We start from the raw sequence: 67,519 nt of genomic DNA on the forward strand, positions 1-67,519 counted from the left end.
ATTGCCACACCCTGCCCCGGTAGCTGATTGGTGCTGGCGTTTTGCGATATTTGGAAAAGGCTTTCAAAGGGCCGAGGCTCGAACTCGCGAGATCAGGATGAACTCATAATAATTTAGTATTGCAGCATCAGCATCAAATATAATAAGTGACATCTGCAAGGTGTTTTTAGCCATTACAGGAAAACTGTCACCAATGTGTTGGAAGCAGGCACATCGCACAGCATGGAAGCATACAAAATAGCAGTAGCCATAGCCTTTATATCTGTAGGAAAGAGAGACAAGGAGCCAGAAGGAAAGAGAGAACGAGACATGGAGAGAGAGTCAGAGAGAGCACACATCATTCTGCATGGCTGAAACAGTGTTGTTTTGTCTTTGCATTGAATAAAAGAGTTATATTGTTACAGACAAGCCATTACAGGTCACCACTTTATTCAACCCTAAGGATAGGTGATCTCGGGCATTAGTTATTTTGTTATTTTAGACATCCAAGAAACCATGTTTCTTGGATGTCTAAAATAACAAAATAACTCTCCGGCTTACTTGATGGGCAATGAAATGGGATGTGACAATCCTGGGGGGAAGTGGATGGGGCAAATAAGGTTGACCCCGATGTGACCCGGGTGGAAGTTTGGGGAAGATTCCTATTCATCTATCGGGAGAGAACGGAGAGGACAAATTGCTTGCTCCGACATCAGGGATCGCGATGGCACAACCAACCGCCAGTCACTAACCGGAGGACACATAGAACTTTTTAGAAAAACAACTTGAAACCAACGATGCTGGACGCATCTAATGCCGACGACCACCCTCTCCCGCAACCAACGAACACCGCCGTTCCCGTCGCCGATGCGGTGGGCGTCAGAGCAATCGAAACTGTGCCAGGGGGGCGGTATCGTCTTCCGTAACTGCTTCCATTTTGTGGTTCAAGCCGTGTTATATTTAGTCGTCCACTATACTGGGTCGTCAGGCTAGAGGGGGGTTTGTGACAGACAACGAAGCCTGTGATGTAGGAGGCTGGTGATCTCTCTGCCCAGTATATAGTGACAATATATAGCTAGACTGTTCTTGCCCTAGTGACACCGGTCGATTCCATCCCTATGGAAACCTGGCGAACATCTGGTTGATAGGCCAAGGAAAAGTGAATGGTTTTCATATCTGTATGAGAATGTACGGGAATAACTATTCATTACTAAACTTCCATAGTTCCACTTCATTGTCACATACGGTTGCTTTGTTGCAGTTTTGTTTTTTATTTTTAAGGGTTCACTAAACCTTTGAAAACCAGTATGTCCAGGATATTGGCGTCCCGGAAAGTGTGCCCTTGCTGTGGTCCCTCTCTGTCTGCAGTGTCGACTGAACATCCACAGAACGGCATCAATCAAATGCAATCTATTCATTGTATGTGTCTGCCAACGGAATCATCCCAATTACTAACGCAAAAAATTAAGTGCTTCTTACCGACAAAATTCGAGGAAAAATTTAGGAAATTTCCCATTTAGAGCGCCTAATGTTCGAGAGCACATAGTGGGCGTTTTAGAGGCTACCACAGTGTGCCTCTGTAAAGTGTTTACTTATTTCACCTGAATGCCCAAGGCGGCCATTAAAGCTCTGTAGAACGGCTTTACTGCTGCAGTTTTCCCCACGCTGACCTCCCCTCCGCAGCTACTAGACCCCCACTGGCCGGCTGACCGGCATGTCAGCCGCTGTGCTTCCCAGCAATCACACGCACACAGATTTATTTTTTATTTATTATGTTTATTTATTTATTTTTTCCACAATGTCTTGTTTTTTTAAACGATTTATGATGACTATATGCTCTGTAAGGTGACCTTGGGTGTCTTGAAAGGCGCCTCTAAATTAAATGTATTATTATTATTATTATTATTATTATGTACTGTATATGAGTGTTGAGGTGTCCCAAAACACCTAACCCTCACTGCTCCTGACGAATCGCCTGGTCGAATGGTCGACACCGCCATCGGTGTATGTTTAACAATGGTTGTAAGTCGCTTTGTTGGTAATACAAATAAAAGCGGTATGCGGTATGCAGTATACTTTTACCCAAAGGGTCTTATAATATCTTGAGGACGTTTGAGGGTTTGTAGCATGGGAAGGCCCAGGTGGACGATGACATATCAAACAAACTGCAAATTAAGAAAACACAATTGACGGAAAACACAAACCCACACAGCCCCCAACAGCCAACACAACGCACAACGCAAAAGTCACAACACAATCACAAAAGTCAAATAACAAATACAAGAGCCACACACACACACACACACACACACACACACACACTGAGGGCCTATAGAGAAATGCATCCATTCTTAAAATCACAAATTTATGTATGCACACAAAGCCACACACACAAACACACACCCACACGTACAAGAACAAAGATACACAGACATAAACAGACAATGCTCATGAATAAAAACAAACAACAATTCATACAGACTGACACATGGACGTATGCGAGTAATGAACACAATCTCATACACACACACCGCAATCAGTATATGACACACACATGACCTTGTGGACTTATTGAAACATAACATAGAGAACCACTTTTGTTGAGGTTGACCCTTTGTGAGCAACACGGCATGATTTAAACGATATGCTTAAAGTAAAAGATGAGTGAAAGACAGCCTCCATACTAAGGCATACAGGGATGAGGAGTTGGATCCAGACATCTAGAGGTTTCTCTTCATCAGTCTGCCATTGATGAGTCCTGGGCTGCAGGCAGTTTGACACATGTATTCTTCACAGTAATCATTTGTTTAAGGGCTCCTGTATTGGTCATATGGGGCTTGGTGAAAATAAAGGAGGCTTCATAGTGCACACATGCCTTTAAATGGGCAACAACAATACCTCCACCCTGTTAAACGTGTTTAATGATGTAAGAACGGTATTACTGCGAGCCATCTGAGGGGCCAGATCTGCATAACCAGAGAGTCTCTGTAGAGGCTAGAGTGGCCCAGACTGGCACAAACGGCTTTTAATTCTCTGCCAAAGACTGCTTTAGGCATGTGCTTACTAGTTAAAGAGGAGAGGAGGCGAGGACAGAGTTCTTAGCTCCTGACCCCCTCTTACAGCCGTCAGGAGGACAGAAGGAGAAGGGAGTCAGGAAGAAGGAGGTGACTCATGTGGACAACATCTCACCTATCACCCATCACTGATCGTAATACATGGACCCAACACACAGATCCAATATATTGACCCAACACACAGACCCAATACAAAGACCTACTAAATAGACCCAATTCCTAGACCCAATACAAAGACCCAAAACATAGAACCAATACATAGAACCACTACAAAGACGCTAAAATATAATCGCAAATACATCATCCAAAATACATAGAAGCAAATGCATAGTTATGTAAATGAGCGGATGGATAGATGGGTGAATGGATAATAGTTATGCTGCAGTATAATTATTTTAGTTGTTTCCAGACTTTCTTGTTAGTCACCTTAGATAAACGCATCTGCTAATTGACTTAATGCAATGTAAACATAATGTTATGGTTGGATAAACATATAATGGTAGAGAGGTTGGACTTACCGGAGAAGAATGTTTGTGGATGCAATGATGATGGGATGGACAGATTATGGATAAGTGAATAGACAAAAATGGGTAAACAGTCGATGGGCACTTAAGAATAAACTAAATGGATGAGTGAGTTTATGGTAGGCTGAGACAGGAATACCCAGATGGAAGTCCCAGACCAGGGCAGATGCTCCGTGGAAAATCCCTGTGCACAGTTCACCAATTTTATGGCAAAGCCTTCTGGACCATCTCTAAAAGATCTCATTTGAATTTGGAGGTGAACACTACAGGAAATGTTCCTTAAGTTTAAAGCATTCGTTCTCATCCTGGGGTCCCTGGACCCCTGGGGGTTCCTTGCTATGCTTTAAACAACTACAAATCACAATCACCATGGATGAATGTGAGCATAGCACTGTTTTTTCGTTAAAGGGAGTGCTAAACGTGACCACAGGGCAGAACCGCGAGTCCCAGAGTTCAGCCAGTAAGAAGACTCTGGAAGAGTTCAATCCGATCTCATGGTTAGCGATGATTTATAAGCAGTAAGGAAGCAGGAATGTGAGGAAGACCCTCAGGAAAAAACAGAATAAAAGGAGAAGGACGAAAGAAAGGCGAAGGGAAGGAACAGAGGGAACACACTGAATTTCAAAACAATGATAAGTGTCCTTCTTTATAGCCATCTTGGGAGCCCCTTGGCGGGAGGAGGGGGGAGGAACACACACATATACACCATGACCTACTCTCCCAGGAAACTCACGGTAAATACAGAAACAACAACAAAATAAAAATAAGTGATCTTGAGTTACGATTGCTTCTCCTCCTCGCTAAGTGACTCAGGGGCCATTACTACAATACACACCCGGGAGATGGATGAAAATCAAATGACAAACACACCCACACAAGCACTCAGTACCACACACACTCTAGGCACAAATCAATGCACGATCAATGCACAAAAATACTGAAATAATATTTAAGTTGCTAAAATGTACCACCTGTGTGTGTGTGTGTGTGTGTGTGTGTGTGTGTGTGTGTGTGGGGGGGGGGGGCTCCTGTCTCAGCCCACCCTAAACTCACCAATCCATTTAGTTCATCACAGAAACCACTTCCTTTGGAAGGGCGCTGTGTCTTATATGGATGACATCAATATAAATGCAGCCGATGGGTAGTATAACTGCTACCCATGCGTGCTATTCGTGCATTAAGGTAAATTATTCAATCCTAGTCCCTTGAATGAGTTTATAATTTTAGATTTTTATGGCAACAGTTACAACAACTTTCAAATCATGCCATCAGTGTCAACTACAGCTCCAGTGTTCTATATTAAACATTCCTTTTTCGTACATATTCGTACATATTTCCCCATAAGTTAAGAGGAACCATCGGGCTCCCAAGACTAGGAAGTCTCACCATGGCTTGAAATATGCACCATGGCTGCATATTTATTCATTTTTACACAAATCTCTTCTTTTAAACACACACACACAAGGTAAACATACTCAAACACACACACACACATACAAACAGAACCTGTGGCATGGTTTGAACAGAAGTGCGTACAGGGAGAGAAAGACATCACACACACACACACACACACACACACACACACACACACACACACACACACACACACACACACACACACACACACACACACACACACACACACACACACACACACACACACACACACACAAACACACACAGAGACAAGGGGACGGTGCATACTAGTATAGCAAGAGGTGCACCAAGAGAGATAGAAAGTTATTCACACGTACACAAACACACAAACACACACACATTCTCCACAGACAGGAGGATTGCCTCCAGAAATATCACCACAAAAGTCTGATTACTTCCTCACAGAAAAAAATTGTCAGCCAGCCAGTCTTCTCCCCAGCTCAACACCAGCCAGCTCAACAGTTCCACACCCTGCAACGCTGGAGTCATTTAGGGCTTTCATGCATCTAAAGATGATAAGTATTTTCATGAGGTTAAATTTAGCTCATGAAAGAAATAAAAACAGTCCCTTAAAGATTTTTTTTATGAAAAGCTTTTAGGAAATAATGAAATCAAAGATATCCGGAATAGAAAATTGGCCTGTTTTAGTCGTCATCGCCACGAAAACATAATTTGCTAAATTTCAAGGGTAATTTCCTTGACCAGTGACCAGGTTCTATTGTACAACCGATAAGACAGACTTGTTCTGAATTTACTAAATGCTATTAGGTAACATACTCACCATACTTCTCTTTTACAATCTCCTCTCCTCAGAGAGAAACTAATGCTTGTTGATTCATTTCAACATTGTATTGTTCACCACAACAGACAGACATCCCTCGACAAAGCAAGGTGACCTCTACTTTTAATATAACGGTTTTCCTCCTCCATCAGGATTCATGTTTCTCCCCACACGTCAACAATATATATTTATGAACATGAAGACATTGCTATTCAAAAGTGGTCGCCATGGTGAAAACAGAAGATTACCATTGTGCCTCCATCGACATCTTAAGAGTCGAGATTGTCATGTATAATTCAGCCGGATGAAGGTGTGTCTGTGTGTGTGTGTGTGTTTGAGCGAGTGAGAGAGAGAAATGGGTGGGAAAGAGAAATAGAGAGAGAGAATGTGTGTGTGTGTGTGTGTGTGTGTGTGTGTGTGTGTGTGTGTGTGTGTGTGTGTGTGTGTGTGTGTGTGTGTGTGTGTGTGTGTGTGTGTGTGTGTGTGTGTGTGTGATAGAGCGAGATAGAGAGAGAAAAAGGGTGACAGTGTGTGTGCTCTGTGCATGTGTGCATGTGTGGATGTGTGAAGTGTAGAGGTGCTTCTGTGAGGATCATTGTCTAACTAGTTGTGAGGTGTACAATGGAAGCAGCGGGTATGTTCATGGACGCGTGTTTCCTCATCCAAAGACCCCATGTGGCCCCTCCCCCTCTACCTACAGCTAACCATGGTAAGTCAACACCTTGTCAACGTCAAAGTGCTCATTCATTAGGGATGGCATCAGAAGAAGAACCCTTTTGGCTTTGTGGCGTCGTTAAAATGGCAGGCCGTTATTTATATTGTGTGAGATAACCTTCACCAGACTAGCATGTCATCAGCGCGATGCTAGTCACGTAGCATGGGGCAACATGTGTTGCTCTTTTGATATCAGGGATTGCTCGCATGGTTTTACAAAAATAAAATTGAAAAAATCCAAACCATAAAGCATAGATAATAATTTTCTGGGGAAACATTCCAGTTATGGTTGATGAGTTATGGTTGATAGACATCAGCAGACAGCACAATGTTCCCCCAGCTGGAACAACAGGTTTTAGTCATCAACCAAAAAGTGTGTTTCAGTATCTTGTCTCCTACAAAACACTTCCCCCATGGTAAGGACATGAAAGGTACAGCAACACACACACACAAACACACACACAGTACACGCACAGTCAGACAAACAGAGATACACATACACAAACACACACACATGTACACACACACACACACACACACACACACACACACACACACACACACACACACACACACACACACACACACACACACACACACACACACACACACACACACACACACACACACACACACAATTTGTGATGTCTATGACCTCAAAAAGGCAGAGCCAGTCACCGGGGACAAAGCACCTCACACAACAAGACTGAAAGGTGCGAGCTGAAGGGCTGTGGGTGAATGCACCATGAGGCGGCAGTGTGCCGTGAACAACAGAAAAAGGTCAGCAGGAGGACATGTGCAGAGTAGCGCAGGGCTCCATAGCTCTGGGCAGTGCTACACCTGTCCAAGATGCTGACAGAGACATATGGCTCTAGTCTAGCTTCCGGGACAGAAGACCACAACATGAAGTATTGTCAGTGTATTTTCTCCCTTTGGTATCATGCCCTTGAACTCTGGTTGTTGTGACCCATGGCGGCGGTATTGGGCTGGTGAAGCGAGCTGGGAGAGATGCAAATGAAAGTGGTTCCTGGCCTCCATTTCCTCTGGGCCTCAATTTGTTTCTATCAAGCTGAGGCTTTGAAGCCCTCGGAGACCATGCGGGCCAATCTGCTGAACGCTGCACTGCTTCAACAGGTCTTCGTATACCGACAACAAGGTGCAAACGTGGAATAATGGTTTCAGTTTCACGATCCATTATACATGCTGCACTCTGTCCAGCTGCCTTTGTTAATTTTTTTGGTATACTTTTTGTCGTTGTTGGCCTTGAATGCTCTCAGTCTAACATTTGAGTGGCTTTGCATAAAAGCATGTGCTTGATACATGTAAATGTCAATATGCTGCTTGAATTACATGCATAACGATGTGTATGTCCGTCTGTCTGTCTCTCTCTCTGTCTTTCTCTCTGTCTTTCTCTCTGTCTGTCTCTCTCTCTGTCTCGATAGATAGATAGATAGATAGATAGATAGATAGATAGATAGATAGATAGATAGATAGATAGATAGATAGATAGATAGATAGATAGAGAGAGTAGAAAACTGCACAGAGCCATTGCTGTTTAATTGGGTCCACGGCCATCATTCAGATAGTCAGAAGGTAACCGGGAGGGTAACCTAGGTGACTTGAGGTGATAGTACTTGTGTATCGGTCCTCGGCTAAGCATCCCTTGGACGATGAGATGACCCTGTGTGACTTTATACTGCCAGGATGTTGAAAACATAACAAAGGCAGTCTGTGAAGTAAATTCATGTTCTCAGCAATAGCACATGGGTTTGTTTTCCTAGCTTAACCAGCTGACGAGGACACTACCTACGTCACTAAATAGTGTGTCTATCTTAACCTGAACGGAACTTTGTTCACCATAGTGATGCTACATTATGATGTGATTTGAGTGGCAGGAAGATAAATGGGGTTTAGATAGTCACCCTCTAGCGCATTGGCTCTCAAAGTGAGGCCCGCGGGCCAATGGCGGCCCGCAGAAACATTCCTGGCGGCCTGCAATGACATACAGGTGTACGTTTTTATTTTTATTATATCAATATTAATTTAAACAAAATAAATAAATATAAGGAGGAAAGTCGACTCTCTCTAGCTTTCATTAAATCCTGTTACATTTGTTAGTTTTATTCCAACTGTAAGGATGAACCTCAGTTTCGTGATTTAGACCTCACTTGACCTCACTCCCAGAGGTCCACGGTGCAATGTTTTTTTTCACCACTGGGATGATGACGGCGTTTCCCGCCAACATTTTTTCCCTCAGTCAAATTCTGGGTTCCTAAATTGGCCCTCAGCTGTCAAAACTTTGAGAACCCCTGCTCTAGCGTAATGTCGGAAACGAGACCAAAGGCTTGTGTGTGAGTCTAGGTCTAGCTTTGCTTCGTGAAGAGGCTACATTGTAAACGACTGCATTTATAACACACACTCTCACCAATAAACACGTGCATGTGCTAGAAACCTAACCAAGCAGCTCAAATGTCCTCAATTTGGGGTTAAGCATCGCTAACTGCTCAGGATGACTTCAACACACGTCGCCTTGAGGAGCAAAAGATTAAAACAGCAACCATCTCACCATCAAGCATCAATAAATTATTGAAACACATGCACAATACATGCCTGTATGATTCATGACACTCTTCTGATACGTTTGCATTGTCTCTATTCCAGTAGAATTAGGGAAATGGAGTTAAATAAAGGGGAGCCAACCCATCTCAGCTAAAAGGAATTGTTTGCTCAGAGCACTAGCGGCCCTGTTCACCCCAACAAGGAGCAGTTGAGCAAAGCGCACACAGATGGCCACTTGGAACGTGTCCCAGATAAAGTAATGATGACCAAACATCTATGTTACCGTTCCAGTGATTTCCGCCAATTATGTTTTTACTAAAAGATTTAACAAGGTACAAGGAAATGGATTAAAGAATCCCCTGGTTTTGTAAGCGATACCATTGTGCATAATACCTTTGTGGCCTTAGTGCAAAATCGAAATATCCCATGATACATTTGACATGTATGACTTTTTGACAAAGATACCACGCATAGATTTGAATTGAGCTCTGTGTTTTATATAACGGGGGGTAAAAAGGATTGCGCTGGACGATGTATATGTACTCAGTATTAAATCAATACATGAATAAATAGGCAAGGCAAGGCAAGGCAACTTTATTTATATAGCACTTTTCATACACAAGGCAGACTCAAAGTGCTTCAAATAAATGAATAAGCCTATGAAATAAATACGGTTCTGAAATAATTCTTCAAGTAAACCAAAGAGGGAATCGATAAATAAACAAATGTAAGATACAAATGAGTCAATATAGTTTGATATAAATACACTTTTGTAGAATGTTGCAGACATTGGTGGGCGTGGGCAGCGGGTGAGGCTGTTCACAAGGTTAAATCCCATGTGGGCGCGCATATTTATATCTCACTTCTGTCACGCAGGAACATTGTCTCCTTGGGGCGACTCAGGCTGACAGGGAGCGGGTGAAGTACCGTAGTCTTGTCACTAGATTAGACTCACACATCCGCCAAGAGCAGAACCAGGGCCTAGTCAGGCTCTTCTTGGACCGTGTCAGCATGTCACACAGATAATGCCGAACAGATACAGAGATTAGCAGTTCTGTTGCGTGCGCGCATGCGCACACACACACACACACACACACACACACACACACACACACACACACACACACACACACACACACACACACACACACGCACACACACGGTTGGATATCCATCCTCTTTTGGAATGAAACACATCATTTTCTACATGGGTCCATCACTCTTGCATAGGTTTGAGAAACATATGCTGCAAAAGGGGCAGCAGAACTGTTAAGAGGTGTGTGATTTGTCGTCTCCTGAGGCCATCTTGACCTCTGGCCTGGAGTCTGTTGAAAGCCTTTCCCGTTTGGGAAAGGTTGTAGCACCCATCAATGCCAGGGGAGGGAATTTAACTTCATGAGGAAGCAAGTGGCACGGCTGTCTGCAGAGTTTCAAAACAATGGTGACGCCTAGGGAAGGTGTAGCAATAATAGATCAAGTGTCATATGTCTATAGTTTTCATATGTATTTCAGCAAGATCAAGTTTCCTAGACTGTGTTTGTGTGTGTTGAAACCCGTACAATGGTGTGCAGTCTGTTCTACTCTCTCCCATCTTTAACTATATTCAATTCAACAATGTGTGTGTGTGTGTGTGTGTGTGTGTGTGTGTGTGTCTGTGTCTGTGTTTGTGTGTGTGCGTAAGGGAACGAGAGACAGAGCGAGCATGTGCATCAGTGTGTGTATCGGGGACCGTGTGTGTCTGTGTGCAGGTGTGAGTGAGTGTGTGAGAGAGAATGAGGGCACGTGCAACAGTTTGTGTGTCAGTAAGTGACAGTGTGTGCATGCGCGTGTGCGTGTGCAAACACACACGCACATGCACACAGGTTTTAGATGTTGGCAGGATGCCATGGTCTCCCGTGGGCCCTGCATGGGGTTCCAAACTGCTGGCTCACTTAACAAGGTGCTGATGCTTGATGAGAATGAGAAGGCTCCGGTCCCAGAAGAGCAGTGGGGGGGGGTGGGAAAGCAAGGCTCCCCCATACGAACTGTGACAGACCGTTGTCCCGACCGAGACGGGATATAGCCCGGGGATGCATCAGCCTCTAATTGGTCCGCCCTCTAGACAAACGAAATGCATGGACGTGTTGACTCACAAAGTTGTCGTGTGTGACCGAACGGATGTGGATGCTGTTCCTGAGAACTTGTTGCAGGAGACAGACTTGCAAGCGGTGTCCCTGCCGTGGTGGTAGCACCGTTGTTATTACCACTCGCTATGTCGGAGACATAACATGGAGAAGCAGTGGCCAAACTTAGTTGCCAGCGGCCCGGGTTGCAAGATTTAGTTATTACTAATCGTAAGCATATTCTGTGAACACATATATGTGTATAAGCACATACACACGCATAAGCACGTCCTAAGCAATGAAACTCTCAGCATTTACAAATTGCACTGCATTAAATATTGTGAATACACTACACGGACAAGATCGAATATAACACAGCATGGATTGATTCAAGCCTTATGTTCAGGAGTGCAGACCGTGTCAAAATAAACAAAGCAATTCAACCGAGCTATTCAGCCGAGCAAGAAACACGTTTATTCATTACATCCTGAAAGTGTTTATGGTGCACAGGCCTACCGTTAGTGATATATTATGTTCTGATATATAACACAACCATGGGGAGGAGTGGTCTGGATAGTCCTCCCCTCCCCCATAGAAGAATCCACCACAATAGAGAAATTTTTAATTGATGGTTTGAATCTCCCATCCATGGATGATAAGTGAGTTTCAATAAACTTCAAGATTTTAAAGAAAATCTAAAAACTAACCTTACCGTCAAACGTTATGATCATCTGCATAACACATCAGTAGAAGCCGATTCCAGATATAATACAGGAGCCAGATATACAGAGCGACGGAATATTATGGTTCATAATAATGATAGGTCAAATGGTGCAGAGATTATGAACAATGAATGAGGAATATTGGCCACATAATTAACTTAAATCCAATAAGCTTTTCAGAACAGGAATCTGACCTTTGTGTAACAATCCACAAAGCTGGTTGCATAAGGTCCATGTTATTGAAACTAATGTTTCATCGCTGCTGAGGAGACAAGAGTATTAGAATATGCAGATGTTCAACCTTTTTCTCCACAGTTCCCCTGCCCTCCCCATGCATGAAGCCTTGGTTTTAATGCCACTGGCCATGTGTTGAAGTAATTACTTATCAATTTGGCTGATGTGTATTCCTATCACTACACTCTCTTGCCAGTGTTATCTGCCATCTCACTAAACAATGCTCTCTTGTGGTCCCATGGCAATTTGGAATATTGTTTTTTGGCCAAACTATCAGGAGCACATTTAATCTGTTTAAAATGTTCGAAGAACGGCTGCACAAATGACAAGGTAACACTTTATAATAAGGGTATGTTTATCACTTTAGAATAACTGCAACTTTGAAGCATTAATAAAATATTAAATAGTGAATTCCTCCGTTGTATGCATTATCATATCAATACTCAGTAGAAAGCAAATCACAAGTCAGATAAATCACATCATATATTAATGAGAAAATTATCTGTCTATATTTGCCTTACTACTTCTGACATATTGCTTGCTACTGGCACAATGATGCTTAAGGCATTTCCAGATTTTAAAGGTTATCTATAAATGCCTAGTAGGGCTTGACGTTTACTTATGATAAGACCCTTAGTTCACTGTTAATTAACTGTCATTGTAAAGTATTACCGATACAAATATAAAATAATCCATGGAGGTTTCCCTTTTTTTCTGGGGGGCAGGGCAACTATACAAAGAATATTTGTTCTTCTTTTCATTCAGTGCTAATTATATGAAGAGCTTCAGAATCAATGTCTCCAAGCCAGAATAAACAAGTCTTGCAGGATTCCTAATTAACAGCAGACAGATCACTCGATCTGACCTCTCCTCTCCTTCATATTCACATCCTCTATCCCAGTCTCCAAAGCCCTCATTGGCTGTGTGGCTCTTCCAGCTCAACAGGCTGCCTCGTTCGGATTGGCTGCTTCCACAGGAGGCAGAACTACTCGGCTGGTGAAAACAGCAATAAAAAGGAGCGCGTGTCTGTGTTTGTGTATGCGTGAGAGATCTCCCAACCAGATGAGCAGACGCTAGGCAACCTTGGGAACACAAGACGAGCGCCGTGAATGAACTGCAAGTAAGCTGCAGCCAAGCAAGCTGAAACTACCTGGAAGCCCATCCTTCAACCATCTGAACCAATCGGCAGTTCTTCATCTGACCAACGGAGCCAAGTGGGTCAACTCCCCAGCTTCTTCCAGTTGAAGAGAAGCCATTTGATTCAGTTTTGCAACACCTACACAGAGGACATCTCCGAGACTCTCTGCAACTCATTTTGACGCGACAGGTATTTCCGGGGAAAGCATCAATAATCAGGACCTCTTCCACCGCTCACCTAGCCAGCCAGCCAGCCATGTCTCTTACTGTGAAGGACAAGACCCGGGTCAGGCTGGTGTTCCTGGGGGCAGCCGGCGTGGGCAAGACGGCCCTGATCCACCGCTTCCTGCAGGACACCTTCGAGGTCAAGCACCGGCGCACGGTGGAGGAGCTGCACAGCAGAGAGTACGAGGTAGACACCGGCGTCAAGATCATCGTGGAGATCCTGGACACCAGCGGCAGCTACTCCTTCCCGGCCATGCGCAAGCTCTCCATCCAGAGCGGCGACGCCTTCGCGCTGGTCTACGCCGTGGACGACCCCCCGTCGCTGGAGGCCGTCAAGAGCCTGCGCGACGAGATCCTGGAGGTGAAGGGCGACAAAGAGGCAGCCATCGTGGTGGTGGGCAACAAGACGGACCGCGAAGCAGAGCGTAGCGTGTCTCACAAAGAGACGTTGGCCACGGTGGAGCTGGACTGGAACCATAGCTACGTGGAGGCGTCGGCCAAGCAGAACGCCAACGTGTTGGAGGTGTTCCGGGAGCTGCTGCAGCAGGCGCACCTGCCCAGCCGGCTGAGCCCCGCCCTGCGCCGCCGCAGGGAGACCATCCCCAAAGACGGCAGCTTCAGACCCCCCATGAACAAGACCAACAGCTGTGTGGTGTCCTGATGTTGACGAGGGGGAGAAAGTAGTGGGGCATAGCATGGGAAAGGGAAAGGTGTAGTTAGTGAGGCGCGAGAGGGTTGGAGGAAGCGAGGGCTGTTGCACAGGATTGGAGAGGAGGGGTAATACGGACTTGAACTCCTTTTGGTACTGATGAATATCTGATCGATTGATGGAGAGAATCGAAACCGGGGGTTCCCTGACACTCGAATGCAGTTTTTGAAATCATCGATTCAAAAATAGGGAACAGTTTATTAAAATTAGCTAAAAGTTAAGGCGCATATCAGTTTGCAGGTCATGATGTAGAAGGAGATACACCGAAGTGAATACGTCTTATTTGTATGTTGCTGCTTATTGGGAAACAGAGCGACGATGGTCGCATCAGGACGTATACTTTTCACTTTACAAATGGTATTTGCCAAGGCATTGCGACTGTTGCAAAATTAATTGTTTCCTCTTTGCAATTTAGAAATTGTATATAAATGTGTTGGCTAATTGCCAAACCTTATTTGTGATATTGGAAATTCATGATTTTACAAAAAGTTTATATTTCAATTTTCTGTCAGTTTTTATTTACTTTAAGTATTTTTTTATTGAATTAAATGTTAAGTGTATAATAAACGTTTGTCATAATGAGTGTTTTTGTCCATCACGTTTTTACCCAATGTTGATTACTGATTACTTAATGTTGGTGAATGCATCACGCACGAGCCTGAATATAACATTCTCTTCTACAAAGATTTCCCCAATAAATATAGGGAACTCAATTCAAACTTAATGGTGAAAGAAATTGTGAACCAAGTTCAAAATGTTTTCATCTCTAAGGGCAATTAGCAGTGAACTCACGATTGTATTTAACCTCTTCTTCACAACACCATTTTCTCAGGCTTTTGCAGAAAATAACCCACCAAGAGTGTATTGTCTACTACAAGGGAAACAGTATGTTACTATGAAGAGAAAAAAAAATCAATGAGGTACAACAAAGAAGGTAGATTTCAGTTCCACCCGAAAATAGAGAGGATGTATTGGTTTAAGCAGTCTCCAAATAAAATCAATAAAACAAATGCACACCAATGCAAAAATGACATTAAAAGATGGATACGATACAGAGAGGTGAATATTTCTAGGAATTATTGTTGAGGTTTGACATTTGACCCCTAGTTTGAAAGGTCGGGGCAGAATGACGACACCAAGCCAAACAATCACAATAGCACCATACTGCCACCAGATGGCTAAAGAGTCTGATGAATAAAGGATATTGACCTGTCTATCGAATTCCATCCATTTCTTCATGCCAATTGAATGGGTAGAGTATTTACTGTTCACTGATACATCATGCTTATTTTAGGTATAGATTTATTCTATGTTTTAGGTCTTGTCCAACACTTTATGTAATCTGAGGCGCTCACTCATCACAAAGCTTGAATATAACATACAACATCTTTAAGTCATTCTTTAGGATGAACAAATGGTGAACTTAAGTCCTATCCGAGAGTTATAAAATAGTGAATTCTAAGGGTAGACTGAGTTAGAGGTGTAACCAATGAGTAAACCTGCTAACCAAGATGAAAAGGTAATGGCTGTTGTTTCCGTTGCCATGGTGATAGTCAGTGAAGCCTCAAATAAACTGCTGACGGATCCTAAGTTGAGGACTCATTGAAGTTCATTGAAGTTCACATTCTAGAAGGTATACTTCAGTTTGAATGTCAGGGGCCTTGCATATCTACAGGTAAGTAGTTTATCCGTTTCATACTGAGGAATCAAATCTGGAATCCTCTTGTAAAAGGGGCATCCTTCTTTTAGCAGGACAGGGAGCCCATAATGCATCATTTGACGTACAAAATTAGACATATTTCAATGTTCACTTTTCAAAATGATTAAGGGTATTATACTTAAATGAATTGCTTCGACCGTATATCCGTTTTTGTATCAGCAAATGTAAATCAGGAAATTCAGAAACCTTAGAGCTCAAGAGTTGTGCCGCCCTCTTGTGTTCATACTTTCACTGCACATTTAAGCGCAAATATATGATGGCCTATTCCCAATTAAGTCAAATTCATTGATCAAGAAAATGTCAGGCCAGTTCCTCCTTGAAGGCTCTTTAATACTGGACCCTTGTGGTATGCCAGAACCACTGCATTCTGCCACATGCAACATTCTTCAGTCAAAAGTCCTTTCAAAACCAGGCGCACTAATTGAAGAATGAAACAATTACTCAGACACTTTTGTAGATCATGTCACAGAAATCCTTTTAAAAATGAGGTAAAGTGACTTAGTCTGTGTTTCTTCCAATTAATAACCAGACAATGGCAGAGAAATTAAAGCCAGTGGCTGCTGCACACAGAACCACACACTCTTACATAAAAAGTGAATTAGCCTTACCACTGAGAGACACACGCACAAGCAGTCACACACCTGACCACCCCCAGTATCCTACGCTCCACCACCAGATTGGAATCCACCAGGTTTCCTGTTCCAACTTTGAGGAAGTAGTCGCGCAGTGGCTGTTAACCGTTTGCTCGCTAGTTCCTCATTTAATGGCCATTTTATACCAGTCTTCCGCACTCGGCTCACAGTCAGCAACAACGGCAGGCATCACAGTCAGGCAAGTGTGCAAAGGCTCGTCTTTCTCACACGGAGAAACTAAATCCCATTGTTTGTCTTATTTAATTGATCATTTAACGATACATTTTGTGTATCGTTAGCTGTCGCCAAGTCTGGCTGTCTCTGCCCCTGGACTTGGTCAAAGCTCCTCAGTACAGCAACAACTCTGAGGCGTTTGGAACAAGTTCAGGGTTCGGGACCCAATCTGCCAGGGTTTGGAGGATGGGGATGGGGTTGAACGCTGTCCTGCTGGCTTCATTTGACTGATACTCCGTGTCTAGGGTGACACAAGATTTTCTGTTTATTTTTGTTTTATTAACTTGCTTTTGCTGCTTCTGCTTTTAAAATCACGTTACGTTATTTTGTCATCCAGATATGAAATGTAATGTGTAACGTATGTTACCATAATTGAATGTGGCGGTACTTGTTGTACCGCCACATTCAATTATGCTTACATTTATGTTGATGCAGAGGTCTTTGTTCAAGCCAGGGCACAATTCAGGGGGAGGATATTGTATATGTCGTGTTCGTACACATCTCATGGCTTTATTCTCCACTTTTTAGGAAAACAAAGAAGGAATTCATTTAGATTATCTTTTGATAATATACGAGGATGAATGGATGACTACTTAAATGTACAAACTGGCAATGTTGCCTGCTTACGTATTGATCAGCTATTGTGCATTTTCTTCATGGTTGACGAGAGATACAAGTAAATATTTGTATGAAATAAGCGGATGGTTGTGAGATTTTGTTCAATAAAAATGGGGGGGGATACAAACCAGACAGACTTTTTGTTCTTAGTAGTGGTTTAAGGAGGAATAAAGAAACACTTCCTCTGCAACTGAAAGAGGTAGTGAAAGAAGCTCAGGTTCAGGTGCGCACACACACACACACACACGTCACACACACACACACACACACACTATGTTTCAGATATTAACCTTGGTAAACACCAAAACAACCAAGTTATTACACTGCAATATATTCTTCCTGCGTTCAGTCAAAGGAGAACAGAATTGTATTCATCCCAGAAAATGTTTAATTATCCAAATCAAGTAGCAGGGTAGGGCACTGGGAGCAGAACATACATACGATGACATACATAGAATAGGGGGGGGGGGGGGGGGGGGGGGGGGGGTCGGGGGGAGAAGAGAAGCCCCTCATGGGAAAAACTGTACCCCACAAGCGTCGCACTGTAACCAGTTCAAGTTTCACATGGGCCAAACAGGATACACTGAAACAATAATCTCAAGCAAAAGAAATAAAGATGGAACGCCGAGTTGTGATTTGGTGGCGATTGGTCTTTCGTGTATGCTTCTTGCGTGTGAGCTCTGGTCTTGTAGGAATGTATTCGCGGCGAAGTGTGGCATTGTATGTGTATATACGTGGCTCTGTCTCAGTCGTCCACGGCGATGTTGCGGAACAGGTAGGCCATGGACTCCCCGTTGTGGATGCGGCGGATGGCCTCGGCCAGGATCATGCTGACGTCCACCGTCTTGATCTTGGGACACTGGAGCTTCTGCAGCTCGTGGGGCACGGTGTTGGTCACCACCACCTGGGGGCGACAGAGGACACGGGGCAGGCATTGAGTGGGGCCTTCTGGTTCGTTGACCTATCCTAAATGGTATTCATGCTAGGACTCGGGACACAATGCCGTAAAAATAAAAATAAAAGTGAAAATCTGGCACCAACGTTCTTTGTAAATGGAAGAAGATAATCTATATATGCATGTATATATATATTTTTACAGTTAAAAAGAAACATAACAAAACACTAAACACTGACATTTTATGTCAGTGTTTAACCCAGCTCTTACCGTAAATTAGGGTTTAAATTAGGGTTTTCAATTAGTAATTTAGTAATAAATAATGTCAAATGCCCATCACAAGTTACCAGAGTAAGTGATTCTGCTTTATTTGTCTGGTGAGCAGCCAAGAAGAAAACCATAAAATAAACTTGTTTTCACCATTTGAAACAGAGAAAAGCAACCAAATATTTGCATTACGGAAACTTCTGAAACTTAAAGCTGCAGGTGTTCAAGAAGTTGTCCTCAAGCAGTGACTGAAAGGTCAAAGTGTTTGAGCTGGAATAAACCACTGTCTTTGATGTTTTGGGCTTAGTATTCATCGTCAACATTGTGCTACCTTAACAATGCTGTTTATGAAGTGTGCCACACACCAGGGCGTTTAACCATGAGTGACAGAAGCTTAACCCTCTCTCGGACGCAGCCAACCACATGTGCTACACACACCCAAACAACCTCATGCGGGGGTGTCCATTTGTCGTGATGTTGAACATCACGAAGATCAGGAATGGAGTACCCACCAACCACAAACTGTTCGGTTGGGGCTGGCGAAAACTAAACGAAGGAAAAAAAAGCCTTTTCTTTCCCCTGACTTAATTGAAGGCATACCAACATGCTTTTAAAACAAAAAAAATGAGGGTTGACTGACAATTCATCAAACTGGAAGTCAAATACCGTGTTTATCCAAAATCCTCCAAAATTACCAATCAATCAATTAAATCAAACGCTCCGTTGAGCAGCGCACCTCATCGATGGCGGACTCCTCGATGCGCGTGGGGGCCTCGGCCGACAGCAGGCCGTGGGTGGCCATGATGTAGATCTTGTAGGCTCCTCGCTCCTTCAGCAGCTCCGCCGCTGCCACAAAGTCCTCCACGTTGTCAACGATGTCGTCCTGCAGGCCAGAGGGCGGAGACAGAGAGCCAGGGCTCTGGTAAGAAGCCTCCCTTCTCCAGGCACATTGCCATAATGACATGGATTTATCTTTACTCATAGCTAGGTTTGTACGAATTCACTTTGTTCTAGCTAGTTCTTGCAACATAACGGTGACACTTTGGTATAATTTCAAAGGCTGTTAACACCGCTAAAATGCTTGTACACTGCGGGACTGACATTATTTGAAAGCAAATGGTCCCAGTTATACTATTACCAGTGGAGTGGGGGCTTACCACTATGATGGCGATCCGGCCTCCGACGTCCCCGACGACTGTTATGGGGGGCTTCTCCTTTGCCATCATGACTAGAGGGAGAGAGGGAGAAAAAGAAAGAGAAATGAGAAGGCGAATGAGCCCGTTTACTTTCAAGAAACTTTTGGGGTGTCCCACCAATGTCTCTGAGACTCAAATTATGGTAAACAATTCAATAAGCAGTAGTGAAATAAATCATGCCTAATAAAACTATGAGATCATAGGTTCCAACTACCACTCCACCAATCCAAACGCCTGGAGACCGACCGATAGGTCATGTTTGCAGTGAGCCTGCAGCGGGGTAGCCCGGTACAACTATCTATGGGGGACATCGGGGTCTAATTAGGGCCAGGGGTCTTGTTGGTTTTTGGTGTGGTGGTAAATTAGATCGGATCAGGGAGTTGGTAGACACAATCCACCTCAGATGCCATAAAACAAGAGTCCAGTTTAAAAGTGCAAATCTATCGCAGTTTGTTCGTGACTGTATTCACTATGCATCAAACATAACATAAAAGGATCCCCTCTCCAGTGAACCAAATCTCAAAATGAGTGGTTAGGCTCCATTTCATTGTTCAATTAATTGAAACCAATTTATCAAACTGAATGAGGATTTGCAACATAAAATGGACTCTGGTTGTCAACCAGTAAAAGGCCATGGGGGGCCACATAGCAACAGCCTCCCCCCCCTCCACTCCCAAAGCCAGCAGCAGCAGCATCATGTTGCTGGGCTTCTGCTCCACCCACTCCTTCAGAGACCGCCGGAGAGAAGGGGGGGGGGGGAAGAATCACACAGAGGAATCAGAGAAAAACAAAATGATATATCAATGCTGTTGGATGGAATACAAACGTTGCAGCTTTCTCACCGCAGCCGCCCACTTCACTTCGAGGGTTAGAACCGTTGACCTAAAGTTTCGTGGACTTTTCGACTTTAGGCTGACGGACCCATTTCCCGGAGGCCATATATGGAAATAGTGCTGTGAGGGACACATGTGTTGGTCCTACGGCAATCCGTCGAGGAGAAGGGAATATTTGGTATTTTGGTCAATGCACACTTGGCCAGCAGATGACGGTGCTGCTCTAGTGGTGGAGACGGGTGGTGTCGAAGCACCTCTACCCGTCAGATGCCCGCATGCTGTTCAGCCCAAGCGATTGCTGCACAGAGGGGGACAACCGCTAAACAGCCCCAATTTTACCAACAGGTGTGAGTATGATCAGTCATCACAAGCACTTCCAGAAACTGCCCTGCGACATCACAATTTGCGGTGTCCTAGATGTATAATTGGCTTCTAATGGCTCATCACACACACACACACACACACACACACACACACACACACACACACACACACACACACACGCACACAGTGGTTAAATAGAGGCTCTTTAATGGCGCCTGGAGACTCAAGTTTCAAGTGACCAAAGCAAATTATGTCTCAGAAAGAGAACGCAAAAAGCAACGTCCTCCAAGTTTGAGTCAGTAAAATGGGTGGAATGCTTGATCTAAGCCGTTTTAACATTCACAAAGCTCAAAGCAGGTCCAACGGCAGGCTCAATGGCCATCCGCGTCTTTGGTTTATACAAGGACACTGATACGTAAGGGGCGTTTTTACAATCCGATTGTAAATATGGAGTCCTGAATCAAACAGCATGATATACGGATTTGAAGATAGAATCACTGACATTCAAAGTCTGCATCCAAGACCTAGAGATCAGGCGAATCGATGCAAACAGAAAATAAGAACAGAAAAACAAACCAATAACCTTAGCAGCTCCTGATTTTAAAACCCAACCTAGCTGTTCCGCATCACAGAAATATCAAGATTGCCTGCTACTTTTCTTCAGACATCCATTTCTCAGATTTATACTCTGTGCTTTTCCACTATCCATGCTTAAAATATGAACAATTTTAAATATCAACACAATCTGTGCCATCTGAAGATCAACTGATCCATTTTTGATGACTACATACATATTTAAAGTATAGCACTGTTGGATTAGAAGCCAGTCATCGATTTCCACAAACCCAAGACCGATTGGAAAGAGAATGGAAAGAGAATGCCATGAAACCATGCTAGTGGAGTACCGAGGAACAGCTACGCTAACTATGCCAACTTTAGCAAGCAAAACATGGCCAAGCGAAGCAGCCCGCCCATCATTAGACACTGATTCTTTAGATGCATTTTCCCATTCAGATACGGTTCATTGGAAGCCCTCTGGACTAATTTTCCCAAAAATCCATGCATTGATGCACAGGTGAATCAGAGAGAAGCAGCTTGTTGGTGGGGGGGGGGGGGGGGAGGGGGGGGGGGTTAAGAAAGTCCTACTTGGTAGCTCTAGGCCAGGGAACGTTGCTCGACGACGGGTCTCTGCATTAGTCATGGACAGAACGGTGCAGGGTAAATACAATACAATTATACATCACACAAGCGTACTACCTCACGCACAATTCACCGATGAAGAGCAAAGGAGGAGTAGAGAAGATGTATATTATCATAAAGTACTGAACAATCTAAAGTACGAACAAAAGCGAACGTGCAAAAATAGCATCTCTATTGGAAGAATCCGATGAAAACCGCTATGCATCCTGGGACATAGTTTGTACCCTGGGACAAATAAGTGCGCATTGGTTGTACACCCATTTTATTGTACAATATAGGTATCAAGTAGTGAGCTATAGGAAATCAGATTTGCACATTCCCATTTTGGATCAAACTATATACAGGGACACTTTAAATAATGCAGTGTATAAGGCACAGGGGGACCAACTACTGTGGCGGGTGTGTTTGGGCCTTACGTGGGATCTCCAGACCGGTGTGTCCCGTGGTGGTCCGCGTGGCAGGGGGAGAATGGCGCCCGTCTGCCATGTCTGCCTCCGAACCAGGGGCCTCTCCGTGGATGACGGCCAGACCCAGCCTCAGGCGCTCAGCGTACGACTGGGCTCTACACACGCAGAGTAAAGAGGTTCACCGTGAACATAGCGCTTTAGAACACACACACACACAGCATGTTGGATTGAAGGACGTATACACACATGGTCATGTTATACATGTTAAGGAAGATGAATCTTATTTTACATATCGTCCCACTAAAACACACACACACACACACACACACACACACACACACACACACACACACACACACACACACACACACACACACACACACACACACACACACACACACACACACACACACACACACACACACACACACACACACTTTTCAGGGCCAAGAACATGATCACACAGGCAGTGGTGAAATGGTTAAGCGTTTAGACTGCAAAAAACGTTGTACCTCTTGGCAGCTGAAGGGGACTTTGCAACGATCACAGCGTTCCTGTAGTCCGGGATCTGAGGGGAGAGGGATATATACACCTCAGACAAATGCGTTCCAATGCTGCGTTCAACTACTTTCACAGATGTTATAATATAGCAGGGCCGTCATATTTTTCTTATTTTAAAATTTAAGATGGTAATATGTGACCACCATGTGACTAATTGTCATAAGTAGTAGTGATTTGATATCAGAACATTTTGAAAACAAGAAAACAAAACATGTTAATGTTTATTTCATAAGACATGGATCAGACTCAAAGGAGTTACTTGTGCAAGCCCTGAAAGCTTACAAAAGCAGCATACACAGAAAGGCGATCTGTTGTAAGGTAGAGTTCGAACCCTGATCTGTACGGTATTAGTTTGTTTAAAGCAGCAGAGCCATACGCTGCATTCATAGCGATGTCAACGAGGTGTGTAGCAATACACCTGAAGTCCATTCACCTCCAATGTGTACAACATTACGTTGCGAAGCACTTAATTTTGCACATATATCGACATGTTTTAATGTTTCAACACAAACGCATGCATCACCTCTACCTAGAAGTTGCTATGATACAAATACCTCTCAAATCAGAGGTGAAGACTCAAGTCACATGATTTGACTCCATTCTGACTCCGGTCGCATATTTGAGGACTTGAGACTACCATTGATGACTTCTCTTGAAAGTAAGAATTTACTCTTTTTCATATGATTTGGTGATTTCTTACTCAATAAACAAAGCTTACAGTGTAAGAAGCTTATTGAATTCAAAACACTATGAAATCAAAAAAATAAATAATGATACTAGAATTGTATCCCTCTCGGATGGAGCCGACCACATCAACCGCTTCCCAGACAGAGCTCCATACATCAACAAACATCGTGCGGTGAGCATACCCTCTCGGCTGCAGCGAAACTTCGTCATTATGGTAAACATTGAAGTTCCTCCGAAAAGGCACTTTGACGTCACAAAAATCCGGACCCGAGTTTGGAGCAGAGTATAATGTTCACAAACTGGTTGGCAGAGATGATAAAAACATAGGATTTTACACCCGTTTTTTCTTCATTGCTCTTAATTACTTGGTTTATTAAGACCCCCAGGTTGATGGTTGACATTGTCCGTGTGGTGATGTATATCAGCCCTGATTTTTGTTGAACTTACCTCCTCACCCGTTGTCAACACATTCCGAAACTCTGCAGTTGGCCATCAATTGGCCTTCATTACAATATATAGAATCTCCCATGGATGTATTTAAATTTTGTCCAACACAGGTTAGCACACTGGTACTGACCCGTCTAGGGAGCTTTCGCCAAAAAACAACACTTATATTAAACTATGCTCTAAATTCAGAATTACCACACTATCTGTAAAGCAGCCACTATCTAAACACAGAAATATAACTGCTACTTGCATGAGCATGCGCAGTGGCGTGTATACACAAAATAAAAACGAGCGCATTTTTTTATTTTTGTCCACTATTAGCGAAAGCTACCTAGAAAGGGCAATTCTAACGCGCTAACCTGGGTTGGACAACTATTAGCGAAAGCTACCTAGAAAGGGCAATTCTAACGCGCTATCCTGGGTTGGACAAAGGGCCAAATTCAGAGCTCATCTACACCATGAGGAGGTGACTTGAACAAAACTCCTAGCTGATTTATAGCTTGGCATAGACAAGGTCCACAATTAACCTTTGTTCAAAACAAACCGGCCCAAAGCGTTAATGTAGCCGTGTAGTGGATACATCCCTCTGTGACATGTTCAAGAAGGTAAGTTTACTTTTTTAGATTCTGTTGCCCATCCCTTTAAGTGTGGATGGAAGGAAACCCTTTGACGTGGCGTTGTGCCATTTAGTCAGTCATAATGTGGGCGTGGCCTTACCTCCTCCTGGATGTACTGGATAAGGAAGGGAGACGCCCTCAGGTTGTCCACTGGGCAGCTAAAGAATCCCTGGATCTCCTTCTGATGGAGGTCCATGGTGATGATGTGCGTTAGTCCTGCAGTACAAGAAGGACCACATTAGAGCATGACAATCAAAATAAGGAAACGCTAATGGTATCAGTCATACTACAGCCAGAATTTAAATGTTCTCACAGTTCCCAAACCGGTTGCAACACCAGACATCTGGTGCATTCTGGACATACAGCACATACCAAGAGGGCCAAAATCTGATGGGCAAAAGATCATTGTGCCGTTCAAAATCCCCAAAAGGTAAACCAAATATTAGTGTGTAGCGGTTCAACAACACCGCACCGCTACCCAGTGGGGACTCGAACCGCCGACCCCGGCGTCTGAAGGCAAATGCTCTAATCGACAAGCAAAATGACTGCAGCCTTTCCAGTCAGCAGGCAATAGTGCTCTCAAGGCTTTGGGAGCAAAGTTTGCCACAGAGGAACATTGTCAACCGAGTGTGAACGACGACCTCTTGGCGCCTGTGGGACTTCACACACCCACCTGCTTTAGCCAGCATGGAGGCCAGCAGCTTGCACACAATGGATCCCCTCTTCCTCATCTTGCACTGCTTGCTGTAGGGGAAGTAGGGGATGACGCCGATGATGTTCTTGGCACAGGACGTCTTCAGGGCATACGCCATCACCAGCAGCTCCATGATGGCCGTGTTCACATCCCTGGGGTAGAAGATGATCATAATAATAATAATAATAATAAGGATCAAAATCAATCAAGATTACCTAACCACGCAACCGTCACTTGGAGCTTACCCTCGGGGATTCAGAATTTTGTGGGAAATAACGGAAGAAAATAAAGCAAGGATTAATTGGCACTTCTAAAAAGATAACTGGGACCGTTTTTTTTACATGGTGAACAAATAAACAACTAATTAATTGTTGTTCATCAATTTGTTTCCTTTGATTGACAGAGTAATTGTATCATTATAGGCCAAAGATAAGTATTCAAATTTAAAGCCATTATGCAGAAAACAAATCCGAAGAAATAGGAGTTGATTATTCTGCATTTCGTTGGCAACAGACTTTCATTTCAAAGAAGTCAATCAACAACATGTAACTGCTACTTTTAATAATGTACATGCTAACAGACCATTTTTTCTGTGAAGGTTTCGAAACAACCCCATCTTAACCCCAACATAAAAGGTGTTAGGTGGATCCAACAATTTGATTGATGATTGTTGATTGATTTGATAACAAAACATCAGCTCAGTTGGCTTATTCTTTGTACAACGAGTAATTTAACTTTTAGCTTCAAAGATTTCATTATTGCCTTGATGGGGATTTAAGTAATGACGAATCAAAGTCATGATCGACGCAAGTGCTGACTAGTCACCTGTCAGGTCTTTCTAAATCATCTGAACCAGTTAAATTCTGTTGCATTTTTCACATGCCACACCTCCATGTTATGCTTTTTAAAAATAGACTCCTCAATGTGGACTCCGCCCTATTACCTGTTGGTTTGCAACAAACAACCTCATTCTTAACTAGGCGTTCCCATAATCATTCAGTCAGCTGTGACCTCATTCACACATCCTTTAGGTGCAAAAACATTCCAAAATGGCTGCCTTGCTGCCCCAATATTGACGTTGATAAACACCACAATTGTATCGTTTCGGCATGTGGACAATGGTCGGTTATGTGGTGGGCCTCGTTTCCTCCTCTGTGACTCCGGATACCTGGGGCAGTTGCAATCAAGAACATACTGCAACATCAGGCTTTAGTGGGTTGAATTCTCCACAGACTGAATTCTCTTCACAGTCTGCTGAGGGCCGGGTGCCATGCAAGACATTACAGAGCAGTAGCCTGTGGAATCTTAGAAATGTGGGGAAACTAATGACCCTTTTATAACAGAAAAAAACAACCAAGCTTTAAACAAAGAAGAGGCCTCTCTCTGCCATGCAAAATCTCTCCACCTCATTACGACAATCTGCTGTACAGACTCCACATACACAGATCAAACCTCCGGGACAGAAGCACATATTGTCCTGTGTTTAATGTTGGATATTGTTGGAGATGTTGCACTTTCTTGGTTTTAATAGCATGCTGATCACTTACAGTAGCCTAAGATGTGGTGCCGTCTGACTATCATAATGTGGAGTAGGGATGGCGAAAATGTAAAATATTCTTGACCGACCACCGACCCTCATTAACCGGTTAATACCGGTTAACCGATCAGATTAAAATGTGCAATTTGAAATAACAGCCATTATAATAACAGCCACTATTTCGTAACTGCTTATCTCTCTCCGTTTTGCCTCCGACTCACACACACACACACACACACACACACACACTCTCTCTCCGATTGAGAGGAAGTGGCTCTAACCGCGGCACGACCTGTGTTTGAATTGAAACACGAGGCATGCTTACTGCAAGTTGACCGTGTGTAGAGAGCTGGGCCAATCGGAAGAGGGCAGCGTTAGGAGCTCATTTGAAACATTGCCGCTGCTCATTTAAGGAAATTATAGCTCAGAAGAGACGCACACACCGCTTGTTTAGTTTTGAGGAGACGGAAAATTTGAGTGTGAGGGATAATTTTTTTCACTTCACAAAAAAAGATCTTGGAATGAGATGGCCAACTGTAGTCTTATAGAGTTTAGTCTACTGTCCATAATAATTTAGAGATCATATTCTCCGCTGCTCGCATGTGGGATTATTTAAGACTTGAGGAGAGATTAAACAGTGGGCTAGAGACGCGGTGTCCGTCCAACTTCCAATAAGTCACCTCATCTGATCATCTTTTTGTGTGAAGTGAAACCAACACACACTCCACAGTCCACACTGACCCCAATTTTTTTTTTAACCGACAAGCGACAAGATTGATCGGTTAACGTTCATATGGTCAACCATCGGTCAAACGGTCAACGGTTAACATCCCTAAAATGGAGGGGACTTACTCTATTACCCGGTCACCAAACAGGACCAAGGAACAGACTTAATGTGCAGACAGAACTATTAGAACGCAAAACACAGGTTTTCCCTGACATAATAGGTGCATGGGCACACGTTAAACAGGACTTTCAAATCCATTAGACCAAGAGGCTAATTGAGAAGAGTAGCTCACCTGGGAATTGTCTGGATGATAAATATGTCCTGCCCACGGACAGATTCTTTCACATCCACTCTCGTCTCTGACATGAACAAAACGACAATATACATTTGAGTAGAATGAAGAAACAGAAAATAAAAACATCGATAAACATTTAACATCCCTTGAAAAATAATTAAAAGGATTCTCAAACTTACCTCCATTTGACTCTTGGTAAACTACTGACTTGCCCAAATCAACTCCTAGGCGCCTGAAAAAGAATAACACCACAAAAGTACAGGCATGGTCAGGCACAAAACATTTGCACGTGTGTGTGTGTCTAGTCATGTCACAGTGACAACTTCCGATCAGCTGATGTGACATTGTGGCTCTCTTTGACAGACCTATCCCAAGGCTACAATCGTTGTAGTCAGCAGTGCATGGAAGCAGCACCTATAAACATGAGTCAGCGATCCATGTTTCTGATGAACAGTAAGAGACCATAGAAGTAAAGCACATAGCATTGTGCAACTGTGGTATAAAGTGGGTACTTCAGGGTTTCCCACAGCACTTTACAGCTTATGCGGCCAGCTAAAGAACACATTTCCATCTTAACTAGGCCGGTTTTGAATATTTTAAAGGTTAAATTGAACAAATTCTTTAACTACTCTTGTTTCAGTTGTTGTTAACAATGTTGTTTAGCAGTTTTCTTTTAATATTTGTGAAGTTCAAATTGCACAATTTGAACTTTGCCAACATTTTCTCCGGGAAACTCTGTACTTGGATGGCTGCAAATCTGATAAAGTGCTTTAGATGACATGTGACACAGGTTGGATTATTGCGTCTGAGGGGTGTGTAATATAAACAGTTACAATATGCTAACCCTGTCAGGGGGCTTGTGGGGAGAACGTCCCAGAGGGGGTAGTAGAGAACAAGTCCCCCCCTCCCCCCACAACATTATCCCTTTTTACCCAGCTCAAGGACATGTGCATGTGGTTCCCACATGTTATTAAGTAATAGTTAGTTCTGAAACTAGCCTATTATATAATCATGTCCCAAGGCCTGCGGCTGCCTTAACTCTGATTAACTTATATGGCCTTGACAAAATATGTAATTTGTAAAATATATATGTTTTGTAAAAGGTTAAAAATAGGTTACAGCAAGAAAGCCACAGGATTTCAGTTTCTCATAGCTGTCATACTGTTGCACAGTGCTGCATTAGTGATGAATGAAATCAGGGGGACGATACAAACACAAACGCATGCAGACATCAACACAACTTGGCCGACATTTTACGATTACAGGATGCTAAGATTTAAAAAACAACTAATTGACCCCTTTTGTGTGATGGTGATAATTTCTCGTAGTTTTCCCTTAAAATGATCAAATATGAGCTTCGGAATGTCATTGAGTTAGGAAAACTAGTGAATGTCCATATACTTCAAGGTAATGACCCTCAGATAGAGTGTTTAGAATAGTATTTTGAAACAACTTGATATTTCTTGGTGTAGAATTCAAAATTTTTAACAGACAATACGGTTGGGCAATAGTTCCAAGAATAAAATTAAAGCGACGTAAAGAGAGGTTTTAAAATGTCAGAGAACAATGATCAAGCAGTTGTAGTCAATAACAGGAGGAAGGTTTATGGAACATTATAAATTAACTGCTAGTGTGTAATGTGATAATGAAGACACGCCATCATCGTCATCGTAATAAATGAAGTTGGGAGATAAGTTTCAGTTTCAATACGACAACAAGGGTGGTGTTTGTATTTTGCCTCGTTTGAAAGAATCATCATTTGAGTCTACATGCTCAAGTGACCATGATGCATAGGCCTATATTCATAAAAGCATTGGACAGATGTTGGCACATTAACACGAACGAGACATTGATTTAGCTATAAAGATATTTCAATGTCAGTGTATTTCTGACTTTACTTTCAAAAGGCTGAACCGACCCCATGCAGTGTGTAGGCTACGTGTGGTCGACCGTCCCGGTACGACAGCCAGAGCCCGTGTTGTCCTCTTAAAAAGAAACTAACTCCAACTATATTCGGAAATGGTATTCGGAAATGGTCTACGCTAACGAAAAATAATAACACAATATTTCACCATAATATACTTCTAATCTAAAAAGAATCGCTCAGGTTTAACAGTTCTGTGATAGCCTAATACAAAAATAAAACACAAATCGATTAATGGAAATGACTGACAACTGAACCATACTCACTCGGTGATCTTCTTGGCCAGCTCGATGCACGCAGGGGTCGAGTTGGCAGAGAAGACCCGGTAGCCGCTCTTCGAAACGTTCATTGTGGAGGATCAGTGGACGGCTGGCGAGACGCGAGACGACGGTGGACTCGGCAGTGGCCGACAGGTATATTTTGGGGCAACAATATTAGTGTGTGGTTGCCTCCCGGAAACCGTGTCAACTTGTCTCCCTCTCGACCATGGACTTTCAATTGAGCTAATTTAAGGGTTTGGTTTGCGTAGACCCCTACACCTAAAAAAAAACAATCAGCTACTGGTTCTCGACCCTTGGTGGGTCTCTTTGTCAATGGACCGGCTCCGTGGATGTTACTGAAGCTAAACAGGTGCTCCCGCGACGACGTGACGTTTGTCGGGGTTGGTAAACAAACACATTACCACCGATGGGCCAATTGTATGGTTTAGCAGAAACCGAGGACAGTTACAAATGTTGACTCACGGGTTACAGTCAGTATGTTTGTCTTCAACACATATTCAACGAACTGTTTAATGCGGCGGCATTATACATTAAGTAGCGATATCACGGGGCGAAGAAGAGGTGCGACGAAGCTGCGATTACTGTGCTGTCAAGTCAAACGCAGCTAGTGTAATATAAACTTTGTTGCAATGCGGCCGCTTCCAGCAGCAGTGGGAAATGCAACGCAAGCATTCATTGGATGGATTGACAGACCACGGGACCGACGTTTGAGTCATCCAATCAGGAGTTTTCCACAACGGAAGTGGGCGCTATCCTTCAACTAACCAATCAAATGCATGCATGTTGGGCCGTGTCATCTGAGGTCAAAGGCACGGCGTCGAAGCGCATTGTTTTGCAAGACAAGTGTTCTTCTGAAATAGGCAAATAATCTACCCCAAATAAGGTGCTTTCATTTACTAAAGTATTAAAACCAAAAAAAAATCGACATTGTTTGCTGACTGTAACTGACGTTGTCCGTCAAACAGCATTCAATATTATAGCCTATTATTTATACAGGCTATCATGAAGTGTAGAATTACTAGTAGTAGAACTACTACAATTATGCTTTTTCTTTTTATCAGTTTATGAAGCATTACTTGTATGTAATTTAGATATTGTATCATTACATGTTACAATAGCTGTAGTAGTATGTTTGCTAGACATGATACCTTTAGGAAATATGTAATATAATTGTTTCCGGTGCAGCCATATATTTTATAGTCCATCATTAGTCTATATTCTCATACGATGATTGGACAAAGTACATTCTCAAGATAGTGTAAGATGATTCGAGATAAAAAAAAATGAAGGTAAGGCAAGAAGGTAATAAGGTATGGGAGTGCCCAGATATCATCAGGTGGACAAGTGTAGATACATTTAAAGAGCCCCTATTTTATCACCAGGTTTGTGTTTGATGAGCCCTTACAAGCCATTAAAAATCTGCCATGCCCTGACCATTGATTTAAAGACATCATAAGTTGGAGTGTCCACAGAAAGATAAGCCTATCAGTAACTATAATTAAGCTATTGCTAGAGAGAGTGGCGCCTGCCTGTTTGTACCGGTATATTAGTAAACTGGCATTGGTCTGGGTAATGTAAGTATCTTTGTGTGACTTGAGGGAGGGCGTGTATGCACCCCATGATGGCTGCCCTCCCAACACAGGGTGTACCCTCATCTTGATAGACAAGAGGAAATCCCAAGAAGATTTGAAAAGTATAATTTATCAATTAATTTGTTTGTTGAAAATTCTTCAAATATTCCCCTCAAAATATTTTTCTCTAAGACCGAAGCATTTCTTTGAATTGTGTTCAAAAAGTTATTAATCCCACTGCTGGACCTAGCAGTGGAAGCTAATCTTAAAGGAGAACACAGCTTTCCTCTGCTTAATGAAACCGAACTGAAGGGCGTTTACTGGAGAGTCAGCAGCCCAGCCCTTAAAACGAATACAAACCGAAAGCTTTTTTTTTTTAAGGCGGCGTCACGCATGGGGTTGTGTGCTCCTTAAGGTCAGAACCTAGCACTTTCAACAATTCACCATCGTTATTTTACACAACATATTCAACATACACCCAATGCAGCAAGTATTAGCCTAGCCATGTATACCCTGTCGGGTAATTATTAATTAAAACTATGAAATCACAAACCACCTTTTATCTGTGCCAAAGCGTCAGACTTCTCTTCTGAAACGTAAGGCTCACAACAATGTTTCTCCACACCTATTACTCTACTATTGTAACAAGAGCACACTGACTTCAGGTATACACAGTACACAAACCTGTTCAGCTGCACTTGGCTGCATGCTCCTCCTAGAAACTCCCTGCTCGGGACCATTCTGTTATCAAGATAACGTCACAGTAATTGCAGCAATACATAATCTAAAAAAGCGTGACATGAGATGCTTTGACATCCAGTCATTAAATCGGGTTCGCTCTTCATCAACAACACGAAGTGAAAGCAGCACCCTGTCCTTACACACCTGCAAACACGCACACAGCGAACATCGTAAGGACGACGGCAGTAGATTAAGTCAACTGCGACAGCCTTGTTGTTGTGGGTGTGTGCGTGTGTATGCGTTCCTCCTCCGAGCTCCTTGGTTAATCTACTAGAGGTATCTACTGGCCTGCTAGGGCCCATCAATCCCCACTTCCAATCCATGCCCGTACGCATAGCGTTGAGGGTCCATGGGGTCCGTGTGTGGGTTGCCGCGGGGCAGCGCTGCCGTCGTGCTCCTTGACGCAGAGTCCACCATGTCTTGCTATGGAGGTCTTCTGGGGTTTCTCTTCCCTCCTTCAGCCTTTCAGGATCTTCTCCTTGAGGAGGTCCAGGATCACCTGCCTCTCTTGGCTCTCCAGCCGGAACCTCCGCTCCCTCTCCTTCCTCTCCTCCTCAAGACGCTCTCGCTCCAGGCAGATCTTACCTGCAGGAGTACCAATCATTGCAACACTCTAGTTACAAGGGCATAAGATGACGTTCACTTATGCGACCACCATTACTCCAGGGAAGGCCCGATTCATGCAAATATAATTCTGCCTTTGGTTCACCAAAAAATGTTAGGCTGCAGGAGGACTTAAAGTAAAACCGACAACGAATACCACTTCTGGATAGGTTTGCATATAGATGACGAGCTCTCTAGGCTAAGCACAAGCTATTGCATGCATCATTTCTTACTGACTGATATTGAGGCCCAGTCAACAAATATCAAACAGGCTTAAAAATCATACACTGATCAATGCCTGAATACAGCGGTGACCTCGGCCAGGTTCACACTTGCAAAAGAGTGTGAACCACGTTGTGTGGTAGCTGGAAATATATAGGTTAAATTAATAAATACTAACTAATCTTATTTAATTAAATCTACATCTCAAACATTGGACACTTGTCTGGTGCTAGGTCAACTTGAGGGAAAAATAGGTAACACCAAGAATCTCACTCCTCTGAACCTCCAGCTCCTCCCTCCTCAGCGCTAGCTCCTCCTCCCTGATCTGATGCTCCGCCTCTGTGCGTTTCTCCAGGAACCGGAGGGCCTCTGAGAAGCTGTGGTGGCAGCAGCACTGGCAGGAATGCCTGGAGCTGTGTACTACTGGCCCAGGCTCCTCAGCTGGCGCGTCCCCCTCTGACTCGGCTCTGATGGACGACGCAGGTGCTGGCCAGCGGAGAGGATGGGAAGGAATAACCGATTATCAAGGCGCAAGAACCTGTTGATCAGCGGCTCAGCTGGATGTAGAGCATTCAATTGTGTTGTGTTGATGTGTTGGTTTATATGTCGTTTGGTAATGTCAAAGTAAAGTGCAGTGAGGATGATGGTGACGCATTTAAGGTTCATTCAGCCAATTTTGGCTGCTTACAACTAGGTTGGGTGGCATCCTCTCTGCTTGCTATTATGCCGAGGGCGGTGACGTCTGGTTTGTCCTGTTCTGGTAGAAACAGGTCTTCCGGTGCTGCTATCCTGACCAACTCACTTGCCTCCTGTCAAGGATATGAAAAGATGTATATTATGGTTATTTCCATGGTGTACATAATCACAACTTGAAGAGTTTCTCAAACAGGGGTTCTTGTGGCACCCCAAGACTAATTCATGGGTGACACAATCTGAAAACATCAAATTAACTCAAATCAGTTGACTGAACACTAACTTTTTAAAACATGACATTAAGATTTGCCTGGGATGCCTTGGATTCATTCTTCTGTTTGCAGAGATGTATTTCCCCCGGACATAATCGATGCTATCTTTGTTGCGGTGGTGGTTGAGAATGATAGCCATGGATTCAGTGGCTGACATCCCAGACCCTCACCTGGACTCTAGGGGTCTTTTGGCTGCTCTTCCGAGCTTCCAAATCCATCACTTCATGGAGCAGGTCCTCTTTCTCTGCATACAGAGCCTCCGTTCCACTCCTGAAGAGACGCACGTTCAGACAGTTAAGACAATAACAACTGTCCATGTCAGCACTATCTCCTACCGCTACAATCTGAGTTGCAGGGGGTTTGGGTTACATGGGAACCTTACACTGGCAGTCACAACTACATAGACGGCCATTGGAGGCCATCGTAACATCTGATCCTACACACTGACCCTACGTTTTTAAATGTTTTGCATTCTAACCCGTTTCATCTGCCGTAAATTGTGCAATTGTTCAGGTTTATTGTACCTGCCATGGGTGTTGCACTCACCTGCGCAGTCTGAAGAAGTCCTGTTTCTTGTAGTAGTCCAGCAGCAGCAGGGTTCTCTCGCGGCAGCGCCGTGCATCCACCTCAAAGTACTCATCCTGCATCGAAGCTGTAATGATCTCCGCAATGCGGGCCCAAAGCCTGACTGCACGAGCCGACACACACACACAAACCTCTTTAAGTGGTGACACCTAATGCTGCTTTCCCACAGCCACAGTGCTCCACACACCGTCTTCCTTCATGGTTTTCATCATGACTTCTATTGCATTATTTATTTTTTAACAATCCCAGATATTCAAATAACTTTTGTATAGGGCTTTTGCAAGAAATATGACAAACCGATGGTGGGACCATTAATAATGTCCAGGGCTTATAGTTCAACGGAAGTGAAGAGGCTCTATATAAGAACAGCAATGTTTGTTAAATGTTAATCTCAGATCCAGCAGTACTACTATGCTTTTGATGCGAGCAGAATGTCTCGGGGGTATAGCACAGGGACTGGGAACCAAACACTGTAGTGGGCGGAGATACGCATGTTTGTTCTTCTGTTTTTAGATATTTTCAGATGAGAAACTCAAGGGGATTTCTATAAATGTATTTATACATTGGCAAGTCTATACAGTGTTGGTTTAAAACCATTTATTTTGTTCTAAGAAGGTTGGTATACAGTCAGATAGATTGTTTGAGCTTGTCTGCCCATTGGGAAAAGTTTACTAGTGCTGGCGGAGCATGTATTCGCTACTGCCAATTACAAGCTTACAAAACGCGTACAAACAAATATGAAGCTAAATAAAGCGAAACACCCCGTTCACTCAGATTCAGCTCGTCTTGAGTTGTGAGGCTATCCGTTGGTTCCTAGCAAAGGAGCAACAGACGATGTGACCCCTCACCGCTTGAATCCTTTCTGCTGAAGGGATTCTGGGCGATGACCTCCCGCAGAAGGATGATGTCATGACGAGCCGAGAATCGCACCTGGCGCTTCCGTGGGGGGATGGCCAATGAGAAGCCTGATCAGAAAACCAGTAGAATAGACCACACTTCACTGTAAGATAATGACACAGAATACAATGAAACGCACTACAAGATAAGAATGACGCGGAAAACATTAGGACCCACTTTACCATTAAACAATGATACGTAAATATCATAACAGATAAATATTTCTGAGTTTTTAAGTTTCCTTAAACTCCTCTGCCCCTGAACGTGCAATTATAAAACCGGAGTAGTTTGTGATTGTATCTGCTCTTACAAAGCACTCTGTATTTGTCCAGGTGTATGCAGGGCAAGACAGTGTGCTCAAAAGAACCCAAAAGAACCCGCCATTCATGCTTGAAATAAGGTTACAAGTGTTTAATCCATGGTGGTATTGCGTGTTCCATATATAATCGTGTGTGTGTGTGTGTGTGTGTGTGTGTGTGTGTGTGTGTGTGTGTGTGTGTGTGTGTGTGTGTGTGTTTACACACAAGTAAACCTGTGAGGATTCCTCCATGACATTATGGAGGGTATGTTTTAAGTCTGCCGGGGAACACACAGGTTGAACACGTTCAATATAAATGTTGATCAGTGTGTACCCAACTATTACCGTTGCCGATCGCTATTTCCATCACACGTTCCACGTATCTTGTTATCATGTATCCATGATGAGCCAATGATTACGAGCAGAGTAGGGAGCCGATTACGAGTACTTCCGGGAGCGGGTACGTAAACTTCACGTCACTGTAGACGTAAAACCACCAGTACACGTTCCGTACTGACGAGTAGCCTGCAGACGTTGGCGTTGCATCGTACTGCGCTAACTCTAAACGGCCACATGGGGGAGACAGAGGACTGTCCTTAAAGCAGAGTTCACGATTATTAATGAACAGTTATGCCAAAGATTATATTTTAGGTATATGAGGAGTCAGCAACATTGTGTAGCCAGTACTAAACACTACTTATTCGATACTACTTGTACTACTACGTCTACGGCTTCTACTAGTATAGCTACTTCTATTGAATCCCAATTATTATGTAATGACAAATACATGTATTTACTGTTTGTCCACAGCAACCCAAAACGCTACTTTGAATAAACATGTCCCTAAAAAAAGACAATAATTTGATGGTGCTGGTTAATCTGTTCTTTAACTACTGTGTTGAGATATCGGTAGGCCTATTTTCCGGAGAGCGAGCAGATTTCCTGCATGGTGACAAAAGGAGGCTGACCGCAGGCTGTTCATAGGGCCGTGGTCTGCCATCTCAGCCTCTCTAATCATTGTCTGACTCCCTTTTCTTTCTCTCTCGCCTCTCTCTTTTCTCTCTTTACAACCTTTCTCTTTCTCTCTGGTCCTCCGGGTCTCTCTCTCTCTCTCTCTCTCTCTCTCTCTCTCTCTCTCTCTCTCTCTCTCTCTCTCTCTCTCGTCTCTTTGTCAGGCTCTGTCTCCCCTCCCCTTTCCCTTCTCTCTCTGTCTTCTTCTCTCCCTGTCCCACCTCTTTCCATCTCTCTCGCTCTCTTCTACTCTTCGTATCCGTCTGTCACCAGTGACCCTTGTTCATTTCTTCAGAGAGCTCATTTCACTTACAGAACACACTTCAACCCACACTCTTCTCAGTAAAAACACACCAGAGATTACAATCGGAGTTGTTTGAGAGAGATCCTCAAATGCTCGTTTGACTGTGTTTACCACGGTAGATGTGTTGATTTGTTGTGGTTCCTTTGACCTAGTTTACCAGCGGCCTGAAGCAGGTCCCACCCATCTACACATCGTCTTCATCGTCATGGTGCGCTACTGATGAGGGGCTGTTATCCGCACAGTTAAAGAACATACAAGACTGTTGGCCAACAGGAATACCCAGGAGGGATGTTGAAAATCTTTGATATTATGTGCACCTCTTAGTGTGCAGTACAATATTCCGATTTTTTTTGTATTGTCACCCTGTCATGGTTATTGTGGTTAACACTGGGCAAGCAACCGCCTCAAACGGGATCACCACCTTATCGTGGTGAGGTGGTTTGCGAGTCCCAATGACCATTAGAGCTATGCCGACTGGAGTCCTAGACTCCTGGCAGGGTCACCCATGTCGGACAGGTCAAAGGGTAGGGGCCAGACGAAGAGAGATCCCCTGGTCCTCCTGGTTGGGGGTTGGGCTGAGGGCTGATAACCCTCTCCTGGAAAAACAGATTTATTACAGAAACCAGAAGCAGAACCAATTCATTTAGATGAAGGGAATACCATGACCATACCTCATAGTAGATGCACGATGATGCACAGGCGCCAAAGCCAGAAGGACGCACCTGGGCTGATAGGGTCATTGGTGCACCCGAAACACACCATGAGGATAGGAAACTGGAATTTGCGCACGTTTTATAGAGCTGGAAATCTCGATCAGGCGGCAAGGGAAATGGGTAAGAGAGGAATAGCTATCGTGGATATTAGCGAAACACATTATTTACTCTGGAAGAGACGATGATATCCACAGAGCTGGGGTAGGTATACTTATGTCCAAAGAAGCATCTGGAGCCCTCCTAGAATGGACACCAATTGGCGAGAGGAACGTCCAAGCCCGATTCCATTCAAGGCACATCAAATTGATGATCATACATGTCTACGCACCCACTGAGGACGCAGATGAAGGAATCAAGGATGAGTTCTACTCAAGGCTACAAGATGTATTGGATAGGAGGAATGTCCATGATACGTTGATTATCACCGGAGACATGAATGCAGAGGTTTGGAGAGCAAAACGTGAATTATGAAAGAGTTATAGGTAAACACAGGCTGGGAGTGCGGAACGACTGGAGTAAGGCTTTGCGATATGTGCGACATGAATGAGCTAGTAATAACAGGAACTTTAGTTCCACCTAAAACCATTCACAAAGCGACATGGATATCGCCAGACGGAAAGACCAGAAACCAAATCGACCATGTTTTAATCAGCAAGCGATTCAGGAACTCAGTGAAAGATACAAGGGTCTACACTGGGCCCCGTTTCCCGATAACGATGGATCTTCGGTCCATCGTGCAGATCGGTCCAGGCAGTGACATACAGCCTCCTTCGTCTCGTACCGCGACACGTCCGCTTCCACACCAGAGACGAGATGGGTGCGACCCAAGAGAACTTTTTTCGGTCGTTCCGCATCCCACAAGTGGCCGGAGTCGTGGATGGAACTTTGATTCCAATTCACACACCCCACGTTGATGGCCACGTCTACATCTGTCGGAAGGGATATGCCGCTGTCAACTGCCAGGTGGTGTGCGACCATCAGGGCTTCATCCTGGATGTCGTAATGAGATGGCCTGGAAGCACTCACGACTCCTTCGTGTTCCGCGAGTCCTCCATCGGACGGCTGGCTGCAGCCTCCAGGGGAGAGTGGCGGCTCCTCGGAGACAGCGGCTATCCGCTTAGGCCTCACCTGTTCACCCCAGTGGCTAACCCGGGAGACGTCCACGAGTAACAGTACAAAGAAGCCCACCGTCTGGCCTGGTGCATTGTCGAGCGCACGATCGGCAGGTGGAAGTTGCGCTTCTGATGCCTCCACATGTCCGGCGGAGGGCTCCAGTTTGCGCCAGCCAAGTCGTGCGCTGTGATCTGCGTGACAGCAATGTTGCACAACATTGCAGCCAAGTCTGGGGTGGCGTTGGGTGAACCGGACGAGGACGAGGACGAGGACGAGGACGAGGACGAGGAAGATCCATTTCGGGACGGCCTCCCGGATTACGCTGCTGGTTTGGAAACATGTGTGAGAGTGATCGCAGCTTTTTTAACCCCCTCCCCATGTCACTAAACATCCCCGTCAACGTGACCAATCCCCACCATATCCCAGCCTTTTGCCTGCTCCTTTTGCCTTTAATTTTTTTTTTTTTTATTTCTTTCATTCATTATTTTATTTAATTTTAAATTTTTGGGGTTATTTTAGGCTATGTTTTATGAGTAGCCTATGTCACAGTCTGCACAAATCCCCCCACTTTCTCTCACACATTTGAGTGCCCTGCCTGCGCAAACATTTTCTGGACTGTCCCGTTTTATTTTGGCCATTTTAACATCTTTATTAATAAATTAATTAATAATCTTTATTAATCACCAAACTAAGAACATAAAGGCGCAATGCGTTTTAATAAAACGCATCCAATACACGGAATGTCCGATGGTGACGCCACTGAGGCTATAGTAGGCTAACGATGCTCTTAGCGTCCTACGAGTACCTACGAGTACCCCTAGAGTACTCGTTAGTTACGAGCGTTTTCACGACGTTCTTTACCAACGATGCTTTCGGGAAACGTGGTGAAAACTCTACGATGCCCTTACGACACACTTCACGATCCACTTAGGCTAACGACGCTTTCGGGAAACGAGGCCCTACACTCTACAGGTCTGCAAATGTGGGAATTGATCAGTATCTTGTATGTACAACAGTCAAACTTAGGTTAAGGAGTCCTCAGAGGCAAAGAAACACCAACCGAGTCAAGTATGATACATCCAAGCTGGGAAATGAAGATGTACTTAATGCATTCAACATCAGTTACAGAATAGGTACTAGGCTTACAACAACAACAACAACAACAACAACAACAACAACAACAACAACAACAACAACAACAAAAACAACAACAACAAGACCTAGGAGAGGATCAATGTGAAGTAGAGAGGGATTTTGAGGTAATGCGGAAAGCGTAACCAGAGGTTGCAGAAACTGACTTAGGTAAACCCCGGAAGAAGAAGAAACAATGAATTAGCGAGGAATCATGGCAGCTAGTTGATCAACGGGAAGCTACCAATAAGAAGATCTTAAGTACTCGTTGAGAAATGGTGAAGACACAACTAAGGGTGAAATATGTAGAGAAGAACAGAGAGGTCAAAAGGAGTACCAGGGCAGACAAGAGGAGATGGCTTGATAACATCGCAAGTCAAGCTGAAGAGGCTGCACGAGGTCAGCACATGAAGACACTTTATGGACTGACAAAGTCTTTAAAAAGTTGAAGAGCTGGAAAGCACCTGGCATTGATAACATCACAGCGGAATTATTGAGGACCAAAGTGTTTTTGGCAAGGAAAATACATGAGTTGCTGTCGAAGGTGTGGATATTTGAGGCTATCCCAGAAGCTTGGAAAAGAGGGTTGATCATAAAGCTGCCGAAGAAAGGTAACTGAAAGATTGTAAGAACTCAAGAGGCATAACACTGCTGTCCGTCGTTGGGAAGATACTAGGACGAATTATCATTGCCAGAGTGAGAAATGGCGTTGACAAGAAACTGAGGAAGGAGCAGGCGGGCTACGGGCAAGGAAGAGGAACAACAGACCAAGTCTTTATACTGAGGAACATCATAGAACAGGTTAACGAGTAGCAAGCAACCCTATTTGTGAACTTTATAGGCTTTGAAAAAGCTTTTGATTCGGTTCACCGTGACAGCTTATGGATCATTATGCAAAAATACGGAATCCCAGAGAAGCTTGTGAGGATATTTAAATTGTTCTATGAAGACTTTCAGTGTGTTGTAGAAGACCAAGGAGAGAGAGGCGAGTGGTTTGGCATCACGAATGGGATTAAGCAAGGCTGCAATATGTCAAGGTTCCTTTTCCTGATTGTTACGGGCTGGATAATGCGAAGGACAGTCAGTGAAGGACAGAATGGCATTAGATGGAAGCTAACATCAAAACTTGATGACGTAGATTTTGCTGATGATGTGGCATTACTATCTTCCACAAGACAGCACATCCAAGACAAAACCACCAGAATGCACGAGGCAGCCAAGCGGGTAGGGCTTACTGTACGTCCACACTCATAAAGACGGTTCGCTGCGAATATTTCTGTTCGCTTTGGTCGCTCAAGTCGCTCATGACGTACAATTCAAAAGTGCCTGCCGGTGTTCCCTGGGATCCACGCAAGCGAAGAGCGTCTACATTCCGATTGGCTGTCAGTGTTTTGCCGCTGAAACGCGTCATAGTAATTTGCGTAAAGTTCAACAGTTTTAAACTTTATTTGGACGATCTGGTCGCTCAACTTTGGCCGCTGGTAGCTTTGGTCGCTTTGGTCGCTCTTGCCCATAGAAAGTGAATGACTTCCGGCGATTTGGTAGCTCAATTTGCTTCTGGTGTGGACGTACAGTTAGAGTCAACCTTGGAAAGACAAAATTCTTAAGAAACAAAGCGAAAAACCACACAAGAATACAAATTGATGGGCAGGTAATCGAGGAGGTGGAAGAATTCACGCATCTTGGAGCAAAAGTTGGTAAAGAAGGAGGCGGAATGAAAGACCTACAGAACAGTCTCTCAAAGGCAAGGGGGTCATATGTCAGACTAAAGAGGATTTGGAACTCAAACAGCATCTCGAGGAGAACTAAGCTAATACTTTACAAGACCTTGGTGATACCTGTCTTGCTGTATGGATACGAGACATGGAAAATGAACAAAGGTGATGACAAATTAGTCGATGTATTCAATAACAAGTGCCTGCGCAGAATTGTCTGTGTCCGATGGCAAGATCATATCAGGACTGAGGACCTGCTTAAGAGAGATTAAGCCACTTAGTGAGGAAGTCAAGATCAGAAGATGGAAGATGATCGGCCATATCTTGAATCAGAATAGAGAAAGTGATGGCAATGTGGCAATGACGTGTGCACCGGAAGGTAAAGAAGAAGAGGAAGACCTCGGACAACGTGGAGAAAGAGAGGAGAGATGGTGGCTCATTGGGCTCATAGGAAGAGGTGCGAGTTGCAGCAGCGGACCGAGAGAAATGGAAAGGTTCTGTAAAGGCCCTATGTGCCACGAGGCATTTGGAGGACAGGTAACAGGTAACTGGGCAAGCAAAGATCCATCTCTCTGATTCAATTACCAGTTCCCCACATTTGATGAGATATTATAGATATAGTAGATATGAGATCATTGGGTTTTTACCCTCCTATGTTTCTACTTGTATTCCCTGCCTCAAATCCACACAAGCTCTCTCCCAAAGCTGTACACGATTTCTTCATCTCTAGAAAAAAATAAGAAATGTCAAGTCTCCAGATTGGAGATAAGTCTGTCTTTATCAGAAGTGACACATCTGACCGAGTTATCTCAGTTAAACTTAAAGAGCAGCACAGAGTGACACGGCACCTCTTGCACATTTGGGGACAGCGAAAAATGATGTGGACAAAAAAAAGCACAAAACACTGTGACATCTTATTTTTCTGCTTAATCTTCTTCCCGTTTCAATCTGGAGCTTCTATTTGGCTTGCATGCAGCAGGCATAATGGAGCTGTCATTGGGCCTCCGACGTCTCACTATTGTCATCCATAATGTGACAGTTTATCCGACGGCTTCAGTCAATCAGCTCTCTGTCGCCAATTGAATGTTAAAAATGGCTTTTTCCATATTTATTCTCCCCCCCTCCCCCCCACTCATCCCGTTGATGCCTTGGATTGCAGATTGGATGAAGATGGAACCCTGACCTGCCTCGCTCCTCTCTCTCTCTCTCTACGGCACCGTCTCCCGACTCTCTGCTCAGGGGGGGGGCTTCAGCAACGACCACGGCTGATCTGATTCCAACGAGTTTGGGAGCTTCATCATTTCTGTGTTTGTTTATTGTTGCCATGGTTGCCAAGCCTCGGCCATGGTTGGCTACACGGTCCTGTTATCGACTTGATAACCAGGAGGGTTTGGCGTCCTTTTGTGGGGAACAGGCTTGTGAAGTCACTGGGGTGGAAAATGGGCTAATTACACCAATTTGACTTGACCTGTGCTGCCGAGATGATGTGAAGGTCAGAACTCAACGGTAAACAATACAGTGCATTGGCGTCAAAGTCTGCACACCTCCTGTTTGCAATGTCCTTCTCGCTCCTCTTTTCAACCCCTCCTTTTTCTCCACGTCATACACATGTCAAGCCGTCTGTCCAAAGATAAGAAATAACAAGCTAAAGCACACATACACATGCGCGCGCACACGCACGCACACACACTCCCCCCCCCACACACACACTCACTCACACACATAAACATCAACACGGACACACACCTGAGAATGCACCTCTCTTCTTTATGGCCGTGCACTTTGACCGTGACACCTGCAGCCTTACAAAAAATAATTTGGAAGGGGGAGAGTTAGAGAGAGAGACAGAGAGAGAAACAGAGAGAGGGGGAAGATAGAAAGAGAGAAAGAAAGAGATAAAGAGAGAGAAGGATGAAGAAAGAGATAAAGAGAGAAAAAAGACAAAGAAAGAGAGAGAACAAGAGAGAGAGGGAGAAAGAAAGGGGGAGTGGGTTTTGTAAAGATACTGTCTCTTCTTCTACGTGCTGCGAGCAAAACAATTAGTGTCGGCTGGGATCTTCAACCCAAGCCCCCCCTCCCCTGGTCGCTCGCCCTCCCTCATTCTCTCTCTCTCTTTCCCCGTCTCCCTCTCCTCTTCATTCTCTCTCTCTCTCTCATTGTATATCTCTCTCTCCCTCCTTCTCTCTCTAACTCTCACTCCATCAGGTCCTCCTCCCATCACTCTTCCCCTGGCAGAGCGCAGGGAGCAGACTCTCTTCTTTGCAGCAAGAGGAGGAGGAGGAGGAGGAAAAGACTGGATGAAGGAGGGAGAAAGTCAAGGAAAAGCCACGACGAAGACAGGAGGAGGAGGAGAAGGAGGAGGAGGAAGAGAGGGAGGAGGAAGAAAGCATAAAAGTGGAGGAGTGAAGTTCTGCAGATGTGTTCACGGGAGCGTGTGTGAGGTTGAGAGTTGGACGGAGTCAAGGAGACAAGATACAAGAAAGGGGAGGAAGAGCGGGTCACAGAGGAGAGGAGGATAAGAAGAGGAGGAGGAGGAGGAGGAGGAAGGGGTAGTTGCTTGGAGGGTGGGAAGGTGGGGGACACCTTTTTATTGTAAACATTTCTTTGGTGGAAGCGTTTTGGGAGGCTGTGCAACACCGGTTGCCTCCTCGCAGAATCCACTCCTGTCCTCTCCTGTCTCTCTCTCTCTCTCTCCATCCCCCTCTCTCTCCCCTCATCTCCCGCCAAGCTCCCGCCGTGGGGTCTCAGCTCTCCGTCTCCCTCCCCCCCTCCCTCGCTCCCTACCTCCCCCGCACCCTGCTGGGCGCCTCGGAGCTGCTGCGCGCCGGGAGGATGTCTCGGAGTCGTCGCAGGGACTCGCCGCCACCGTCGCCGCCTCCTCCACCGCTGCTGGGAGTGCGCAGAGTGGGCGAGATGGAGCACGAGGAGGACGACCGGCCGGAGCGCGCGGAGCCGCTGACCGACGCGGAGCGGGAGATCATCCAGGACACGTGGGGGCGCGTGTACGAGAACTGCGAGGACGTGGGCGTGTCTGTGCTCATAAGGTGAGAAGGCAGCGCGCTCCAAGCCTCGCGCTCATGTTTATTTGGTCGCTCGCGCGGGCGACATAGTCCGTCTCTCTCTCTCTCTCTCTCGATGATGTCTTATGCCTCGTCCGTGGTCAGATATAAAGCAGTGGGTGTTCCATCGGGATGTCTCTGTGGTGTTAGTGCGTATCGTGAAACATCGAGGTCACCATTTAATATCCTCTTGGCTGACACTGGCACAGGCTCAACGCCTCGAGATGGGTTCTGAATAGGCTACTAAATATGGATTGAATAACTGTTTAACATATTTTTATATTTCTATCAAGTCATTAAGTGGATGGAAATATAAATATGCAAATTGTATTAAAGATTGGATCTTTTCTGGTGCTAGAACAAGATCCTATCCAGCGCTAATTATAACGCAGCCTGCAGAAAGTCCTCTCTTTATTATGAAGCTGCACAACTGGGTTAGAATCGCTTTACTACGCACGGGGTGTGCTTTCAGATAGAACAGATATAACAGTCTGATATGATGATATCGATATGACACACAGGCATGCAATTAAAATTGCAGAAATGTCGAAAACCTTTTATTTTTTTACCAGCATTTGTTTCCTCATCCGCTGTTCTGCAGGAGGCAAATAGACCAAATATAAATCCTGCTGTGATGCTGATAAACATTTGAATAATAGTTGTATTGTGCTTAAGGCCTACCATACAAAAATTGCATATTAAATGTCTAAATCAGCAATAGAAAATGAAAACCAACTTTATAGAGATTACTCCTTGGATTTTCATGTTGTAGTTTAGGTGTACGGACTACATTTGAGTTGAGCTATGGTCGTAGGTATATTGTCTTATTAAAGGTACAATAGTGAGATGTTAAGATATCGCAGTGGTATTTATTGTTAGACATTCTTGACGTTGAACATCTGGTTCCAGTTCAAGTGGATCCGTTTAATCCCCCCCCCCCCACACACACACACACACACACACACACACACACACACACACACACACACACACACACACACACACACACACACACACACACACACACACACACACACACACACATCATGACAGTTTAAGTGGCCTTGTTAAAATGGGCCGTGTGTCGTAGCTAGGACGACTGGAATGAGTGAGAGCAGCGTATCTCTGTCCCAGGGTATGAGAACCTGTGATGGAGAGAATCCAAAGGGACTATTATTATGTGTGTGTGTGTGCGTGTGTGGGTGGTGCTCCCACATGCATGCATCCATTTCTGCGTGCGTCTGTTTTGGAAGTGCGTACATGCATGTGTAAGTAAGCTGTGTGTGCACGTTAACAAGTGGTGAGCATGCGCACGTGTGTGTGTGTGTGCGTGTGTGCTTTCTCCATCCATGCAGTTGAGTGTGTGTGTAAGCCTTGTGTCCATATTGTTGTGTGTATGTGTGTCCCTGTGGGGTTAGTCTGTATGTATGTATAAGGGTACGTGTCCATGTGTGTGTTGGCTCCAATCTGTGGATGGCGGCAACAAGCTTTGATCCTTCCATGTCTCACTCACCGTCTTCTCTCTGTTCTCTCTCTCTCTCTCATGTTCACTGCTGAACCCCCTCTCCTCTTTAATTGTTCCGGATCTATTTCCTTAAAGTTGTTCACACTAGTTTTCCTTGACTTCATGTTTTTTATTTTACCTTTCTCTTCCCAAAAGGACCCACACCATGTTTATCTTTTGTCATGGACACAAGGAAGTCTGAAATCAGTGTCACTGTGATAATCAGGCGAGGAACCAATGTTAGAACACACAGAGGAACATTTCTTCTGGTTCTCTGTGTTTTGATACTGGTTTCACTTTGGCCAGTCATCAATCGAGGTTGGACCAAACCCGTTGACCTTGTATGGCATGAAACAGGCAAGGGAAAAATCCCCAGAGGGAAAGAAATATGAATTATTGAGAAGGGAGACAGAAGAGGTTTCAGGACGGTTAGGAGTTTAGAATGAACAGGGAAATTGAAATAATGAAAACAACGTAAAGAACCAGAATACAAGGCACCCAAAGTTAAAGGTTGTCTCCTGCCATTCAAGGTACTGCCCAAAAAGCCACAGAAAATCGTATTACCATTTCTTTATTTAATTTGAAATGATATACACGATGAAGACACATGCTGAGAAGAGATGGACCGATGTCAATTCTGGTGTGTCTAAACTAGACTGGTGTGTGTGTGTGTGTGTGTGTGTGTGTGTGTGTGTGTGTGTGTGTGTGTGTGTGTGTGTGTGTGTGTGTGCGTGCGTGCGTGCGTGCGTGCGTGCGTGCGTGCGTGCGTGCGTGCGTGCGTGCGTGCGTGCGTGCGTGCGTGTGTGTGTGTGTGTCTATAAGTTACCTAATCTTACCCCATAGGCAAGAGCCTTGCATGGTTGGCTTTCTGCCTCTCCAATCCTGGCGCATTACATTCACCAAGTGAACACTTGATCTAAATTTCCATGCGTGTCCGTTTGCTCGGATGAGTGGACAGAGTAGAACAGAAGAGCTGTGTCAAATACCCAGGGCTGATGTCGCCAATGCGTTCAAATGCAATTGCACCAATCAAGATGGAGAGCCCCTGCAGCAGAATACTGTAGTACATGCATGATGCCGTTTATTACGAATGTGATAAGAAGTCTCAACGCATGGCTAACCTTTGAGGCATTGTGCCCCTTTTTGTGGAATGCCAATACACGAGGAGGAACCATAAGGATTGGAGGAGGGACTGATTGATTACATAAAAGGCCACAGCTCTTCCTCCGCCTCTGGCCTCTAATACTAATACTTGGATTATACAAGGATGAGACCGAACACTGCCCAAGTAGTCTGAGGGAAAAGGCGGCGGAACGGGGGTCTAAACAAGCAATCAGTATGCGCCCTCACAAGCGTCTAGTGCAGACGCTGTTCTTCAGCCGCCACTGAAGATGGATCAAGGTTGGTCAAGTCTGTTCTGCTGGGGGGGGGGGCAGACCCCTCACAGGCCAATCAGAAAGTGATTAACAGGCCCCACTAATGGCCCCCCTCCTCAGCTTTGATGAGTTCATTTAAATGCAGGGACAGGTTTCTGGACTTGTTTCATGTTGTCAGTCCGCGGGGTTCGTGTGTCACATGGTGAAGGTAAAGGGGTTCCCAGCCTGCCTCTGTGGTGGTGGCGGCGTGGTGTCAGAGGTGCACATGGGATAACACTGTGTTTGCCTCCACTCATTCATACCGTCATCTTGATTAGGAATGGAAGTTATGTGTTGCTTTCTGTTCAGCCATTGAAAAGTCAGTGTGCACTATACAAACACCTCTGGGCTACACACTTGCGCAAAATAGGCAAACATTTGACAAGGTTCCCAAATCACGCTGATATTCTCATTGAAGTATTGCGCCACGTAAATATTTATATTCTTCAGACATTCTGTCCTCTCTTTGTGAGACTGTCACACAATGGTATACACTATGCTGGACATACAAAAGCTGTGAAGAATGAAAAAATTCCTCCCATTCTCCTTGTCTGGTGATATGGTCTTTGAGCCTTTTATTCATCGGGTCCTGACCATCCGCCACAGTGGATTCATTGTTTATCAAAGCATTACGAAGAGGCAAACTCCATGCGAGGGAACATTGACTGAGTGACCTTTTTGTCAGGAGGAAAAGCAAAGGCCCTCTTCTCGCTCTCTTCAAAGCGACGCGGCTAACTTTCATGTTTATCTACTCAGCCCACCAGCCAGCAGCACCGTTTGTTATTCTTCCCGCAAAAGGGACGAGAGAGAGAGAGAGAGAGAGAGACAGAGAGAGAGAGGGAGGGAGGGAGAGAGAGAGAAGCAGAGCAATCACAGAACAGGCTAGTGTGGCTTCTGGCAAGACAGGACCTGAGCTCACCTGCTGTGTCCAAAGGATCTGAGGAATGGTGAATTTAGCGTAGCAAGCCAGCGAGCCCAGGGCAACTCAAGCTCACCCCGAAGTATCCAAATGAGTGTGAGTGTATATGTATGTATGTATGAATGTGTGTGTGTGTGTGTGTGTGTGTGTGTGTGTGTGTGTGTGTGTGTGTGTGTGTGTGTGTGTGTGTGTGTGTGTGTGTGTGTGTGTGTGTGTGTGTGTGTGTGTGTGTGTGTGTGTGGGAGTCAATGTGGTTTCAATGTGTATGTTTTGTCTGTAATATCTGCCCGTGTACGTTCATAAACATAAATATATGGCCTGTTAAGCCCTTTGAGTCTTTACTGGTGATTAAGGGCTATACAAATGAAATTGAATTGAATTGAATCACCATGCCCAGGCTCTTCAAATCCACCTCCCCTCACATCCCGGTCCAGCAGGCCAGATGCGCACTTCTGGTTTCCTTTCCCCTAGCACGTCAACGTATGTTATCCTCCAGGCCCCTCGTGTGGCACTATTAGCGTGGGTTCCCAGAGGACAACATTTTAAGAGATGAAGTCAGGAGGAAGCAGGCTATGGCCGACGAGCCCCAGGAAGTGGATGGTGTCTGTCTCGCCGTCAGGGGAGTTGACCTTGGCTCAAGTGTGCTACTGTGACACGCTGAGTGCTTGAACTAGCTTCTCAGGAATGCCATATGGCCTCAGAATGCAAATGAATTTCCCTCGGTGGGTTATAATTATTGATGTACCAAATGCCGCCTTGAAATCTACAAAGGGCATGATTGCTGGGAGTTTGCCAGTCCGCCAGAGAATCCTCCTGTTGAAATTTTTGGCAGGAGCTGAGCTGCAATTCACTCTGTAGTGGTCAGTCCTGGTCACCAGGCTTTGGGATCCGGATGATGTTGACAAGGTTCCACTGGTCCGAAGGATCTCTGGCATCGTAGGCTGGGTTGATGAAGTCCAGTACGATGTTGTCAACTGGAACATACTTCAGCACCTCTGGAACCCCTCCATCCTGACGGCAGCTCTTGCCACTCTTCAGGGATGTGTTTGCCTTCTCGTTCTCTGCCTGTGTAAATAGTCATCAGTAGGGAGGTCTTTGAGAATGTGGCCAATTTTCTTTGTGTGTTATTCTTTCAAATCTTTGTTTGAACAGAGGTGTGGTGTCATTTTGTTCATGAACATAAGCTCTGCAAGCTATGTCTCCCATGACTTGTGTCTAACTACGATGGAAACTTTTTATATTGTCCAAGCCTGCATACACTACACCTCTGTTAATGAAGTTGATGGGAGCACCCGGACATACCTCGCTAAAGCTCTCAAACAAAACAAAACCATCATACTGACGCATCATACCACACAACGACTCACTTCTCCTCTCTCTCTCTCTCTCTCTGCTTACATTTACCCTGGAGGTAGCAGGGTAAGGAAGGAAATAGTCTCTTGAGATCTCCCTCCATGTAAACAGTGGTGAGAGTTCCACAGACGTCAGAGTCATCAGTCACAGTGTTATTGTCCTGTCCTCATAGTCAGAATGGAAGTGACAGAGCTTTGCACATTGCAGTGTATGATTAAAAACAAAATTGGACCTGGTGTGGTATTGCTGGTGATATGTTCACAAAACTAAAGCAGTATGAAGCCTCTCAATTATAATGAAAAAATAATAATGTTTTATCTGTTGGATCTGCCATCCATAATTGATGCCCAGCAGCAGTTTCATGTTTTGGTTTCGTTGATGTTACTTGAAAACTCAAAGAGCGTTAATTAAATCAAAGTTAAATCAAGCAGCCGTGCTGTTCACTCTGTATACCTCATCACATACTCTACATGTACGCTTCAACACAACGTGTACTTAATAACCACTATACACATACAACCACGTCCACTAGCTAAAACACATCATTGCATTATTTGAAAGAAATTAATTTGAATTTGTGTGCTTAATTTTATTATTTACAGTTGAGAATTTTCTTTGCCAGTCCATGAAATCATCGGCTGCCAAAATTATGTTTTTAGTTTGAATGTGCACATTAGTCATTTTTAGAGGCTACAGTCTGCATGAACATAGTAATGCAGATAATTGTAAATTGTTGGTTTAAACATTTAACTGAACCAACCAATAAGATAGAGGACGATGTTTGCAAAGGGTTGTAATTTACATATTGACCTCAACAAACATATTGCTAACTAAAAAAAGAACAAAAAAGCCTAATAAAGAAAAAGAAAACTAAAATCAAGTTGACTTCAAATGAAGTAAATTGCATTTTTTCCATGTCTGGCCTAAGAATTTAACATTTACAGTCCCAGTTATTCAGCTTGCCGTTTGTTGGCCTTCAGTTCTTCCTCACCTCACAGGAAACCATTTAATAACCTAACCTTGTTTTGTTTGTTCCCGTTCCAATCTCACGCTCTCTCTTCCCTGCCAAGCCTCTGAGGCTTGGCTCACGCCGTGCTCAGCAGAAAATCAGCCCTGATAAGAAAAGTGCTGTTCGCTCATCGAGGTCTATGGAACACCTGCCTCCAATTACACTCAACAAGACTTAACAATCTTATCTGTTGTCTTCTCATCAGCACTACTTCACCGTTTCCCCAGCCTGCCAATCACCCCTCGTTGTAGCCATGGTGCCCAGAGATGTCTTTGGTTCCTCCATCAGTCAAGAGGGAGGGGGGAGAGAGGAGAAAGAGAGAGAGGGGGGGGAGTGAGGATAGTTGAGAGAGAGATGGAGAGAGAGGGCGAGAGGGCGATGAAGAGGGGAAGGGAGAGAGTGAGGGGGGTGGGAGAGAGAGGAGAGTGGGAGAGAGGCAAGATGGTTAGGATGAGAGGGGAGGGAGAGGAGAGAACAAGAGTAAAATAGTGAGAAAGAGAGAGTGAGGGATAGAGTGAGAGATAGAGTGAGAGAGAGCGAAAGAGAGGGAGGTGATAGACAGAGAGATAGATAGAGAGAGATCGAGAGAGAGGAAACGTAAACATTTGAGTGGAGTATTATCATATAAAAGGAAGCCAGCGTGAAGGGCTCTTAATTGGCTCCTGGTTATTTAAAGCCTTGCCATTGGCTCGGCTCTCCAGAGCTTGCGGCAGCCTGTCGGTCCCATAAGGTGACCGGCGAAAGGAGCAACGTCTACTGCGCGAAATGTGTAACACAATGGCTCCATAGCCTCGGGACATTCATCTCCCAAACGGAGGGTGCCTCAATGGAGCTTGAGTGCTCATCAAACCGCCGCCAAGAGTTCCTGTTTTGCTTCGAGACGACTCTTTGCCTCGCCTTCCTCCAGGTTTCTAATTAGCTCAGCCCCATCAGGTTTCTGATTGGCTCAGCCTCGACCTGATGCAGGTTCCTAATGGGCTCACCCTCTCCAAGTTCCTAATGGGCTTCAGCCTCTCCAGGTATATGACGAGCTCTGCCTCATGTAGAGGACCTGTGTAAAGAAAGGGACTGAGAGATGTGTTGGTGGGGGGCCCCTCAAAAAGTTTGAGATCCGATACCTGACCGCACCTCACGCTTCCGTCACATATTTGTCCCTGTTATTAATGCTAAAGCATTTTGTTATAGAAAGATGGAGACGACCTCCATCGCAGAGCCTGCAGCTCTGACTCCACGAGAAAATGACTCGTTTTATTAAATGCTATTTTCTGTTGTTTTCCTATCTGTGACCTTCTCTTTTAATTAACCTTTAACATCATTACTCGCACTTTTCGGCTTTATTTCCTTCCTTTAGCGATCAAGCCATTTGGTCTTGCCAAAAACATGGCTATGGTCATTCTCGATTGAATGTGGCTTCCACTTTGCATGGCGAATCAAAGCGCTTGTGAAACTATGGAAGCAGCACCCATGGCAACTAAAAGCACCTGTTCTCTCGCTCTCCTCCGTTCCCCCAGGTTCTTCGTGAACTTCCCGTCGGCCAAGCAGTACTTCAGCCAGTTCCAGGACATGGAGGACCCGGAGGAGATGGAGAGGAGCTCCCAGCTGAGGCACCACGCCCGCCGGGTGATGAACGCCATCAACACCGTGGTGGAGAACCTCCACGACCCGGAGAAGGTGTCTGCTGTGCTGGGTCTGGTAGGCAAGGCCCATGCCCTCAAACACAAGGTGGAGCCCATGTACTTCAAGGTGAGGACCTTCACTTGGCAGGCAGCTGTCATGCATAGCGACCGTGCATGGATGACACGCAAGGGTACTTCATGGAATACATAGCTTTAGTACTGCCACCCTTAAAGAGTCTTGAGTCTGTGCATTTTAAAAGGACCACAATGGAAACAAGCCTTCTGGCTTTATTGTGTTTTTCAATCCTTTTGAACACTTCTGTTAGTTGTTGTTCCATAAAGATTTCAATCAATGAGCAACCTTCCTAACCTCCCCCCTCTCTCCATCCTCCCCCCTCTCTATCGCTATGTGTGTGTCTCTCTGTGCATCCTTCCTCTATCTTTCAATCTCCATACCTTCTATTTATCTCTCTCAATCCCTCCCACCCTCTCTCGCTCCACCCCCCTCTCTCCGTCCCTCCCCCTCCCTCCCATGCAGATCCTCAGTGGGGTGATGTTGGAGGTTCTGTCAGAGGACTTCCCTGAGTATTTCCCCGTCGAGGTGCAGGAGGTCTGGAGCAAGCTGATGGGGGCGCTGTACTGGCACGTGACGGGCGCCTACACTGAGGTGGGCTGGGTCCAGGTGTCCAGCTCCGCAGTCTGAGTGGGAGGCGGGGGGGGGTAGGGGGGGGGCAGTGTGTGGTGTCTTGGGGGAGAAATGATGAGTATAGGTGGAAAGAAGATATGTTACGTTATGTTATGGAAGGATGCCTTGACGTACGAGATTGGAGGTGCATGGGAGGGGGGGGGGTTTGGTAGAGGCTGGGTCTAAAGTGTAACATGTATCGATTTTTCCAATGTTATCTATGAAAAACAAAGTGTGTTTCTGTGCGTGTGAGTGTGTATGTGGGGCATTGTCATTTGAAGGAGCGCTAGAATGGGATGGGATCAGTATGTCATTTGTTTTTAATGGCCAGGTAATGTGACCATGCAGCTGCAGACTGTTAATAGAGTCTCTTCATGTTTTACTAGAGTAAACCTACTAGTGTAAACCTACTAGTGTACCTATATTAAGGGACACCCCCCCTCAACCCCCCACACCTCCCTATCTCTCCATCGATGGGCAGTGTGTGCTTAACATCTTGTTTACCTCTACCGAGGTGTTGTATTCATAGAAGTGTCTATTGGGCAAGTGTTCCTAACTCCTCTGGCCTTTGTTAGGCATTTGTTGTCTGCGAGAGGGCTGCTTTGCTTTGTCTTAAGCCTCTCCACAAAAAATGCATTCGATTCCGTTTATACTGCCCTTGCTGTCTTTCCACGGACACTTGAATTGACCATACAATGTGTGTGTGAGAGTGAGTGTGTAGGTGTCTGCGCACAAACTTTTGTGTGTGTGTGTGTGTGTGTGTCAATGTGTGTGATCACGCGCTTCTGTGAGTGTGTGTGTCCGTGTGGTTGAATATGTCAGAGTAGGGAATGCAAAGAGCCACCACACCACATACACACACACAGACAGACACACTTACACTTAAACTGTTGCATCGGACCTTCACTATACTAATATTTATCGGACTGTCGGTTGGTTTACCTCTTTAAATCTCCATCACAGAGACGCGATGAATGAAAAGCTTTTTACAGTTTCTCTTCTAATATGAAGTCACAGCAACGTCTAACAAAATCAAAGATCCATAACATGTTTCAATATTACCTTTCTGTAGTTGTCTCTAATTGTTAATGAACTGATCATCATTTTTTTTCGTGCATATCAGCCCATGATACCAAACTTTACTTTGTGCATCAGCTAATCTTATTTTAAATTACTCACTTGGCTAAACTTACCTTATCTTCCTGTGTGTAAAACTAGCTGGAGCAAAAACACAAGTTAAGTGATACACTATACCTACACTATAGAGTTAGGATCTATTTACAGAACACGAACAGCATGGATACGTCTGCACATTATTTCCTGGAGGCTCCACAACTAATGGCACACGTTCATTATCCACAAATTAATCTGGTAAACTAAATACTTTGAATAGCATAAAAGTTCACCACAAGGCTAAAAATAATCTTTAAATATGCTGCATTTTACATACTATGTAAAACTATTATGTAGAATGTATAAGGCAGATAACATGAAATATATGTTATTTTACTTTCATTTTAAACTAAACAAAGATCCCATCAAAGGGCAGCAGCATCAGTAATATCTGTTAGCCAGGGTGCTTAGTGCTCAACTGCTCTTCCTGGTCCATCCCCAAAGAGCCACAGGAAATGTGTTTAGGATGGACATTAGATCGAATCGCCCGGTCGCTGCAGCCAAAGTGACGTCCATGTGTCTCTCGTTTACCACCTGGTACCTTCCTCGCCAGCCCCAAGCACACAAACACACCACCAACACGCCCCTTTACCATCCCTACCCCCATACCACTCCACTATCGACCCCACTGCCACCAACACCACCTCCTCCTCCCCTCCATCCACCACCCCAACACCACTCCCTCCACCAGAACACCTACACTGCCCCCACCACTGCTTTCAGCACCAACAACACCACAAACCCTCCACCACCACCACCACAACTACCACCACCACCACACCATCACCATCACAACCCTCCTCCGCCACCATATCCCCCCGAACATCCACTTCAACCACCAGCACCAACCCCGCCCCTCAACTATCAACAATCTTCTTACCACCACCACCACCACCCACACTACCGCCACCACCACAATCCCCCCCCCCCCCCCACCGCCCCTCTTCCATCCCCAACACCCCCTCCATCAGGGTCAGCATCTGGCGGTAACGAGTGGCGGTAATGGCAGGGGTCACGTGACCAATCAGCTGCTCTATGGCACCCGACGCTGCTGCTGCGTCGATGGCGGCAGCAGCAGCTCTATTTAGAACAAAACAAAACAATTACTGCGGGACAGATGGTCCGCGCGTCTCCCGTCTCCCATCTCCAGTCCCCGGTCGCCTGGAGGCAGGCGGAGGAGTGGGAGGAGGCACCGCTGGCACAGAGGGAGAGATGCAAGAGAATGAAACCAGAGGAGAGAGGTCTGCCGCTTGTATTGGGACGGTAGGCATGGGGCGAAACCGCTTATGTGTGAAATAATGACAAGACTAATAGCTCAAAGCGATCAATACTCTGGATATGGATCGCCTGGGAGTGCGGTTCACATCTTCAGGACTCCCTGATGCATGTAAACACACAACTCTATCAAAACAACAGCGGTTCAAGTATTTTTTCTGCAGATTCCAATTTGCAGCATTCGTTTTGATTGAATGTGAAAAGTCATGGTGTGATAGGAGAGCAAGCAGTGGTTGAATACCTTGCTCAAGAGCATAATGAGAGGAGACAACGCGGGTTGTCTAGAGAACACCAGGCTACCACCTGTCACTCCTCAACTCTGTGTAATCCCACCGCGGAGGATGGCCACCCGCAAAGTTCAACTTTTAACAGACTCTTCCGTTTATTTCAAAGGGGTCCATTTATAGGACTTGTATAAATAGTTGCGCAGGCAAAAAGACCACCATGTTTTAAACACACCGATTGGGTGGGAGTGTGCTGCATAAAAATATATAGTCGTCTCCGGTCCTAAGCTTTAGTGATCTTCGTACGCACTTGAGGGAGAGAATTAGGGCTCAGTAACTGTTAAGAGCTTCATGGTCTTAGAAGTACCATGAAAGCGACGTTGACTTTCTACTTTGACAGCTAATTATCTAGAAAAACTAACTGAAAATGTAACCGCAAATATTGTAAAACAGCACTTTTTAGCCCCATCTTAAGTAGAAGAATTTTGGAACCTACAATGAAATGTGTCGTATTAGGAAGTTTGCAAGAATGTTGTACAAACAGTCTTTATTACGAGTGATAAAAATCATATAAATGACAAAACTTCTTATGCTCTTTAATCTACAACACAAACATGAACGTATGAAACGCAGACAGAGATACACACTTACCCCGACCCCACACAAACACAAACACAAACACAACACACACACACACACACACACACACACACACACACACACACACACACACACACACACACACACACACACACACACACACAGGCCCCAGCACACTTATGCAGAGACTCACGACAAGCTGTCTATATTTCCTCTCTGTTATTCAACTGCTCTTCCACTCTGTCTCGTGCTCACACGTGCACACTCGCTTGCATTAAGTTAGGCGATATACATTCCTGCTAGTGCTTAACAAGTGCATCATCAACTATTACCTGGCCCATCCTCAACTCATGGTAGCGAGAACCCCTACTCTGCTTAGCTCTACTCTAAACACTCCTACTCTTTCAGCAAATAAGGGCATCAAAGCAAATGTGTAACTGTTTTTCTTGTGAAAAGGTTTTGGTTTTCAATTTTGTCAGTCGGTTTTAAAGTTTTTGATTTTATATTTTTCTAATTATATGAAATGTAAAAAATATATATAAAAGGATTCCATGTATGTATTTGAGTACTGTATGTGATTATGTGTCATTGTATATGGTTGATGAAGGACATTTTCAGAGTTTTCAGCATGATTGCACAACCTACCACACACATTTACCTTTGCAGACCTGGTGAAACTGAACCATTACTAATCAATAAAATGATATACCTGTTGGAGTGCTTCTCTGTGTTGTTTGACCTGTGTGTTAGGTGGAGCTACTGACAGCAACAACACAGGGGAAAGCAAGAGGGGGTGAATCGATCAACATTGTTTTGCATCACTACACAACTCTCTCCCACTTTGTCCTTCTCTATCTTTTAGACCAAAACAAGTTTAATATCCCTTTAGGCCATCTGGACAAGCCAACAAGTATGCAAGTCTGAGCATATTAATTTTCTCTATCATACAATTCTTGGTTTTAAAAGTAAATTTTATCATTCGTAAAGATAAAAAAATCTAAGCATATAAGTACAAATGAAGGATTTTAATAAAACAAATGAATGTTAAAGGCACCCTATCACACAATGAGCTAATGCAAACTGACCATGTGTTTATGTATTCTTACACTTATGTTAAAACATAAGTAGGCTATTCACAAAATGAATAATATAATAATATTATAAATATAATAATTCTAGGATCACACAGATTACCTCAAATAAATAGATACAATAAATCAAAATAAATATACAATTGAGACAAAAAATGACATAAAGCTCATTCTTTTGCAAGTTTCCTGAGGATATACCAAACACAGAAAGTCTCTTCATCAGCATGCACATACCCACCCATCCAACACTGAAGTTGGTGTTGTGCGTACCTGTTTCCACTAACACAAAACACAACACAACAACCCAACCAAACACACCACACCACACAGAGCACATCCACAGCCTACAGCAGCTTAGCGCCTGTGTACACTCTGCATGACAGTCCCAGTGTTTCAGGAGCAGGAGTTAATAGAATGTAATGAGATGTAAATGTGGCTAATCAGTGATGAATGGCTGCTGCAGCCCCAGGGCCCAGTGCTCCTCTCCCCTCACGCTCCCAGAGAGACGGCTCACACACAGCCTCACAAGACGCCGCTTAGGGGATATGTTTTCTCCAACTCCTTCAATTCATCTTCCTCATATCAAGCATTTTCCCCATCGACGGGGAGATTGGAAAGAAGACCTGTTCTATTAACGGTGACTCCGCACAAGAAAGAGCGGAAAGACCTATTTGATATTTTATTCACGCCATGGATTGTATTTTTCACACCACCAAATAGTTATAATAGTTGAAAACATTTGGTTGGGTATGAACGCTGTTTGTTTTCCTCATCACGCAGTGAGGAAGAGACGTTCTTTATGTAGTGCAAATCCTACCACACATTTTCGTACCCCTAAGCATATGGCGAGTGTGTTGGAGTCACTTTTGGGCAGTCCGATGTCAGATGGCAGTATGATGATGGGTTTGGTTTTGGGGTTTTTCAACATCTGGGGGATTACCTTTCATCTCTTTCTTAGATTACTGCGTCTGTTTACATGTCTACAGCCGCTCATGATGTTCAATTATCATAACCAGGTCATGTCAACTAGTTTTTAAGTTTGTGTATCTTTTTGTTTCCTTTAACTTCATGTGACTGGAAGTACGTTGTCCGGGCGTAAATGTCTGATTCAAAACAAACAATTGTGCAATTACATAATTTCACTATGGTGGCCTTAGAGAGCCAAACAACTGATGCACTCTCTCTCTCTCTCTCTCTCTCTCTCTCTCTCTCTCTCTCTCTCTCTCTCTCTCTCTCTCTCTCTCTCTCTCTCTCTCTCTCTCTCTCTCTCTCTCTCTCTCTCTCTCTCTCTCTCTCTCTCTCTCTCTCTCTCTCTCTCTCTCTCTCTCTCTCTCTCTCTCTCTCCTCCCACGTGCGCCTCCATATCGCAAAAGCGGCAGCCGACTGTCTTGTCACCATGGCGACAGATTCCCCCTCGCCAATGGGAAATGTCTTTGTGGAAGGTTCGGCTAGGCAGGGGCTCCTTTGGTCATTCAGTTACCATGGCAGTGTGGCACAACACACCTTGACACATGCTCGCCCAGATGAGACATGGTGGCACGTGCTCTCCTGAGAGGTTGATCAGAAAACATCCTGGCCAGGTGTGAACTTGGTTGTTGGACACTGAGTACTTTCATACTATCTCAGTCATTTTATATAAGGTGTGAGGTGAACATGTAGAAGCAAATAACCCACTCCCCCCCCCACACACACACACACAAACCCATGTGCTCACTAGGAGTAAAAAAAAAATGAGACAAATGCATGAGTTTATTTTTATATAAAACAAGTGTTCACACACACACACACACACACACACACACACACACACACACACACACACACACACACACACACACACACACACACACACACACACACACACACACACACACACACACACACACACACACACACACACACACACACCAGATGGTGAATACCCGGTACATGTAGTTACTTCAAATCTCAAAGCTTTCAAATGAAAAATCAAGGTGCGATAGTGAGGAAGCCTTCTAAATATCACATGGAGTTTTAGATATCCAGACGGATGACCGAACATACAAGGATGAGCTTCCACCTTCTGAATCAGAAACTTTGCAAGAGTAACAAGGCAAACATTTTAAGACAGCAGCGTTTTTAGCTCATTCCCCAACTGAGGTGGCAGGTTCTAAAGATAACCTCTGCCTGGCTAGACGGACTGATGTTTTTCAGGTGAAGTTCACTGGAAGAGTAAACAAAAGTTGTTTAATCTCATCAACAGAAACACGACAAGGGGAAGAGACTTGGATAATTTCCGCCCCGTCCCCCAAAATAACCCCCACCATTCTAGCCACTCCCCGCTTCGAGCCGGCGATGAGCAGTACGGTGTCCGGTGTGTGTGTATGTGTGTGTGTGTGTTTCTGCGTTCTTGACACATGGTCATTGGAAACTCAGATTGAGAGAGACGTGGAAATGCACACAGGGTAACGACAGGCTGCTGACAGCCCGAGTCACCAGGTCAACAATCGCCCTGGTGACAGTGTCAGAAATGTCACCAAAGACAGATGAGACACGATTGCCTGTGTGCGTGCGTGCGTGCGTGTATGTGTATGTGTGTGTGTGTGTGTGTGTGTGTGTGTGTGTGTGTGTGTGTGTGTGTGTGTGCATGTGTGTGTGTGTGTGTGTGTGTGTGTGTGTGTGTGTGTGTGTGTGTGTGTGTGTCTGTCATTGTGTTGCATAGTCTGAGTTCTCTCTAAAGCTGTGTCTAGGACCGCTCCATTGCAGGAGAATTGTGGCTCTCTTCATTAGGTTGCCAGGTTACAGCTGTTCTAGTTAGGGCAGAAGTCCACCTTACCTTAAGACAGCCATTGACTTCTATATGCAATCCCCATCCCTTATTAACTCTGGGTCTGATCCCAGTACATTGCAGACTACAGATACACACTCATTACTCACGGCCGATCATGTAGTATGTTATAAGCTCGACCCACGACAAAGTTGCATGACTACATTCTAAACATTAAAGTGCTTCATTACACTGCTTGGTTAATTAACACATTCTGATCAGTCAATTACGGCATTCTGTGGTTTCAGAATAGCACACCGTTTATGAGTAAGAGACCGTTGCTCCGGACCCAGTTCTGATCATAGACTCTGGAGGACCTCGATTCATATCAATCCGCAAATCCCCGGCAAGAAGTGAAAGTAGAGAGAAATGGGGTCAGAAACGTCCTCATAAATATTCCCAAAGAAGTTTTGATCAGCCAGGCTCACTCTCAGTGTTGGGGAAAGTTCACTTTCTAAGTGAACTAGTTCAAATTTCAGTTCACAAAATTTAAAATGAATTATGAACAATTTATGAACAATTAAACGTTCATAATTCAAAATTTTGAACTAAGTTCACAGCTCCAAAAATGTTTTTTTTTTTTCAATATGTTGCTATGAGCTATTATTTTTTTCCGGTATTTTGAACATTGAGCCCCCATTCTGGTTTGTCTAGGATGAAATAGAGTGGTTGAATCAAGTATCGTAGCGAAATACAGATTCTATCGTGTTTTATTGCACATTTAGCGCATTATGTAAATCCCACTGATTTCTGTTGGAAGACTCATTGCTCGTTGGCCGGAAACGGAAAGGGGGGGTGTTCACGTTTGGTTGTAGTCTTTTTGCTCGGTTCTAGCCCTACTGCTGAGACGAAGAACCAAGCGAAAAGACTACAACCAAACGTAAACAGCCCCCCTTTCCGGCCAACAAGCAATGCTTCTAGGAGGTATTCTAGTCCGCTGATCGAGCCAGAGAGCTAACGTCATGGATTGTACATATTTATAATTCGAAATTCGTCCCAGCCTTTAAACCACCGATACTCTATAGGGCAGGGGTCTCAAACTCGCGGCCCAGGGGCCAATTGGGGCCCACGGGATGATATATTGTGGCCTTCTACTTGACATCAAAATTTTGTGTTAGTGCGTCCCACACGTTGTTGTCGAACGCACATTTCTGCTGAGTCGCTTGCCACGCTTTTTTATCACTTGTGGTAGGTTGACCAGATGTCCCGGTTTTGCCGGGACAGTCCAAATTTTGAGTTGCATGTCCTGAGTCCCGACAAAAGCCAAAGGACGCTAAAATGTCCTGGTTTCCACCAACGACTATGAATTGTCCCCTGTTGTCAGCGATAACATAGCCAACGTTATTTAATTATAGCCCGCTAATTAACTTAGATTGGGTAAGTTGTGCTCCTTTTTTCTGTGGAACACTTGATGCGGCCCAGCGTGACCCAGACTCTACCACAAGCGGCCCCCAGGTAAGCTGAGTTTGAGACCCCTGCTTTAGGGTCTATTGCATATAACCGCTTTGTCTGATTACAGTTCAATTCATTTTTCTAAATTTACCAGCTCTCGTTTTGAAGAATAATCACCGCGCTAATCGTTTCAACATAAAGTGTACATATTTATAATTTGAAATTCGTCCCAGCCTTTATACCACAGGTACTATAGGGTCAATAGCATATAACCACGTTTTCTGATACAATTTAATGTAACAGTAAGCTGACAACATCGCAACTGCAAATGAACCACACAGAGATAACCATGGCAACGGTCAAACAAATTTCCTTTTTGCGATCATTCTGCGCGCGCATCCGCCGTGTTGATAAACAAATAACCCCCCTATTGAACGAAGTTAAACCGAGTGAGCGTGCCGTTCACAGACACCAGAATGAACGAGTTCACAGAAACGTTCACCAGGCAGTAATACAGTACGTTCAGTTTACGTCCACCGCCTAAAATATGAACGAGTTCATGAACTATGACAACACTGCTCACTATACCATTGATGGAAATGTTTAACGAGTTTAACAGGAATTAGCGAACAGGTTTATCTGAAAACGGCTCCAGTGTTTACGTTGCAATGGACGCAGTTCCAATCTTATGCATTAATCCATTTAGACATGCAAGTTGTAAGTCGCAAATCTCCCAGCTTTCTTGCGGCATTTCACTGAGGCACGCCCCCTTTTTGTCGTAGTATCTCGTCGCTTTGAAAGTAGAGGGAGTTCAGTGAGGCTGAACGTACTACTCGTCAACAAAAATCATTTTCTTTGTATTTGCATTAGGTTGGTCATTTTAATGTAGATTTAAATGCTTTTACATACTTTATTACAGTGCTACTTTATGCCAGTCACCAATTTATGCATTGCACGGTCTTGCTGGTCGTGCAATGTAAAGCTGTGTTGTTTGTTTTCAAGCTGGTTTGCTGAAGAGGCTAATGTAGCTAACAATAGCCAATGAGAAACGGGAAATATGCTACGACCTAAAGGGGACGTGCCTCCACAAATGCCGCAAGAAAACTGGGAGATTTGCAACTTACGACTTGCATGTACCAGCGTACCATCCAAATGGATTACAGCATTAGAATCCAATTGAATTTTTTGGTTTGTAATGATCCGGCCCCACTCCCATGAAGTGCCATCCCACTTTTCGTCTCGTTAGTCAAATGTGTGTCACCTGGGTTCATTGATCATTCTGGTCACCTGTGTTCCTAATTATCAACCTTCCGTTGTTTTGTCCTGCATCCATGCTTTTGTATCCACCGTGGTTGTTTGTCAGTTCTGTTTGTTTCTGTCAAAGGGTATCAACTAGTATTCATACTTTTAGGAAACCTGTTGACTAAATTCAACGTTTGTTTCTTATATTTACATCATTTGAATCTCTGTTTTTCACACTGACATGAGGTCCTAAATTGACCACTCGGATGGATTCAACCTGTGGTAAGCATCTCTCTGGCTAATAAGCCTTTATAAGCACACACACACACACCCACAGTGTAAATAATCATAACCTGTGATATCTTCAAACTGTGAATTTGTCCTTTAACCCTGGAAGAGCCATTTTGAAGACAACGTGAGGTATCCCGCTGACACATGAGCCATGCTGAGCGCAGCGTGCATCCCGCTACAGCCCCTCAGTTGCTGTGTGTGTGTGTGTGTGGGGGTGGGGGTGGGTGGGGGTGGGTGGGGGCTGGCTCTGTAGAGATTGCCGGAAGCCAGAAAGCACTAGCCTGTGACATCTCCCTGCTATGAATACCAGTCTGGCCATGGATGGGCAGCATTGATCCAATTATCGGGTTAGGTAGTTCAAAAAAGCAAGTAATACTTCTCTGAAAAGAAAAATTTCTGTTTATCTTTTAACATTGTTATTCTACTTCAGGTAAAACAGCCTTTAATCCTCTGTAGATTGCTACACTATCCTTGATGATTCCCGTCATATAGTGACTTTTGTGGCTTGAGGCCGGACTGATCAGCAGAGAGTCAGAATGCGATCCCCCCAGATCAGGAGGGTCCCGTGGGGCTACCAAAGGACCCCAGCTCTAGGGAGCCAAATATTCCCAGGAGGAGCCATTTGACGGAGCTTATTGGGTTGTGTGGTCCACTTAGCACCCACCAACCCCAGGCATGTCCCTGTTCCTCGCCCTGTTGCTTCCAGATTGTTCTGTTTCTCCGCTGCATCTACCCTGGATAGAACAAAGCTATTAGGGATGGGGCAACCCGTTTCAGATGTGAATTGATTCCAAAGGGCTTTACCAGGAAGGCGCTGAGGATTACGCTGAAATGCTTTACCTTTCTCTGATCACAATCGGATTTGTTATGTACGTTTCCGAGAAGTGGAGGGGACTTCTCCCAATGGGGGGAACAGAAGAGATCGGTGCTGATTGCGAATGCTGAGATGATTAGATTGAGCCATGTTGTCAGACATAAAGAGAAGTCGAATCAGCTCTTACATCTTTCTTTTAAAGGGCTCATTCAATGATGTTGTGGTTGATCGTTAAGCAAGAGGTGTAACAGGGGTTCAAGTGAAAAAGAAAACGATTTTTGGTACACTGGCACTTTAACCTGCTGCTAGGCATTTTCCTGTGTGTGTGTGTGTGTGTGTGTGTGTGTGTGTGTGTGTGTGTGTGTGTGTGTGTGTGTGTGTGTGTGTGTGTGTGTGTGTGTGTGTGTGTGTGTGTGTGTGTGTGTGTGTGTGTGTGTGTGTGTGTGTGTGTCTTGATAATAAAATGCATGATTATATAAAGGGAAGGTACAGTAATTGTGCAATACGGGGCCAAATGATTTCCCTCTCCATGAAATGCCATGCATAATCACATGATTAAATGTGAGATGTTTGTTGTGATTAATCTTGATCCTCCTAATATGGTCTTCATGTAAAAAAATATGTCATGAACTATGAATTAAAATGACGGCCTTCAAATTAGAAATTCAGAACTATCAGCAACTCGCCATTAACACTAACATGGTTTGATTCATTTGTTGTAATTGTTTTAATCACAGTCAGCATAAGAGCTTATGATCGCATTCGCACGTGTTTAACCAGAGTCAGGAGAGTGAGGAGAGGGAGTCTGCAAACCGATCTAGAAGTAGGGTTGGGATAGGTTGTCCCCTTTTTTCTGTGAGATAATAATGCTTGGGTGTCAAAGTATTGACTACATTTTTTTTACTGGTTTTCTTACCCTTTAAAGAGAAAACCATGAATGTTCCACAATGTTCAAATGGCATCAATAAATAATCCATATTCTCTTGGATGCAGGCTTTAACGGTTTAACTGTTAGAAATGTGTAATCGGTGGATCAGGCATTCAAAGCATCAACATGACTCTAAATGGCTTTGACTGCACCTTCCCTTCCTCCATACAGCATCCCCGTCCTCCCGCACTGCTCTCGTTGCAGTGAAATATTACTTTCAACGCCTTACTACAGAGGTTCAATTATAAGTAGGACTGGAATAGAGTGACAGCTTCAGGAATGTCATCCATCTTGGGTGTTGCTGTGCTTCCTCTTGAACATGCCTGGAGTAACAAGTGATGGGCCCACAGCTTGGTTTAATTGAATAAATAAATGAATGAACCATCGACCATAAATGTCTGTCCCTTTGACAGACAGCGAGATAAACTACGGAGAAATAATAAAGGCTACTGTAGTTGAATAATGATTAGTGAAGGGGATAGGGAGATAATATTTAAATATTAAAAACACAGTCATTGTCTATACGGTCCAAACGAGCATCTTGCTTGCAGCTTTCATAAATCTATTTCTGATAAAAAAGCCCACAGTCTGAATTCAACATGCAGCGCTACCTTTCCGGAAGATTCTTCCTTTTCGTTAAGATTCAATTAGCATAGAGACAAAGCAGAGGCAATTCATGTGGCTTTTCAAAGGTTCAGAGCTTGTGTAAATAGATTTCAGGAAGCAGGGCATATTATGAGGGTGGGGGTTGAGGGGGAGTTCCAAGGCAGTTGTCTAGCATTGTCATTGATTTACAATCAATTCAAGACAAAATGCAGAACAAGCCAATATGAGTGTACTTTGTAGGAGAATTAAAGAGCATTTAGGCTTGAGGTTATTTTCCAACAGTTCCATCCTGTAGGCCAGGGCTTGTGTTTCTCCTAAGGATAGTGGCACCATCCGAAACTCCTACCAGCAAAGGCCCACTTAATAGGAGGCCTATGCAAGAAGAGTGTGTAGTATCTCCAAAATCCTATTTACACATAGCATTCTGAAAAAGCTACAGCATACTAAACATACCAGTATAGCAAACTATCTAGGCCTAAATTCATAGTTTGCAACACATAACACAACACACTATGAAAATCCCAGCTTTGAAGAATGGAATGTGGTTTATTCTGCTAATACCACAGTGACCAACAATAATTAGATATCAGTGACTTTCATCTAAAACATTGTTTTCTATATTAACTTATCGTCTGAAATTGGATATTCTTCTGCTGTGCTTTGAGTACATTGTTTTTCTGTTGCTAATGAAACATCAGGTAAATGATTCAAACCTGTTAAAAGGCTTGCACACCATTGGAATGTTATTGACCAATCAGAAAAAAGTATTCCTCAACACTTACTGACAAATGTTAACAATAACCATTACAAACAGAGACCAGAAACCTAAACGATGCAAAATAGTGAAACCTGCAACAGTAGTTACTTATGCAAAGTAGAGAACGTAGGAGGGATTTGATCCTTAGGAATATGATTGGCAGCAGTGGGAGTCCATGATCCATGGTGAGAGTGATCACCAAGTAAAGCTATTGTAAGTAGTAGTGGTGATCAAAGTTTACTGAAATGTTAAGATGCTTTGATTTTTATCAGAAAATACAAACAAAAAAACCTATGCAGCGTAGAGAGAAACAGAAATAAAGAATCTTCTAACAATTGCTAAAACCTTTGAATACATTGAGGGTATTTAAATAAATTAAATGGTATAAATGGTGGGTTTGCACTGAAATGCTTTCCACAAAAAGGTCGCAAAGCAACTCAGAGCAAATCCAATTATCCATCTGATCACTTGTGTGCACTGTAGCACATTCCCTCTTCAAGGGCCTTGACAACATTAATGCCAGTTTAGGGAGAGCAGAAAGCATTAAATAGTTGAAAAGAAACCTTTTTTTGTACAGAACTGTACCACTATACAGCTG

The 67,519-nt window shown here is 44.2% G+C and overlaps 4 protein-coding genes across 5 annotated transcripts; 2 read left to right on the forward strand and 2 right to left on the reverse strand.

Annotated features, from left to right (window-relative positions):
* The first annotated feature begins 13,143 nt into the window (after positions 1-13,143).
* On the forward strand, positions 13,144-14,798 carry rasd4 (rasd family member 4). Its single transcript, XM_056586135.1, has one exon. The coding sequence runs from the start codon at positions 13,520-13,522 to the stop codon at positions 14,147-14,149; it is 630 nt and encodes a 209-aa protein (XP_056442110.1). The 5' UTR covers positions 13,144-13,519; the 3' UTR covers positions 14,150-14,798.
* Positions 14,692-30,919, reverse strand: LOC130379360 (phosphoribosyl pyrophosphate synthase-associated protein 1-like). Of its 2 annotated transcripts, XM_056586132.1 has the most exons (11): positions 30,279-30,905; positions 28,268-28,320; positions 28,086-28,152; positions 25,509-25,681; positions 24,936-25,051; positions 23,036-23,091; positions 22,533-22,678; positions 22,063-22,104; positions 19,721-19,791; positions 19,300-19,446; positions 17,880-18,305 (listed from the first exon to the last, which is right to left on the reverse strand). In XM_056586132.1, exons 1-11 carry the CDS (start codon positions 30,359-30,361, stop codon positions 18,147-18,149), a joined length of 1,113 nt encoding a protein of 370 aa, XP_056442107.1. In that variant the 5' UTR covers positions 30,362-30,905; the 3' UTR covers positions 17,880-18,146. The 2 variants fall into 2 exon arrangements, with proteins under 2 accessions (XP_056442108.1, XP_056442107.1); XM_056586133.1 differs by lacking the exon at positions 22,063-22,104 and having other exon boundaries at positions 14,692-18,305; positions 30,279-30,919.
* Positions 30,920-31,053: 134 nt separating this feature from the next.
* Positions 31,054-36,656, reverse strand: si:dkey-45d16.4 (uncharacterized). The gene is made up of 7 exons (XM_056586134.1): positions 36,521-36,656; positions 35,829-35,945; positions 34,942-35,083; positions 34,566-34,665; positions 34,119-34,239; positions 33,704-33,916; positions 31,054-33,190 (listed from the first exon to the last, which is right to left on the reverse strand). Exons 1-7 carry the CDS (start codon positions 36,567-36,569, stop codon positions 33,063-33,065), a joined length of 870 nt encoding a protein of 289 aa, XP_056442109.1. The 5' UTR covers positions 36,570-36,656; the 3' UTR covers positions 31,054-33,062.
* Positions 36,657-42,672: 6,016 nt separating this feature from the next.
* Positions 42,673-53,740, forward strand: cygb2 (cytoglobin 2). Its single transcript, XM_056587231.1, has 4 exons — positions 42,673-42,699; positions 44,911-45,206; positions 52,933-53,164; positions 53,576-53,740. Exons 1-4 carry the CDS (start codon positions 42,673-42,675, stop codon positions 53,738-53,740), a joined length of 720 nt encoding a protein of 239 aa, XP_056443206.1.
* Positions 53,741-67,519: the final 13,779 nt, after the last annotated feature.

Source organism: Gadus chalcogrammus, chromosome 3, assembly GCF_026213295.1.
Source record: "Gadus chalcogrammus isolate NIFS_2021 chromosome 3, NIFS_Gcha_1.0, whole genome shotgun sequence".
Lineage (NCBI taxonomy): Eukaryota > Metazoa > Chordata > Actinopteri > Gadiformes > Gadidae > Gadus > Gadus chalcogrammus.

Coding starts and splice junctions, on each gene's coding strand:
- rasd4 (XM_056586135.1), top strand. CDS start 13,520: ATGTCTCTTACTGTGAAGGACAAGACCCGGGTCAGGCTGGTGTTCCTG.
- LOC130379360 (XM_056586132.1), bottom strand. CDS start 30,361: ATGAACGTTTCGAAGAGCGGCTACCGGGTCTTCTCTGCCAACTCGACC. Junction 25,052..25,508: donor CTCCATGCTGGCTAAAGCAG/GTGGGTGTGTGA, acceptor CTTGTACTGCAG/GACTAACGCACATCATCACC. Junction 18,306..19,299: donor AGGAGTCCGCCATCGATGAG/GTGCGCTGCTCA, acceptor TGTCGCCCCCAG/GTGGTGGTGACCAACACCGT.
- si:dkey-45d16.4 (XM_056586134.1), bottom strand. CDS start 36,569: ATGATAACAAGATACGTGGAACGTGTGATGGAAATAGCGATCGGCAAC. Junction 34,666..34,941: donor GACTTCTTCAGACTGCGCAG/GTGAGTGCAACA, acceptor GCGTCTCTTCAG/GAGTGGAACGGAGGCTCTGT. Junction 34,240..34,565: donor AAAAGACCCCTAGAGTCCAG/GTGAGGGTCTGG, acceptor TATCCTTGACAG/GAGGCAAGTGAGTTGGTCAG.
- cygb2 (XM_056587231.1), top strand. CDS start 42,673: ATGTGCCACGAGGCATTTGGAGGACAG. Junction 42,700..44,910: donor ACGAGGCATTTGGAGGACAG/GTAACAGGTAAC, acceptor GTGGGGTCTCAG/CTCTCCGTCTCCCTCCCCCC. Junction 45,207..52,932: donor GGCGTGTCTGTGCTCATAAG/GTGAGAAGGCAG, acceptor CCGTTCCCCCAG/GTTCTTCGTGAACTTCCCGT.